Source organism: Meleagris gallopavo, chromosome 3, assembly GCF_905368555.1.
Source record: "Meleagris gallopavo chromosome 3, MGAL_WU_HG_1.1, whole genome shotgun sequence".
NCBI classification, from domain to species: Eukaryota; Metazoa; Chordata; class Aves; order Galliformes; family Phasianidae; genus Meleagris; species Meleagris gallopavo.
Genome location: NC_139406.1, coordinates 66,964,856 through 67,036,944, shown reverse-complemented (window position 1 = coordinate 67,036,944; position 72,089 = coordinate 66,964,856). Strand labels below are relative to the sequence as shown.

General features: G+C 37.7%; 1 long non-coding RNA gene across 3 annotated transcripts; it reads right to left on the bottom strand.

The window, feature by feature from the left end:
* Positions 1–12,857: 12,857 nt before the first annotated feature.
* On the bottom strand, positions 12,858–28,125 carry LOC104910383 (uncharacterized). 3 transcript variants are annotated; one of them, XR_014882598.1, is made up of 5 exons: positions 27,990–28,125; positions 22,659–22,777; positions 18,326–18,423; positions 17,359–17,394; positions 12,858–12,926 (listed from the first exon to the last, which is right to left on the bottom strand). It is a non-coding gene; the product is annotated as an uncharacterized LOC104910383 (long non-coding RNA). The 3 variants fall into 3 exon arrangements; XR_014882597.1 differs by lacking the exon at positions 12,858–12,926 and having other exon boundaries at positions 15,168–17,394; XR_793023.3 differs by lacking the exons at positions 12,858–12,926; positions 27,990–28,125 and adding an exon at positions 24,371–24,499 and having other exon boundaries at positions 15,168–17,394.
* Between the last annotated feature and the right edge of the window lie 43,964 nt (positions 28,126–72,089).

The window sequence follows — 72,089 nt, the reverse complement described above, 5'->3', positions numbered from 1 at the left end:
TGACTGCTTCAGAGATAAGAAAATAATTTTCCCAATGCTACTTTAGCCCAGGAACTGGTATTTTTAGACAAATACAATAATGGAGATACATAGAATCTGGATTTCTTTTCCTGTTTCCATAGCTAGTTGTTACTTTTATACTCAAAGAAGGTAAAAAGTTTCTCCCATTTGTGACTAAAGTCCATTAAATCTTACTGTCAATTTGGAAAGAAGTTTCTCTGCATTGTGAAACACTAGCATTCCTGTTATAATTACTATTTATCATATATATTAGTCTGGATGGAATAGGATGGAGTCTTGAACAATTCAGAAAACATATAATGAGATTTCTCTTGAAGTGCTTTACTAACTGCACATTCAGATAAAGTTCTTATCATCTTATGTTATTTTGAGGCTCATGAGAACTGAGCTGGTTGCCTCAATTACATTATTAAAGAATATGGACTGCAAATATGTCTTCCAGGGGGTTACAACACTGTCCTTGAAAACAGTATAAAAGGAAGACATAAATCCAATGAGCTACAGAGAAAAAATGATTTTCTTTCTCTTTTTTTAATTCTCTATTTTTTTTTTTTTTTTATTTTTTTTTTTTTTTTTTTTTTTTTTTGGCAAAGCATTTTCAGAGGGCTACTGCTGAAAAAGTGCTACAGGAAGTTTGACTGGAGGTTGTCTTTAATGATAACAAAGAAAATATGTTTAATGCCCAAACCCATAAATCCAATACTAACATTCAAAAAAAATAAAATTTTTAAAAAATATTAACATGTTATAAAAACTTTTAAGACTTTCTATGAGGACAAAATGTGCTTGAAACTAAAATCACTAGAGATATCTCCTAGGAGTCCAGCAGAGGACCACAAAGATGATTAAGTGTCTGGAGTATCTTTTTTATGAGGGAGGGCTGAGTAACCTGGGTCTGTTCAGCCTGGGGAAAAGAAGACTGAGAGGGGAATCTGATAAATGTTTATAATTATCTAGAGGGAGATAAGGAGCAAATGGATGAGGTCAGGCTCTTCTTGGCAGTGTGTAGCAAAAGGGCAAGGAGTAATGGCTAAAACTTGAACACTGGAAGTTCCATATTAACATGCAGAAGAACTTCTTTATGGTAAGGGTGACAGAGCACTGGAATAGGTTGCCTGGAGAGGTTGTGGATTCTCTTATATGGAGATATTTGAGATTGGACATCTATCTGTGCAGCATATTGTAGGGTACCTGATTTAGCAGGGAGGTTGGAATCAATGATTTCTTGAGGTCCCTTCCAACATCTGCAATTCTGGAATTCTGTGATCATTCATTTCTCCAAGCGAACATGAGTAAAAGTAAAAAGATTACTTGAAAAATATCATCTGACATTAATAGTTCTGTACAATTTCTAAGTAAACTGCATTTTGAAATCACTAATGTATGTACTGAGGAGCTCATCTACATGGACAGCTATCTACATCCAATGGCTATGCTGATTCATAACCAATTTGAATATCAGAGTTTTTACTTTTTTACTTAGAGTGGGCACTATGTTTTTCTCAAAAGCATTAACTGAAAAATGGAATCCTTTTTAGCAGAAAGTAAGCAAGAAATACCACAATTATACTTAGCTTGAATTCCAGAGTAGGCTGTTAAATGATTGATGTTAAGTAATTTAGCTACAGGACAAGATTTGTTGCTAGGGCTGGCCACAGCACCTTTTTTCATTTCCCACTAAGGCAAGCCTGTTATTTAAGGAAACAAATGGACAAGGGAAGAGAGAGGTTATACTCTTCAATTAATAGCATCTTAGATGTCTCTTCGCTCTTTTTGTTACATGCTTTTAGTTTGCAGATCTTTGTAAGAAAGAGAAAACATTTATAATTGTAAAGTATTCTATAAGAAAAGCTTATATTTTTGTAAATATTTTATATTTCTTTTCTATTCCTTAGACAGAAATAGTCTACATAGTATTTCTGAGACATATATCTGAAACTCATGTTTAGCTAAAACTGCTACAAAAAACTAAGAACAAAAAAAAATATATGAAATATTACAGCGACCACAATGTCAGCAACATTCATCAGATTACTTTACCATTGATCTTTGCCCTTTGGTGCTTATTTGGTCCTTTTTTTTTTTTTCTGCTACTTGAGTTTCATGCAAATTTTTGTTTGGCTATCTTCAGAATCACCCTGGAAGACCAATTCAATTATCCAACGTCACAGAGGAAGACAGAACTGGACCTTAGGCTTCCTCTTTCCCAGACACTGTTCTAAGACTCATTCTTTCTTTAAGTTACTTTTCCACTCATGGAAGGGGACAGAGCTAAATGTCCACATTTGTACACACACAAAATCTTTCCCAGGGGACCTTCAGTCCCAGTGTCCAATCAAAAAAAAAATCATCCCCATGAGTCATTGGGAGCTCTCTCCACCTAACCTGACTACACAACATTGCTGCCTGGAGGTTGGATGCAGGCAAAGCACATCTTGAGATTACACAGGGCTTCTACTGGGACATTTAGGGGAGGAACACATATAAGAAATAGAAGGGTAGAGGAATAACAAGTACAAGATATATATAAATACAGGTTGGTCATCACAATTGTCTGTTCAATTTCTGTGCTTGATAGCAATGTCTAGCAATGTCAACAGTTATCCTATACAGTACATCTGAAACAGTAGTGCACATTGTGGTACTAAAAATAATTAGCTACATCTGGAAGATTGTATCTCATTTAAACATAATGTCTCATTATCAATCCAGTTTGCTTCATTTTTAAATATCTTTACCAGTTTGAAATACATAGGTCTCTCTGAAAGTAATGTCTCCTTATTATTTCAATGGAAAATACAACAAATCCTCAGCTACAAACACATTTTTCAACAAAATCATCACCACCAGCTATGCATTTTTGCCTGCAATGAATGACAGCCTGCATGCCATGCACATAAAAATCTACACCAGCAGAGATGACTCACTGTTTCACAGCTCTATGATGGCGTCATTACAAGGAAAATGTTTCCCATGCAGTCCATCTTTGAACAGCCTGAACAGATGGAAGTCAGAAGGCACCAAATCCAGACTATACAGTGTGCATGGTAGTTCAGTCCAGACAAGATTGGCAATGTGCTCCACAGCCTTCAAACTGGTAGTGGGTCTGGTGTTATCATGTTGCAAGCGCAAGGTTGTTTTCTTCTCTGGCCTGACTCTGCAAATTCAAGCCTCTGGCTCAGCCAGCATCACAATGTAGCAGTCGGAGTTGATGGTCTGTCTGGGTTCCATGAAATCCAAGAGGATCACTCCTTTCTTATTCCAAAACACAGTGCATATCACTTTAGCTGCCGAGGGCTGTGTCTTTAACTTTTTTTTCATATGTCATCACTCCATGGGCTGCTGTTTTTGACTCTGGCTCATAGCGATGACACCACATCTTGTCATCAGTACTGATGCAATCCAGGAGACTGTCACCTTCAACCTTATACTGGTTCAGTAGGTTCGAACAAACTTGAATACATATTTATTACAGATTAACCAGAAGTAGGAATAAGCATATCTGCAGCTGGATAGGATGGAGTTTCCTAGACAACAGAAGTTTATGCAAAATAATAATCACAGACACTGATATGAGAAATCCTAGTCTCTTATTAGACTTGGGCTAAACTTCGCATCCTTAAAGTATGGATTGACTGATGTCTCAGTTAAAGGAGAATTCATTATAGTTATATTATAGCAGGTGTTTAGATAAGCCACATCATAACTCAGTTTAGAGATTATAATTGTTCTAGCATAAAAATGGCAGACCTAAAAGTATATAATAAAGTGTTTATTTCCAAATAAATGCAGATTAGCTTCATTCTTAAAACTCCCACGTTGAAATGAATCATATTCATAGTAACAAAAAAGCTAATTTGTCGGAATTTCCAGTAACTATATATAAATGCTAAGCATTGGGCAGAGGGTATTCAAATGCTCATATGACACTTTCCTGCAATGTTGTCATTTTTTTCTTCTTTTATGCCAACATAGCTTCATTGAAATAAGTGCGTTTGGACAACTTGAGATGAAAATTACATAATCAAAATCAAAATAAGCATTGCGCTGCTGAGTTTACAATGAGATCATGAGAGATATTTGAAAGCAGAACTCGTTAAGATTGTTCATTTAAAAATGCCCTAAAATATTAAAATAACAAATAGTGTGATAGACAGTACTCTTTGTAATTGGTAGTATTTTCAAATCAAGAAGCAAGTCAGCTGTGGCGAAGTGTTATGCAATCTAAAGCATGTGTTTATATTACTGTGGGTAACACAAACTACAATGCAACTGTCACTTAGAATTTCAGCAGCAGAAGAAAGTGCAAAATGTTTGCTTCTTAAAAACAATCAAACTCGCTGGCTACTTCACGCATTAGCTTTCAAACATGTAAAGCAAGAGCACTAAGCTTTAGTACGCATGCAGAAAAAGCAGTGCAGACATATGAGGAGAATTCTCTGAATACCCTTAGATTGGATCCTACAATAGTTAGCCCAAATTTAACTTGATGTAAACAGAATACATATTTAAATGCATAATTCATCTTAGATCATATTAATTAACTATTTGGTGTACACTGAATATGGAAAAAATGTTTGATGGTAAAATATTTGTTATGAATTACAATGAACAGCTTCAAATTGCATGCAGTACTGCATAGGGCTGCAGAGACACTGCAGTAGGTCAAGGCAGTTTGTTGTCATAAAAACACAGAGAAGAATCTATAGTCTTGTTCAGAAATTCCCTTTTCGTGAAGTGAAGTAAGTTGCACAAATGATGTGAGATAGCTCTTGTTTAATTTAAAATAATAGGTATTTGAGATAGGAAAATGAAACACAAACCTGCTAAATCATGCAGACACAGTGTCCACACAAGATTGCTTTCTGCAATATATCCACCACATGTCCTATACTGCTTCCAAAGTCAATGTCTCTTACTACTTCCTTGTGAAGATTACTGCTCAGAGTAATAGGCTTTATATATGGAAAATATTATTTTGGATGGTTTCTTTCCACTGCTTCAGGGTTGATTCTATTTTTAAAAACAAAAACAAACAAACAAACCAAAGGAAACAAAAACCTAAGTTGTGTTTGGGCTGTCTGAAGATATGTTGAATGACTTTGAATATGTCTGGAACTGCCTCCACTAAAGCCTTCATCAGCTACAAAGAGTGGTATACTTCTTTTATACTTTTCAATTTGATGTCACAAAGTTTAAATATCTATAAAGGTGTTTGTAATCTTTTAGTAGAAAATACACTAAAAATAGTGCTATTAATATTGTTCAACATGGCAATTTTTATATCCTTTCATCAGCCTAAATAATCCCTTGCTTTTTTTCATAGTTACACTGTTCAAGTATTTGGAGACTGTTACCTTTTCCTGCTTAGTCATCTGGCCAAGTTATAAACATTCAGATCCTTGAACAACCTCTCATAAATCTCTACCTCTGCATATTGTTTCCAGCTCCTGACCTTTATTAGGCATCTGAGAGCAGAGAGAAGGGATTCAGAGGTTTGCTTTTATACATGCTTGAAATCACGTTCCATCTTTATATTCAAGATTTAGTCAACCATGCATTTCAGACAACAAATCTGTCTTTAACTGTCAAGCCACATTATAATTCAGGGAAGAAAGATTCACAATAAGTCTGTTGTAATCAACGATTTCACATTTGAACTGTACACTTCAAGAGATATTCAGTCTTGCTGTTGACCTTACTGAGCTATGCAAGTGGTGTTTACCAACTTGCTCTAGCCTTTAAAGGGAGTTGCTAAGGCAAACACGGAAATCCAGGAAGAAAAAAAAATAGTTTTATGCTTCCTTTTCTTCAGCTACCCATCGAAACTGAAGCTTAATTCCACTTCTGCTTCTTTTAAATCAGGAAGAATAGCAATGAGCCAATGTACTAAGTGATTTCACCTGGCGTATGTCAAGTTACACCAGCAAAGTATGTGTCCTCAGTGCTACTAATGTGGACCCTTGATAGACATTAAAGGAAGAGCTCTCACACTCTTGCCGAAATACATACATCACTGAATAAGCAATATGAGGGCCCTGTAAGAGAAAGAAAATGCAATTTAGGTTAAGAGAGAAAATGTCAAGGGAATAAATGCTTCCCTTCTGGTATTGCACTTTGTGCAAAAGATTGTTCAAATGCCTTGTTGATTAACACTGAAAGAGACTGATGACATAACTTTTCCACTTTCAAAAAGTTAATAATGGTGATAAAAGGAGATAGATTCAACATCACGTGGTACTTAGAGTAGTGCAAAACCTTGTGGATTTCTTTGTGAACAACATTAACTCTTAATTAATCCTTGTGACTTAAAGCAAATGGCAAGAAACCTTTGCAGAGGGAAGCGGATGGAAGTATGTACTCTGAGATCAGCAAATCTGAGTTGAAACATTTGCCTAATACAGTCACCTGGCAGCATTTCAGATGCCCTGGGGAAACCATCTGGCTGTCTGTTGTCAGTCCAGGAGGCACAGGTTTCCCTAAGTCCTATGCAACAACCCCGGTTGGCTGTCTCAGATGCCATGCAGCGTTTTAAATGTCACTAAATAACATCTAGGCAATTGAATCACCAAAGGGATGCAAAACAGTTCTGCAAAGTGGCTTGATGCCTGAAGAATATGCATGCATTCATTTGGGCAAACAGGACCCTTAGCATACCTACTGCAGACAATGGGTATGTTTGCATTAATTAAAGTGGAAGCAAATCTTATCTTTAACCCTGCTATGAATATTTAATCAAGCAAATTGGACAACAGAAAAAACCTTTGTGCCTTTGGCCCACACTGTTATTGTGTACATGAGAGTAACTTAAAAATTACTAAATAATAAGGAATAGTAGTAGATTTCTATGTGTTTCTGGAATCCTGGAGTATAAATTTAGACATTGCTTCTTTAGAAAGTAAGAGGTGATGAACAAAGAGAAGGAGAAATGATTGCTGTTTTAATGACTGCAGTGGAACAAATTAAAAACTGTTGGGAAATACAGAGATCATTTCAGTGGCTAACGCTGATAAATGGGACTGAGAGTCAAAACCAATCAAAGAAAACCGGCAGTGTTTACACTGGGGCTGTGTTGACCTTTATTTCTGTGTGCTATGCTCTGATTTTGTGGAGGAAGGGCATTTTAGACAATTTTCAACAGGTTCACTCATTTGTATTGTTTGCTGGGTTGATATATTGCTGGCTATATATATTGTTTAGTGCCACAAGTATGATTGTTAGCAGCAAGAACAAGAGGGTGACCACACACGGACAGGCAAATCATTATTTATCTTGAGGATTAGCAGAATAAAATGCTGGACAATCTATTTCAGCTTTCACTTGAGCCATCCTCATTTGCACTAGTTTCTCCCATTATAGTGAAGATACAAAGCCCAGGGAGAATTTGCTTTTCGTAGGACAAAGACATAGCTCCTGTTTCAGACCAGAAAGAGAGCACATAGAGTTATGAGCAATTACATTATGGAGACACTCTGATGGAACTGGCAGTACTCACCACATATATTATCCAGCCTGACAATGGATAATCAGGGGAATACCTTATTATCATTACTCAGGTTTGCCTTTCTAATTTCATGTTATTGGAAATTCATTTTAGAAATTTTCCTTAATTTTCCAAGCCTTTAAAATACAGCACAGAAACAGGCATGAGGAAGAGCATAGAGTAAAAAGCAGAAGAACAATTTTGAATCAATTAGTTGAGCAGTCAAAAATGCCAAATTCTAAAGCTGAAACTACTGAAATCTTTCTATTGTCGTATTATCCTGTTTATGGCATACACAATGAAATAAACCCACAAGTGGTAGAACTCATCCTGAAACTTCCAGCTTGAAAAAAACGCTGTCTCATACACTTCAATTTCCATATTTTAGAAACAGATTTAGTTATTGCTCTGCTATTTTTGAATCCTACTGAATATTTCAGGATATTTACAGTAAATTTAACATTGCATACTAGATCGAATCCAGAAGTGCAGTCACTCCTACAGAGGTCTGTTTGTTTGCAACATAATCATAGATCTTAACATAGGATATTTCCTTGAGGTGAATTAATGCCCAAATCATTTCCAAATGTTTTCCCCTTTGTTTCTGCTATGAATCCCAATTGTCCAAATCATTTTACAAGCAATTGTTTTTTTTTTTTAATATATATGACAGAATTAAAATGACTAAATGTAAGATTTGTTTAGTCAGAGAGCTAAATCATACATGAGCACAGAGGTGCAAGGAGATCTTAGTTCAATGGCAGAGATAAATTCTGGGACAACTGTAACAAGCCCAAGAAAAGTTCATATTATCCTCATTCATTCAACTCCTTTAGCTAACATAAGAATATTTTAGAACTTCTGTGGTTAGAAACTTAGAAAACATATGTTAAATAGTAAATAAAGGCATTCAGAGGTAGATGCAGGAGTCAGATGTCTAAAACTAGGCACAATTAAAGCTTCTTGCACTATTTCTTTTCCAGAAAGAAAATTGTTGAAGCTAAAGAAGAGCTGTAGTGACATTCTCCCTGCTGAATGAGAGGTCTCCCTCCACAAAGAAATCACAGTAACTTAATGTTTTGGGGTGAAACCTGTAGCCAAAGCTACAGCTGCAGTGATCAGGAAAGATAAATGTGAAAAGGAGACAATACAAAGAAAAATGCTCCTTGATCATTTGTAAAGAGAAAGTAAAATGATTCAGAAGTTATAAAGAGAAGTGACAATTTATTGAAGCAATCCTTCTGATATTCACAACTGCAGCACTGATATTCAAATATAATTATGGAGAAATGGAAGAATCACAACTGCAGTATTTTTGTTGGGCTAAGTTTCTCAAAATTTCCTGCCAAAATAAAAACTATAATGGGGGCCAAGCTTTATCTTTCACTGAATGAATTGAGCATGGTTTGAATACCATATATACTAGAAGTCCCTGTCCTAAACTCTAGAAGTGAATCAAACCCAAGTCTTTTTAGGATTACAGTCTTTCTAATGGTATACCAGAAGACAAAGTTAAGGGGCTCAGAAAATGAAAAGTGATAAAAATCTTTAAACTTTTATGTGCAGTACCATTCCTAAAATGATTTAACCGAGGGAATTAATAGCCTTTTGGTTTCCAGCTGCCCCTCCCCCATTTTTTTTCTGAATTAAAATTAGTCAGGATGTTTAAAAGCTCCGATGTGATCTCAGCACTGAAGATCCTCTTTCAAAACTAGGAAACATATACACTGCAGCAGGAGTTATTGATTTGTCATTAGCCCATGAAAGATCTATCTCAAAATACACCAATTCCAACTGAACTATTTGTAGTACGGATATTGCCCAATGTAAAACTAATGTGCAAAGAGTAAACTACATTTGTATTTTTTTTATCCACTTTCATTCCGTAATTGATGTCACACAGATTTTTAAAGATCTGGTTCAACTGTTCTGTCTATAGAATCATAGAATGTCTTGTTTGGAAGGGATCTCAAGGATCAAGTTCCAACCCTCACTGCCACAGGCAGAGCTGCCAGGCACTAGATCAGATTGTCCAGGGTCCCGTGTAACCTGGCCTTGAACACCTCCAGGGATGGGGCATCCACATACTCTCTGGGCAAAGATAACTAAAATTTTTATAAGAAAACAAAACTGCCTTCTTAAAAGTGCCTATACTTTTACTATCTTTCCTACTGTTTTGTTTCTGATTTTTCCCTTCAGCACATGGATGTTTAAAAAAATAATAACAACATAATAAAGCTGTTTCCTTTGTTTCCTTATTGTCCAAGAAGACATTTTAATTTGATCAACTGTTTATGCCAGCAGCCTGCAGTTTCAGAGCTGAAAGCTTATAAAATCAAATTAAATGAGAGCATGTATCTCAGCTGCCTAAACTGCAAGAAGTATCCCATCCCAACCAATTCACATCCTTCATCACAAATGGAGCAATGCAACAGCAGCAAGTATCTTTTTCTGAATTGGAATAAGCTACCTGAGAAAATATTCTTCTCATATAAAACAGTTATCCTTTCAGATTGTCTGCATTTTCTTATCTCATCAATTTTTTTAGTGTATTTCACTCTTTCTCTTGTAGAAGATAAATGGAATGAAAGGTAATATGTAAAATATCAGAAAATGCTTTGTTTCCCAACTAGAAAGAAATACTAAAGCTTCCTTAAAGCTATAATTTGGAAATAAAAGAGGAAGACAGTAAAAAATGTTTAAAAGTCAGTCATGTGTCCCCAATATTTTGCATAATATTTTTATCTGCTCCTCGGAGAACAGCAGATAAGGGACAATTGTACTCAGAGCAAAGACTTTACAGGTCATCTGTTCTGAATTTCATTTTTTTTTTTCATTTCTTCCCAAAAATCTATTATTTTTTTTATAAGCATTGAAAAATTAAACCCAGAGTATTTCTTCTATTCTTCTCTACCTTAGCCTGTAACACAGGATGTTTTTTACATATGCAATATTGAGATGGCTCTACTTAATCTGCAGGTCAATCCTTTCCTCAGGTTTTAAAAGGCACATTTCTATATTTATATAACATGTGGTGCTAAACTATAACTAACAGGTCAGGATGAGCTAGAGATCCCTCTATTTTGTATCCTGAATTTTATTTCATTTTGCTTTTTCTGCAATTTTAAAAATATGCTCATTTGCAACAGCATTTTTAAGAGAAATGAAACTTGCAAACCTTCCCAAATAACTACAACTTTGCTGCTTTTGCTTTGAAAGGAGTATATATTTTTTTCTGTGTTCCTAATGCATTTTTGTAGATTCAACTGTTGAAAGAATCAATTTTCTCCAGGGATAACAATTCTTTTCAATAAGAAATGAAACTTCTACTTCTTTTTGCTCAATGCTTGTTTCATGCTATTTCATTTTGCACACAGTTACTGCAACAGCCAACATTTCCTTGGACATCATTGACAGAGGTGCATACAATTCCTAATACAACAGAAATTTACCTCTTCCATATACACAGAAATGAAATAAAAATTTCAAAACAAGAACATCATACACATTTTGCCTTAAAAGATTTTCTTCAGTGGAGCTGGGAGATGTGAGGCTTTCCTTCTTATCTTGAAACAGTGCAGGATCAGGACAGTACATAAGAGCTAATGGCTAAATGATGGCTGAAAGGAGAGCACTACAGGCAAGAAGACTGTAGTACTGAATCTACATCCAGCTCTTAATTTTAGAAGTGAAGCAAGGTGCAGGGGAAAAGAAGGAAAAAAAAAATAATACAGAAGAGAAGATCTAGGGTTGTAAAATGTAATATCAAAGATGTGTTATAAGTAGGTAGAAGTCAGTCTTAGAACACTCTGTTGTTCACAGCAGTGAGAAGGTAATGGAGAAAAGAAGACTGGGATGGTGAAAGCTGCTTTTGCCAAACTTTTGCCAAAGAGTACTGTTGAGTTTTCATGCCTGCTGTTGCCTGTAAGTACATAAGTCTGGTTTCTTCCTGTGCTCTGTGACTTTGCCACCATGATCTTTCATCCACCCTTGTCTTGCCAGTGTGATGGCTGTAGTAGAGCAGGAGGGATAAGCCCTCCCTCACCACACTTACATGTCTTGATAGATGGGGAGGCTCTCAGAGGAGGCCAAGGACATTCTCAGGATGCAAGCAGGGTGAAGCTAAATCGCAGAGAATTTCTGCTATGAAAAAAGCAGATAGTAGCATCAACACGATATGCTGGCTGATCCTAAACAGATACTAAGCATGGAGCATGGCTTCTCCACTTTAGAGTGGCGACTTCTCAGTGTGCAGAGTCAGAGTTTGAGGTTCCTCCCCAGAATAAACATTTCCTCTAAGCAGCAGCTGAATTTACATCACCATCTGGAGAAGTTCAGGCATTTCTGTGAAGAGCATGCTGACTCTCGAGTGCTGGATAGTTGCATAATAGACGTGTATACCAGAGATCAATTCTACAGCTCCAGAAGTATTTTACAGGCTCTATTCTTAGTGATCCCTTGCCCCCATTTATTCGCAGCAAAGTAGAAAGCATAACTTCCAGTATATTTATTTACAACAGCTTTTAGGAAACAAAAGAAATAGGTATTCAAAGTGAGATGCTCTGATAGTATTCATAAGGAAACAATTACTCTTTAATTTGCTCTGGAGGGCCTAGTTGTGATTTATGGTAAAACTCTATAAAAAATTTCTACCTATTGTACTGGTGAATATAAATGTTTATGATGTTACCTGGGAAAAGATGAAATGTAGGGAATAATACTTTAGAAAACAGTGAATATATTACATCCTACATTTCAGCAGTTGGTCTTGAGTCTGCAGAGAGTGGTCACAAGCACAGCCTGGGGGAACTTGGCCAGCCTGCATTTCAAATGTTGTGATTGTTCTCTTGAACAGAGGCAATATGAATTCAGGTCACCTTTGTGGCCCTGAAACAACTCATGTAGAGCGTGACTCATGATATGGGCCAAGTAGCTATGAGGATTTGCTAGCTACATCAGCCATTGCAGAGCTGGCTGAACACGCTTCCCATTCAACCTTGACTGGCCACAGCCCATAACTTTCTGTCAACAGGTTGAGTTTGTTTGCAAGCATCTCTAAACTTAAGAGTATGGGGAAGGACCTAGATTCACAGCTCCGTGACAGAATTAGCTGAGGTGGTTAAAGAGTTTACTTCCCCCCTAGACAGACACAACAACCTTTGAAGTTTGCTCGGAAGAGCCTACAAATCTAAAAAACTCCTCCATACCAGGTGATATGTAGCTTGAAGTATTTTAAAGCAGCAAAGGGAGCAAACTAATGAAATAGTTTACTAGAACTTTGTTTCCTGAAATATCAGCTACTGTTTAATCTAAGAGAAAAAATTCCTTTTATTTCAAATTGCCACAGACTTACCCCATATCTGTAAGTTGTCTTTGGGCCAACACAAGACCAGATGCTCCAGGAAACATTTACATCTTGTTGCTTGAATGTTCAGAGAAAGTAAACAAAATTATTTCCCAAGGGCAACTAAGCTCATCTAGTCTTGAAGCAGACACCTGTTGACCATGGTGTTCAAATAACACGCAGCACTAGTGAACAACAAATTGTCCTATGTACAAGATCACATTACTGTGGAACTTCATGGGTCTAGGTGCAAGAAGGCTGTGAACTTTGCTGTGTTTGCTATGCTTTGTTAGCTGCAATAATTGCTTCTGATTAATCAGAGCTAACACTCCAAGATGCTTTATAGAAAACTAATTTCCATCAATTTGGTATCACCACAAATTGCACTCCAGGGCCCACATTCAGCTGAAGTGATTTAAGAGCAGTCTAATTCAAGGGATTCTGTCAAAGCTCTGTGTACTTCATGAGATTTATCTTCCAGGACTGGTCTTTACCTTGGTTCATATTACTTATCCTATTCAATCTCTCCTTTTCCAACTTTTTATTAAGTTATTTTCAAGCTATTCCACAGGAGCTTTTGAGTGAAACCAGCCAGAAAATTATTTACTTTAGTGTCCTACTTTCCTCATTTCCAGGAATATATAGGGATGAAAAATATCTCCCTCTCCTTACAGTACAGTACAAGAATGCCGTATTGTAAGATGCGTACATATAGCTTGCAATAACATGAAGATTAATTTGTAGATTATACACAGACGACAAGCTAGTTATTTTGAATGTTAATGACTGCAGAGCATAAAATATTTTTGAAAATTTGCACCATTCTAACAAACTGAATCCTAACTGAAAAATGATAGATGCGTCCCAAAACTGAATTATTCTCAGGCTATAATTGTAAATATTAGTGTTCATTTCATTTGTCCATTTAGTGGATTTTATGTCATCTGAGAAGGAGCTTATAAGAAGGAGGAGGTTCAACTACTTACACAATCTAATAGTGATAGGACAAGAGGGAATGATTTTAAACTAAAAGAGGAGAAATTTAGATTAGATGTTAGGAAGAAATTCTTTACTCAGAGACACAGGAACAGGCTGCCCAGAGAAACTGTGGATATCCCATCTCTGGAAGCATTCAAGACCAGGCTGGATGGGGCCCTGGGCAGCCTGATCAACTGATTGGCAACGCTGTCCATTGCAGGGGAGCTAATGCTCAATGATCTTTAAGGTCCCTACCAGCCTAAACCACTCTATGATTCTATGAGAGACCTGGAGCATCTAACTGTGAGGCAAAATGAATGTACAGAAGTTAAAAAAATAGGTTCTGCACCTCCTATGATGGAGTTGGTTTCACTTGGTAAAGCACCTAAGCATAGACCAGGAGATTACATTTGTACAGCTGTATATTTATAGCTGATTCTTATTCTGTCAGGCCATGCTCTTGTCCTTAATAGCAGCTTTCAATAATATCATATATCATTTTTCTATAGCAGGAAAATGCATCATAATAGAAAACATGTCAGTATCACTAGTGTTAAACATATCTGACACGTTGTCTAATATGATGTATTTTCCTCATATATAAAGAGATACCTGACATGTTGGACCATACTTCTCCAGAAAAAAAAAAAACAGATATGTCCAACCCTCGTCTGCTTGCAGCCTGGCCCTGTCCATCCTGCAGCCTCCTGCTACCCCACACCATCATGGTAGTGGCTCTTCCCACCAATTGGCCCAGCCTGGCCCTGGGCACACACCCATAGCTCAGCAACAACCACACATCGGTGCGTGATTGGCACTGTCTGAGCTGAAACCAGGGCATAGAGAGGGCACAGTGTAGCGCTGACTCAAGTAATGGCAAATAACTGAATGCATTCTTATATACTGACTGAACACATTCCTGTGAACAGTCATGCTTTCTGCTTTGATAAATGAATTTGAGAACAGGTTGCAAGATTTACAAAATATCATCAATTTTAGAGTGCATTTGTGACTCCATCTTCAGTCAAAATAAATACATTACCTGTGGATTTTCAAATGGGATGCACAGAGTTGTAATCAGACATTCAACTCAAAAATCTGGTCATATCTCTTTACCAGACATTTATAAGACCTCTCTTACTAGAGAGAAATACCCCTGCCTTCACAGTAACACCTTATTCATCATTTTATGTTTTTGTTGCTCTCTTTTTTTATGTCTTAATAAAAATATTAAAGATTAAAATAAGTGTTGTTACTTGAATACATTAACTATATATTTTATGAGGGCTGCTCTGAAAGTAATGTCTCCCATATGTTGGTCCACAACGTAAGAGACAGATGTTGGTGATATGGCAGTAGAAGCTGAACCTTCCCACTAATATTTCACTACATGTTGTTGCACTGTGACAGAAGGAAGCAGAGGGGCAATCTGACACAATGACATCTGACATGGAAGTGCCTATGATACAAAGATGTGTCATAGATTTATTCTATGTGGAAATGGCATCCATTTACATTCATCAATGCTTCATGAACATTTATGAAGACCAAACAGTGGATGTGAGCACAGTGAGGTGGTGGATGGTCTGTTTCAGCAGTGGTGACAGCAACAGGTGATCACCTCCATTCATGCAGACTTTTATAAGTGTGCCGTGAAGGCACTTTTTCACCTCAAGATGATGGTGGTGACTATGTTCAAAAATAGTGTTTTGTAGCTCTTTGGGTTTGTTGTATTTTCCATGGAAATAAATAGGAGGTAATACTTTTGGTGCAACATGGTCCAACTTACACATCCCAAGTGAATTCCCCTTCATTCATTGTGGCCCACATAAGCCAAAAGGTTGGACATTCATGCTCTATATGGTCCTGGAATAGTCTTGGGCTGTGGAGAGTCTCTCCGGCTTCAACATAGAAGCAACATTAGCCCTTGTTTGATACCTTGAGAAGCAGAGTTCACGTCCTTCTGAATTCTTATTCCCTCCTTCAATAAAACAGGAACTGTGTCAACGTATCAGACAGATTTGTTAGGAAAATGTATTAAATAACAATTCTGTGGATTTAAAACTTATTCAGGAAAGATCAGTTCAAATGTCATGAAAACTCTGTAAACAGATGTTATTGTAAAGTTGTAGTTGAATTTTCAACTGTCCAGAAATTTTAAAATCCATGAAGACTATCTGTCAAATTTCTATTAAAATTTAATTTCTCCTGCCAAAAGTAAGCAATACAATCAATACAAATCTGAAGATAAAAGTTTTTATTCCATTTCCTGCTGTTTTTAAAGGGAAGCAAAGAGTTATAAATATTACAGATTTAAAAAGAGATAGCGATGTGAAATTCATGAAGATTTGCATACAATTATCCTGCTGCACTGAGATAACCAAAATTTAATCATGTGGAAATAGCTGAAGAACTGTTTTATGAAGCACTAATACCTAGGAAGTTTGGGAATAGAAAAATAGGAGCAATCTCCCTAACCTCCATTCTCTTGGTGTTCTGGGGTGTATAGGTGCTTTATGGTTGCTTTCTTTCACATCACTAATCTGTCCTTGCAGAGTCCATTTTGATTATTATTATTCACTGCCTGTGAAAGAATGTGCTTTCTTGTTTTTATTTTTCACTTTTAGAACCTTGTACTGTATGCCCTCTACACTGTTATCCACACTGAGCTGATTTACCTGCTTAGATTAACACACAGCGCTTGAGATGCCACAAGTTTAATTATGTTCTTACTCAGATGCTTCTCTTTATGGAACAGCAGATGCTATGAAATATCTATTTTTCCAGTGTGGATTTTGACAGCAATAAAAATTTGCTTATGAAATGCTGTGATTGCTATTCCAAAGTATCAGAAATCATCCTAGAGCTGGGTTGGTGCTTCAATGACAAACCTCTAATGGATCTTCTTCCAGAAACCAAACTACATCTCAGAAAGCAGTAGCTAACATGGTGACTCATACACGATTCAACATTTCTTTTGTTTTGTTCCATTTGTTGCTTAATAGGTAGCATCTGGCTTTATTAGGCATATTTTTGTACCTTTTATGTAGGCTTCTCTTTTAGCTTCATTAAAATATTGCGCAATCTAAACGGTTTATGCAGCAAAATAAGGTGAGGGTGCTTTATCGTTCTCATATTTCCCTATAGACATGGTATGAGACTTCCAGCTTCTGAATCACTATGAAATTGGAAGAGCATTGAGTGTGATTTCCTAGCTCATTTGGCTCTTGCTTTCCTGCTTGTGTCTCCATTACACATCCAGTTCTACACCTCATTTCTTCTTGGTGATTCAACAGCAGCTTTCACCTTCATTCACCTCACATGTTAAATTGCTTCAGGGAAGTACAAGGATGATATGTGGGCTTTATTTCAGTAAAATTGGCCAAGTCAGTGAGAAAATAAAACTTAAGTGCATATCAGTACATAAATGCATTTTAAGTCAAACAACATAGTTCTGACAATCTTTGACAATATTTCTAAAGTTAGAGTTGTTGAAAAAATTATTTATCTAATCAATTTAATGTATCCATACCTGTCATTCTTATTTGAGGCCTCAAAGTGAAAACTCCTAGGAAAAAAAATACATATTTTTAACATCAGAAAACATACAAGTTTCTTCCCTTTTTATAAATAACTTTGACTCCCATTCTGATTGACAGAGAACAAACATGAATTCAGCAGTATGGAAAGGGGAAATTAAATACCTCCCACTCAAATTTGGTTTTGGTGACAGTTTTGACAATATATTTTCTGATGCTGCCAAAAAATAGCAGGAATTAATAAGAGTGAGGTGCCCACAGGAAAAAGATTTCTTCTACTATTTCAGTTTCATTTGTCAGAAGGGAAATACAGTCGTTGAGTAACTACTCTTAAACTGAAACGGGAAATTCCACTTCCCTTTCATGTACATAGCAGGAAGTTGTAATGACATGGTAATGCTGACTCCAGACGTCCAGAATGGTTGCTATAAATTCTGCATTTTTTTTAATTCAACTCAGAAAGCCTTCCTGCAAGGCTGCATATATTGCTACTGAGCATGGAATCAATTGTTATTTCCATATTGTAAACTCCACATTGTCTAGTACAAGGCATGCCTGTAGCTTCGTCGTACATTGCCAGCGATATATCTGTATCATATTTCTCCAAACAGATTAATATGCTTGAAAGTCTGCATAATAATATGCCCTTTACTTCTCTTTTAAATGTCTGCATCCTAGAAATAAACAGCCTTCGAACATATTATGTGTGCATCTCTGTATTTTGTGATATGCAGCACCCAGATAGAACTGTGACATGTGTTGCTAATGAATTCAGTGGCAAAATGCACATTTCTTACATTCTCATAGTTACAAAATCCTTCTGAAGCGTATCACTTTAATAGGAAAATGTTTTATTCAACCAACACACACACGTAGAAGCTAACCTTTGTCACAGAAAAGTATTAAACAGTACCATTTTCACAAAGTTTTCAGATCTTTCTGGTAGCAAAAAACTATCACCTGCTTCCTGTGGTTTGCAAGAAGATTATTCCTCTTCACCTCCTAGGCAGAGCAGCAGGATATGCAGAAAGTCTTTTTTGTCAATTCACTCCTGACATCTGAAACGAAAATGATAGTTTTTTACAACCCATTTAGTAAAGGAGTAATGGTAGGTGAAAAAAAAAAAAATGAAACAATGATGTACACCTCACATCAGGAAAAAAAAGAAATGTATGTTATTGCCAGGACAGCAACATAGAAAAAATAAAAATAATAAAAACAAACAAAAAAAAAAATCAGTTTTGTAAGATCACGAGAAAACAGTGAGAATCTGAAAAAACAAACAAACGAAAAAAACACACCTCCACAATCGGACAACTCATCTGGGAGAAATTACAATAAAGGAAGAGAGTGAGGAAAAATATACAAAGACATAGCAGCCATAAGCAGATGTTTTTACAGGACTAAACACATAAATGAATTTATATTCTTCAATTTTCTTTAGCTATATCTGCACTTGTAACCATACAGGAGACTATATGAAAAAAAATGGTAAGAAATCATGGTCAAGAAATACCAGTGACAGATTTGTGGTTTGATCAGATTTTGATAATGTGGATCACTGAGATCATAGTGTATTAGGGAAAAAAATAAAAAAAAACAGGCTTCTCCCAAGCCCTTTCATAACTACTTCCACATAAGTTCCACCCTTAATCTGCTGCCATTCCCCACCTTCCTCCAGGATTTTCTACAATGCAATTTTCCCACTGCCCTAACAGCCTAAAGAAGTTGGGCTGTTGCTTCACTGTACTAGATTTAGGACTCCCAGTCTTATTCCTAACTTCATTAAAAACTCCCACTCTCCCTTTTTGCATTCTCAGTAATGATCTTCCCATGAAAAGACTGTGTATCGAGATTATTTCAAAAGTAATGTCTCCTGTTTATTTCCATGGAAAGGACAACAAGTACAAAGAGCTGAATAACACTATTTCACAGAACACATTCTCAACTACAAAACACTATTTTTTGACATGGTCACCACCATAGCAGTACATTTTTTGCCAGTGATAAATAGGAGCCCACATGCAATTGTATGTATTTGTTTCATACACATGTCCATATCAAATTCCACTTTGTCAGACTGTTCCTCTGCTGCCAACCACTGCATGGCAACAACATGTAATAGAATATTGATGGGAAGGTTCAACCCCTACAGCCATACCATCAACATCTGCCTTTGACTTTGTGGGTAACAGAATAATATAGGAGGCATTACTAGCAGAGCAGTCCTCATGTATTTAGAAGTTGACATTGGAAAGGGATTAATAGTTAGCTATCTTCCCAGCTCTATTAATGTCCACATTCCAGATATTCAATGTTTCTTAATTCCATTGAAATCTATTTGACAGCTAAATCCCAACTCCCCCACGTCCTTTTTTTTTCAGTTTAATTTCTCGTTTAATTTGTTCCTTCATGAACTACAGATTTCTCCCTTTTAATATATCTTAAAGGTAGAACAAAAGCCTAAAAAGGGTAGTCTCTACTTTCACATGAGGCCACATGATGTGTTTCAAACCTTATCAGCTGTGACATGTGCTGTTCTGTCTAAGTTACATCCAGTCAAAGGTCATATTATCAATCTACCTATCCCTTATTCTTAGAGACCTTGAAAAGCTGGCAGCTTTCAGTATGAATTGTCTCATAAATTTGGTTCAGAATTATTTCTCTCAATTCTGATCTTGTTTATGCAGGTGGTTAATACCATTGGGATGGGAAGGGGGCCTTTAATGTATGTCCATATCATATTCAATATGTAGTAAGCAAGCTCTACCTTAGTAAACTGGAGCTATGGAGCTATAGAGTTTCCTGATATATACCAATATGCTTTCTGTTTCAGCTGATTTTCAGAACCAGCTCTGGCACCATGATTATAAAATAGATTATCTTTTTGGGGGGGAATTTGTTAGGTTTTCATAGTATTTCTTCTCAAAACCACATCCATGGCTTAAGAAATTGCAAATGAAGAACATGCTGATACTTTCAGTATCTAAAGATGAGCAATAAGAAAGGAGGGGACAGACTCTTTAGCAGGAGAAATCGTCTCAAATTCAAATGGGAGACTGTATAAGAAAAATGTTTTTTTTACTATAAGGGTAGTGAAGCACTGGAACATGTTGTCCAGAGAGGTGTTGGATGCCCCATCCATGGAAACTTTCGGTTGGGCTGTAAAGGGATCTGAGTACCTGATCCAGCTATAGGTGTCCCTGTTCATTGCTGTGGAGTTGGACCGGATGGCCTTTAAAGCTCCTTTCCAACTCAAACAATCTATGATTCTAAGTCTCATTTACTTTTCTTGTAGAATTTGTCTTCTTTGTGTTGAACTTGTTGTCCTTCTTTCAAGGTGTGACCTCAATTCAACTTGAGTACTTCAAAGCTTTAAGACTGGCTTGCATGGATTTCTATTTAAGATAAAGATCCTTATTGATTTATAGTCAACAACAACAACAACAAAAATCTAATGTACATAGACAGCAGTTCACTAATGTTGCCTTTTAAACAACTTTTAAACTATCTTAATTCACAGGCAAATTTGAGATGACAATGGAGCTAAGGGCAAAAATCTGTTTCCTATGTTTCCCAGTTAACTATACAGCTGTACATACTCCCCAGTATACATTTTGGAAACTTTTAATGGCTATTCAGAGTCCTCAGAAATATCTTTGATCTCATTAGTTGCACTGCAAGATCTAAGTCTTAGGATGTTTTACATCTTAACGTACAGACTGGCAAATAATGGATGAAAAATTGCTTTTTTTGCAGTTATTTGTAATTATGCAAGTAAGGTCCAGTTTTAGTGTAAATAATCTTGTATGAAAGAGCTAAAAATACATTCTGATGGTTGACTCTCAGACACTTTCTTATCACTGCAGACTAGTTAATAAAGCAATTGATTACTTGAAAGTCAAGCAGAGAACTAAAAATTCCCTGGTGCTAAAGTTTAAGAGATTGAAAACACAAAATTAATTAAAAATAAAATCTGTTTATGCCTCATTTAGAATATGCTTTGAGGGTTTTTATTCACATTAAAAAAAAAAAAAAAGAAACAGAAACAGCAATAACAACTAAAACCACTAGAAAGTCTGCTCAGAAGATAAATTAAGAGATAGATCACTAGTTAATCAAAATAGAATTGGGGATTGCTTGATCCAGGAAAAAAAAAAAAAGATTTTTTTTTTTAATACAGTTACTGAGAAATTAGTACAACTGGCTGTGATAGAAGAATGAAAAAGATGAATATCTGATAAAAAGTTTCTGACCCTGCAAATACAGAGTCATAGAATCATAGAATCATTAAGATTGGAAAGAAAACTAAGATCACCAAAACCAGCCATCAGCTCATCCCCACCACGCTTACTAAGCATGTCTCTCAGTGCCACATCTACAAATCTCTTGAACACCTTCAGGGACAGTGACTGCATTACTTCCATGTGCAGTCTTTTCCAATGCCTCACCACTTTCTGAGAAATTCTTCCTAATATCCAGCCTGAACCTCCCCTGTCACAGCTTAAAGCCTTTACTTTTTGTGCTATTGTTGTTACCTGGGAGAAGAGGCCAATCCTCACCACACCATAACCTCCCTTCAGGGAGTTGTAGAGAGCAATAACGTCACCCCTGCTCCCTTTCTTCTCCATGTTGAACAATCCCAGTTCCCTCAGCCATTTTCCATAAGACTTGTGCTCCAGACCGTACACAGCTTCTTTGCCTTTCTTTGGACGCACTCCAAAGCTTCAATTTCTTTCTTACAGTGAGGGGCCGAAAACTGAACACAGTACTCAAGGTGCAGCATCTCCAGTGCTGACTACAGAGGGATGATCACCACCCTAATCCCGCTAGCTATGCTGTTTCTGATGGATACAAACCAGGATGCCATTAGCCTTCTTGACCACCTGGGCAAACTGCTGAGCTCATGGTCAGCTGGCTGTCAGCTAACAACCCCAGATCCTTTTCCTCCATGATGCTTTCCAGCCACTCTGCTCCAAGTCTGCAGCAATACATGAAGCTTTTGTGACCAAAGTGCAGGACATGGCACTTGTTAAAGTTCAAACAATAAATAAGCACGGTCTAGCTTTAAGCATGACTATAGTCAGCTGGCTTAAAGTTCCACAAATATCTGAGTATTACCCTAATTAGACCAAACAAATAAAAAGGAAATGGGACCGCTTACACAATTAAAATGTATTTGGATAACTAATAAAAGGAATGAAAAAAGATTGGCTTGAAGAAAGAGAAACATTTCTTGCATTCAGAAATCAGAACTTGGCTATCAAATCCATCTGTTTTTTCCCCCACTTACCCTTCTCTCCTCTTTACGTGTTCTATCCACTCTGTACCTTCAGGAAGGTGACCTGCCTTCTCATCTGTTTGCAAGGGTGGTTCCAGTTCCTCTCTAAATAACAATAGCTGAAGGATTACCTAGCAGAGAAAAAGATAAATAATTTGATGGTGAGTGACTCAAATTCACAGGGAAATTAAACTTTTTCGAGTAACAACAACATCAGTACTGACTTGACTGTGGAAAGGAGCAATTATTATTAAAATTAATACCATAAACATTTATCTTTCCCTCTTTTTTTCTTCTACCATATTTTCATAAGCATTTAATTCTTTCTTTTTAAAGGAAGGAAAGTCTAGTCTTCTACTGAATAGCACACACAAACTGAAACACACTGAAGGCATGTATACAGTTTTAGATTTTACCTGACAATCCATTTTCAGAAAACACCAGTCACACATAAATACCATTTGAAAAAGGGACAAAATTCACAGCACAGTTAGTGTCTCATTTTCCTTTCTTTCTTTTTAAGCTACCGATTTAGTTTCTTAAGTGTCTGTTGGGTTTTTATCACTCCTTGTGCTATCACTGGAGATTCTGAATAGAGATGATACAAAACTATTTTTAGCTAATAAGCAGATCTAGGCAAAACTAAGTTATTTCATCTTGCAGGGATTCACACATTCTTTTGGCTTTTGATTTATTTGATCTCAAATGCTTAGAGTTAAGCTTTGAATTTTATGTTCAGATAAATCCAAATACAAGGTAAAATTCATTTGAAAGTACCAATGCTGTCCTGCTGCTGCAGACAGGCTGCATGAAAGTAGCTTTAACCGATTTCAGCATTTGAAAACAAAAGTACAGTTCACTATGAAATTTCACCAAGTATTACCTTGATCTTACCCAAAATGCTAGGGCTTGACTCTAGGTTATTTGATCATTGGACTGAAGATATAATGTGTACATTTTTTCACTTATTTAAAATCTAATGAGTCTTGCATAATTTTAGTTTTTATAATAAAATTCTATGTGGTTTAAAGTTTAATCAGATAACGGGCAATCAGATAAGTAACAACCCACTCCACATAGTTTAAAAAAATGAAGGATGTAAACATTATCCTTGTAGAATCCTGAAGACTTCCTTCGTGCTCTTCATGGAAACTTTTACTTTTCTCATTGTTCTTTTTCTTCATTCTGCTTGTGCCCTCCTGTTTTTTATCAGATCTCCTGTTAATTCTGTTTCAGGTCCACACATTATTTTTGGAGTGAATCAGTGTTTTGCTTTGTAGGGATGAATATCACTGCACACTTTAGTATTAGGAGTTCTGTGTCAAAGCAGACTTTAGCTTATGTACCATAACATAAAAACAGACACATCTCCAAAAACACATTATGAACCTGGACCTGCAGTTCATAAATGTTAATCATATTTAATAGAAAAGTATCCAAACTTCAAAAGTATTCTCCATTTTCTTACGGCTTTTGTAGTTTACCAAGATGTAGCAAAACCTTTCTGTTGCCCACAGCTGGCATATCCACTTGTTTCTCTTGGTTCTGCACTAAATTCAAACTTTGACCCTCAGCATTCAGCCCTGAGAAAATTCCTGAAGCAGCACAATTACTCTGCCCAGTTTCTTTATGTAGTGCTTTTAACTGAGTGCCACATTTGCCTTTCAGACAGCGCAGCTACTCTTTGGTTTTGGCCTCAGGTGAAGTACTTATTGATTACTTACATGCGTGCTTGCAAGTGGGTCAGTCCCAGCTAGACTAATGCCTTTTCATCTCTACTCCAGTGCTGCAGCCCTTCTTCATGCAATACTCCACCCATGTTGATTAAGTGTGGGCTGTTTTGAATGCTGACGAGCCTTTTATCTGCTTGGAGATAGCACTCACTCTTCATTTCTCTGCCCAAGTTCAATGGTAGAGCAATGCCAGGCATCCCAAATGCTCTTGGAATTCACCCTTGGCTCTAGGGAGAAGTTTTTCAAAGGCAGACTCTGGGGCTGAGCAAGCCCGAGCAGTCAGCTGCAGTAGGGCACTCATTTAGTATAGGGTATGGTGAATAACAGCAGCAGTTAGGAAGTACAATTTTCAGAGCAACCTCCATTTACCAGGTCAGTGCTCCAGCAAATGAATAAAAATAACAGATACGAAGTAAATGTTTTTGTTTGAATGCTCGAGCTAATGCTCAACCCAGCTTTCTTTCTTACACTAGATACTGTCATTTAAGAAGATAATCCAATTTTCCTTTGGAAGGATGCTCAGAACAAAGAATCTTCTGCAGCAGAGCTGCCTGGGAGGCTCTGAGGGTTCAGCTGAATTTGACTCTGTGCTGTTTCTGAGAAACAGTGTTCTCTAGCTGCTGCACACCACATGTACACTCCCTACAGCACAGTACCTAGTGACTTCTAATGAAAACGTTCTAATGAAAATGTTCTGCTTACTCAAGCCTGTGAAAACTTTTTGCAATTTATGGAGGCAATTCTTCTAGGATAAGCACCAACAATATTACACTTCTTCATAGGAAACATCAAGTTTACAGAAAATTGTTTGCTCCTGAGCAGTCTAAGAATGTGCATATAACTACTCAGTGTTTCCTTAAAAAAATGTTACAGTCTTATACACTCCTCAGAAATTCTGTAATCAATTTTTTTTTTCAGACTGTAAAGATGCACTGGTCATCTGCTTCATTTATCCTACTGTAAACTCCTTCCATTCAACAAACACTGCTATATTGAGGCTCATTACATATGTAGAAAATTCTAGGCTAATATCAAAGTTGTGAAATTTCATTTCTTTTAGAAAGATTAGAAACACCAAGCTAGGCTTATTTGGAAATGAAATTAAAAATAAAGTAAATAATCCTTTGAAAGCACACATGCTTCCAGACAATGTTTTCACTTAATGCTTTTCGAAATGTCAGTTTTCTAGTTTATATTCTTTGTACAGAGAAAATCTTCATGATAAGGGAGGTCCATTTCTCTTATGCATGACCTATCAGTCTCCTTGTTTATGAATAATTTCAGGAAAAAATACCCACGAAAAAAAACCCTAAATCTCATGTATCATGTAATAAATAACACCATTATATCTATCAGATACTAAATTTGGAAACCTGACCTTTCTATGTATGTGTTTTGATTGCCATAGGTCTAATAAAAAAAAAAAAAAATCTGCTGAAACCTTTTTTCTGTATCAAACTGAAAGATAACCATGGTTACAATGCCAAGTTCTAAGCATGAAATTGCAGGCTTTAGATGCAACAAAAATGATATATTGGCTCTCAGAGGCACATCTGCACCAGTTCTCAAATTTGTGTACTAAGAACAGACTGTTTACAAGATAAGGTGACTGACACTCTTAATTACAGATGCATACCTCTAGATAAAAGAAGATTATTATTTGCATAACCTGATTGCTTAGTAGAATATTATACATTGCTTGGGCTAATAAAATAATAAAAAAAAAGACATTAATAACTTTGAAACCAAGAGACAAAGCTTCTTTGTTGTTGTTATTTTGGTTTTGTGGGAGACATGATGTAGTCTCCTAGCCTCTCTATACATACATACTCATACTGCATACACATCTTCTCACCTGCAGACCCACACTCTCAAAAAGTGTAAGGCATATTCAGGGTTAGGGTTTAAGAGAAAAATTCTGAGAATATTTTCTACTAACAAGGGAACAACTGTCATTGTAATGTTTTTAAATGTAAGTTTGTTATTTTATCACTTATAAATAAACCATTTATATTAAAAAAAAAAAAGGAAGAATACGGAGATATGAACCGTATAGTTTTAGATTCTTTTCCCTAATTCATTCCTACAGCATTTTGCTAATGAGATACACAGTGAAATTACATCACTCATGCATTATTTAACATCATGCCCTCTGGAATTTCTACAGCTTGAGTTTAGATGACTCATAAGCTTGAAATCAGGGCAGCTCTAGGCAATTTAGGTTTCAGAACATAGAGTAACAGAATACATGCTATTCTACATCCATTACTTTTCAATTTTTTTTTAACTTGATCTAGCTGGGGAAATGAAAATGTCCTTGGAATGACAGTTGCAGAAAAGTGATCTGGATGTGATGACTGATTTTCCTCAGAAATATATGGTGTTCAGGTAAATGCCTGAAAGTCAGATGCAGAAATCATCACATTGGCAAAAATCACTATGATTTAATGAGATAGAAAATTTGTCCAATTAGGCAAGAAAATAACTATGTCAAGTATGTATGTAATTATGTTTGTAGAGTGTCAGAATTTCACTTATTATGTCCTATCATCCAAAACATAGATATGTGTCAGTATAATGATACTAGCAGCTAATGGAGAAACAGTGAGTTTGTTACCTTTAGCAGGTTTTATGCTGTTGTTTTCCTTCAGGTATGTTCTGCAAGGCGATACTGAATATTTTATCAACTAAACTAACTACAAAGGGCACATCTGAGATAAATGGCAGCTGGCAGACTTTATGTTTGGAATCTAACAAAGTCAGTGGTAAAATGCAGTGCAGAGGTAACATTCAAGGTCTCTGACTCATAATCACATCTCACATGATTAACTTGATAAAGATTACATGAAGAAAGCATCAGTGCATATTCAGAGTGCATATCTGAGCCACACTTCCACAAAGTAGCCTGCAAAAAGGTAGCTGATCCACTGTGATGGAATTTCCTTCTTTCAGTTCTGGTCATTGGCAAAGTCTCCTCAAGAGACTATCTAAAAGAAGGCTGATAGTAAGTGCCACATGCAGAGGCTCCCACACAAGCAGGGCCAAGCCCTGAGCAGCCCTCATTTTATCTTTATTATAATAAAACCGATGCTTCCTCCCATTAGCTACTGTTTGTGTTCACTGGGAGCTGTAGGGGGGCAGCAACAAAATTGTCGTGAACAAGTTTTACAAGTTTGTTTTGATCAGCTGAGATTTGAGAGTATGTCCTTCAGCTGTGCCTGGGTGATATGAACTGTAGTGAGGCACAATATTAGACATAGACATATACATGCATTTCTAATATTGGCAAGCACGTGCCCAAACCCACTCAGAAATACCATATGTAGCATCAGATACTGAGTAAAGTCCTTTGCTTTGAGGCACACTGATGTGATGTGGAATCTGATCAGCAGAGGAAGATAGTTCTGTAGGTGAAGATCAGATGTTAGCCTAGAGGCATTTCAATCCAGAGACTCCGTCCTTGGCAGGATAATCTCAATGGCTGCAGGGAAGAAAAGGCGACTTCTCACGCAACTAAAACCTAAGCCAAACAGACCCTTTCTATTTACAGACAACCCTGGAGAGAAAAGGACGGCAGATATGCCACAGAGAAAGAGTAAAACATATTTACCTTCTTCTCCAAACCCTCCATGACATGGGCAGCTATGTGCTGCAGTCAGAACTGGAGTGATCTTCATGGTCACATCACAGTCACATCATGCAGTGATCAATCCAAAACCACGCATGCAGAAATGTCATGGGGATGTTTTTCTTCCTTAAGAGTAAAAAACAAATGTTGTCTCATGTGACTTTATGATTACCTACTAAAAGATAGGCATCTCATTGCTTATTGCACCTGCTGGATCAGCCAAAGAGGTTTATGTGACAAGATCTTCAGTGGGACAGAGTGGAGACTTTGACTGGGAACAAGACTTTGTGACGGTCATTTCTTTGCAGTTCAGTGACTTCAGTCATCTTTTAATGAGGCAATGTAAAAATTCAGCTTATTTTTCCATATAAAATTAATTAAAATCATTATCTTCTTGAACTCTCATCACTTACCAATGTCAGCATTGATTTTATCTTTATTGTAATAAAACCAATGGGAATCAGTCCTGTCATTTGCTTGTACAGGATAGTTAATCCTATTTACCTGTTCTAACAGTTACTCTGGCAGACTGTTCATTCAGTTTATCCATCCAGTTGGACATTTTTACAGGGTCCAGCTCTGAAAAAATTGTCATTGCCTTGAGGCATTACTGCAGTGTAAACAATATATAACCCACCCAAGGCCAACTAGTGACTGCAAATACAAAATCAATATGACAAACAAAGCAGTAGCAGCAGAGATTAAAGCCACAAAGATACATGTAAATGCTTGACAGACTCTTAAAACTCAATGAGGTACTTCCTTTTGAGCCACTAAAGTTGTGTGTACATAGGATGACAGAAAGCTATAGACACCAGAGGTATAGACCCCAGAGTACTGGCAGATCAACAGGAAATAATTAGAATAAAATGTGCAAGTTAAATGAAATAAATTGCCATGTTATTCTAAGTAGTGCTTTTGGGAGAAATACATATGCCTTCAGAATTTTAAATAGACCCCTGAAAAGATCTGTTTTTTCTATAGTAAATTACAAAAAGAAGAAGAAAAAAAAAGAGAGTAAAAGAGAGAGAGAGAAAGAAAGGAAGACAGGGAAAAAGACAGAAAGAGAGAGCAGAGTTTTTACATTCTCATCCTTCTAGACATTTAGACAGATGCAGCAACAGACTGATGACCCTTCAGATTGGAACTAAAAATATGGAATTGCTGCCATCCTAGCTTAGCCTACTCTAATCCCAACATCAAGTATGGTCGAGATTTACACTGTACCAGAACCCTTCCCAAGGGCTGCAATAGCACAGTGAGATCATAAAGCAGAATGTATGAGCTCTTCATGAATTTGTCACTAAGGAAGACACATTTCTGACCAGGGAAGAGGCAGTGCCACCAGTTCCATAAACCCTATGTCCTAAGGCATGTCACATGCAAGCTACGTGCAGGCAGGAATTGTTACACGCAGTGTGTAGGTTAGGACTACGTTCAAGAGGGAACATATTATAATTTGTGTTCTTTTAGTCCATCTCCTGTAGTCAGAGGTTCTGTTTTGACATTGGGATATCCTTCTTAACTTCTCAAAGGCATTTAAAAATAATAACTAGTCAAGTTCTGAGAAACTCAGGAGTGAGGTTTATCACAAGGAAATCCATACCTGCTATATTAATCTGAAAGAAAGCACTATTATTTATCTGTATGCAGTGTCTGCGGGTATAGACTATCAGAAGGCTAGAGTACCTCCCCCACAAGGACATGCTGAGCCTAGAGAAGACTCCAGGTGGACCATATAGCAGCCTTCCAGTACATGAAAGAGGTCTACAGAAAAACTACAGGACGGCCTTTTAAGAAGGGCATATAGCGACAGAACAAGCAAAAATGGTTTTAAACTGGAAGAGGGTAGAATTATTCTAGATATTATGAAGAAATACTTTAGAGCGAGGGTGCTGAGACACTGGAACAGGCTTCCCAGTGAGGTTGTGAATGCCCGCACCCTGGACCCGTTTGAGGCCAGGCTGGATGGGTCTTTCAGCAACCTGGACCATCCAGCCAATTCCTTATCAAGCAAGTGGTCCATTTGTCAAATACATTTTTCTCCAACTTGGCAACCAGGATGTCATGCGGAACAGTGTCAAACACTTTGCACTAGTTCAGGTAGATGACATCAGCTGCTCTTCTTTTATTTACTGACACTGTAACTCCACCACCAAGTTTTTCAGGCATGACTTGCCCTTGGTGAAGCCACGTTGGTTACCACTAATCATGTAGTCTTTATTTTCCACGTGTTTTAGTAGGGCCTTCAGGAGGATCTGCTCTGTGATCTTGCCAGGCACAGAGGTGAGACTGACTGGCTTGCAATTCCCTGGATCTTCTTCTTTTTTTCCCTACTTGAAAATGGGAGTTGTGTTTCCCCTTTTCCAACTAGTGGGAACTACATCAGACTGCTGTGACCTTTCAAATATGATAGATAGTGGATTGGCCATTTCATCTGCCATTTCCCTCAGAATATATTAATGGATCTCATCAAGCCCTCTGGATTTGTGCACCTACAGGTTCTTTAGATGATCTTGAACCTCATCTTCACTTATAACAGGTAGATCTACCTTCTCCAAGTTCTTACCATTGCTATCTGCAGCTTCGGTGGTGTGGCTAGAGCCCTTGCCCGTGAAGACTGAGGCAAAGAAGTCATTGAGCATCTCAGCTTTCTCCATATCCCTTGTGACCAGGTCTCCAGCTTCTCCTTCCATTCCCTATAAACTTTCTTTTTGAGCTTAAGTAAGTTCAGGAGCTCCTTGCTGATCCATGGAGGCATCCTGGCATTCTTGCTTGCCTTCCTTTTTCTCAAGATGCACTGCTTCCGGGCTTGGAGAAGATGGTCTTTGAATATCAACCAGCTTCTTTGGGCCTTTCTTCCCTTCAGGGCTTTCTCCCTTGTCACCCTGCCAAGCAGTTTCCTGAAAAGTTAAAATCTGCTTTCCTGACACCCAGAGCAGCAAGCTTGCTCAGCACTCTCTTTGACACCCTGAGGATTTTGAACTCCACCATTTCATGGTCATAACAGCCAAGGCTGCTCTTGTGCTTTGCATTACTCACCAGCCTCTCCTCATTGGTGAGGACAAGATCCAGCACTGTACGTTTCCTCATGGGTTCCTGTACTACATGGAAGAGGAGGTTATGATCAACACATTCCAGGAATCTCTTTGATTTCTGGTGCACTGCTGTGTTGTCCCTCCAACAGATATAGGGGTGGTTGAAGTCCCCCGTGAGGACCATGTTTTGTCAGTGTGAAGCTGCTCCTATCTGTTTTTAGAGGGCCTCCTCCACTTGGTCTTCTTGATCAGGCAGTCTGTAGAAGACCCCCACTACAGTGTCTCCTTCCCTTGCCTTCCCTTTAACCCTTACCCATAAGCTCTCTGTCAGCTTCTAGTGTATCCCCATGCGGAGCTTCATAGACTCCAGGTGGTCACTGATGTAAAGGGCAACACCTTCTCCCCTTCTCCCCTGCCTATCTTCCCTAAAGAGTTTATATCCATCTATTCCTACACTCTAGTTGTGAGAGTCATTCCACTGTGTCTTAATGATACCAAACACATAATGGACCCCAACCTCGCCCAGAAGACCAGATTTTTCAAAATTAATTCCAGTTGCCAACAAGAACCACCAGAATATTTTTCACAAGTCTACTCTTCAATCCTTTGTCCCCTAGTCTATATATATTTACAGGACTGTCCCATCTCAGGCACATTATCTGGCACTTGCTCTTATTAAATTTCATAATGCTGGTGATTGCTCAGTCCTGTAATTTTTCAGGATCTCACTGCAAGATTTCTCTATTTTCAAACAACTCCTCCTAATTTAGTATCATTTGCAAAATTAGTATGCCTTCAAGTCCTGCATCCAGATCATTTGTAAAAACAGTAAAGAGAACTAGTCTTAAAACCTACATCTAGTTTATTGCTGTGGCAGGGAGAGACATAGACTACAGGTTATGTGAACAATACTGTACCTTATTTTTCACCTGTACCAGATGCTCATCCTAAATGGCAAGAAAGAGAGAAACCAGGCAGGGAGGGGAACCTAGGAGCATTATAGACAGATCGCCTGCAATAAACAAGTAAGTGAAATTTCAGAATAAATCTATATTAACTCTAATAGCTAGGTTTTTTAAACTGTATTACTGGATTTCTTCTCAGAGTATTTTCCTGTCTTGACTTTTTTTCTCTCTCTTTTTTCTTCTATTCCATCCTTAAAACTCACTGGCAATTATTATAAGGTCTGTTTATTTTTCAGATTTTCTTTCCACCAAATTCCAGGCATGGAACAAAACATTTCTGGATGAATACAAAATTACAGTGCCTGTCTTCAGAATTTATCATCTTTTATCAGTAAGAAAAAAAAAAAAAAACTGTTAGATACCAAGAAAAGACATCTATTGTCAACATTGCAAACAAAAGTGTCATCATAGAAGCAGAAAGACTTTGTTAACATTGTTTTCCAGGGCATCACTGCCAGGTAACGTTTAAAGAAACATTTAAAGGAGTACTTCTTTTCTTATATTTATAAGGAGCTCTTTCAAATGGCAAGTAAAATAGGAGAGAGCAGAAAAATGCTTGTCTAAAATTATAATTGGTCAAGACAGTAGTTGATATCTAGGCTACTGAATGGTAAAAGCTGACCTCTCAGTACCATCTATATTGGCTACGGTGAATGCTTTCGAATTTGAGGATTCACATCACATCCAACAGCTAGTATCAAAGCATCTTCTGTCTTCTGCTCTGCCTGTATTCTTCATTATTTAGTGTTGTGTTTGTGTAAATTAGATTGTTAGCTCCTACATATTCTTCCACATGCTTGCAAAGCTGTATGGGCAATTTTGATACTATATATACTATAAATAATAATAAAATATCAGGCTTTTTAAGCTATTTATCACTGTAAACACTTCCCTCAGGTTATATTGTGAGCATCTCTATTTCAGAAAGCTTAATCCTGAAAATACATAGAATAAATAAATAAAAATATTACCTGGAATCACTTTCAGTCGAGAAAGTTATCAACGTGATTAAAAGCAGACAACTGAAATCTTTAGTTTTTACGGCCCTAAGATCTTTCTTTTTAAAACTAAACTATCTTACCAAAAAAAGAAAAAAAGAAAAAAAGGAGAACCTCTTATTTGACCCTACTTGTGTGTGTTTGTCTTTGTAACAAAAGGTAGTAAGCTGGAAAAATAATTCTTTATACAGAAGAGATATTGTTTGGTTTTCATTGTCTTCAATGATTATTCACCATTTTTGAATTTTTTTTTTTTTTTTTTTGCAAGTTTTCCATCTGAATACTCTAGGTTTTTAAATGGCATCTATCCCATGATTTCTATTTTTTTTATTTATTTATGAGAATATTTTTATATTTCTGCTTAAGGGACATTTGCCCTTCACTTTTCAAGAAAGTTCTCTATTCACTAAAACAGAGAGATTTTGGTTCTGGTAAATGGTAGACTGTGTCCAAGTGCCAGGTATAGATTTTGGTAGAAAGGAGCTGAGCCAATTTATTGCCTCCTCATGGTGAGCTCCATGCTCTGGGCCTTCACAGTCTCTACTATTAAGCTAGCACACACTGAAAAAGTCTTGCATCCTTCAATGAATCAGGATAATTTGGGGTAAAATGCTATAACAAGAGGAAAATATTTTTCCTGCCCTCTCCACCTTGCCCTGTGTAAACTTACCCAATGTTCTTTTTCCTCCAGGAAAGCCCAAAAGAGTTTCAAGTCCTCTTCTACATTTCCATTAATTAGAGAAATACTGGAAAATGCTGCTTTTTATTTGTTCAGTCATCAAGCACCACACAAGGATTTTAAGGATTTACCCTAAACAGAATGCAGATCTAAGAGGATGTCTGTTTTTTGCACTCTCAGAAAATGAAGATCCTACAACAGCTTATTAATCTTCTGGTTAATCAGAGAAAAACCAGGAAATCCAACTGTGCAGATTTCCACTGCGTGTACAAAATAGGGAGTGGGGATGGAGAGAAGAAAGAAAAATAATTTTTTCCAAGAGCTTGTTTCCTATAGGGTACTGATCTCTTTCCCTTTCTCTTTTTTTTTTTTTTTTTCCTCTTTTTTCTTTTTTCATTTCTCTTTTTTTTTTTTTTCTTTTCAGTATGCCTTAGTGGGCTTTATATAAAACACATGCATACATTGACTACAAACAAAACAAAAGACTTGCAGTTTTTGTGGGGAAGATTTGCTAACCAATTGATACAGACTTTTTGATTCATGATTCTGTTTTCTTCAGTAACAGAATTTTAATATTTGGATAAGGAATATGTGTTTGATGGTACAATATATTGTACATTAAAGTTGATTAAGGGACAGTTTTCTTCAAACAGAACCAAAAATTTTCATGGGAAACTAGAAAAAAAGACAACAAAGTTTTGCTGCCTTTGACTTACTACCTTTTGAAAATCATTAAGTATTTAAACAGAATAATTGAAATGTGTCAGGGAGTAACATAATATCCAAGAGGAAGGTATTAATTTGATATGTAATTAAGCCCAAATTATTATATCAAATTAAAAAATCTTAACTTCTAGTAATTTATTTTAAAGCAACATTATCTACTGGGAATAGGAGGTGGATGCTCCACCCTTGGAGACACTCAAGGTCAGGCTGGACAGGGCTCTGAGCAACCTGATTGAGCTGTAGGTGTCCCTGTTCATTGAAGGAGAGTTGGACTAGATGAACCTTCAACGGCCTTTCCAACTCAATCAATTCTTTGATCTATGATTATATTTCAAGGTGGTCTTTTAAGTGCCTGCGAAAGAAATATTGTCCATGATTCTCTGAGGAAAATTTGATATAGGTGAGAATTTTGTCTCTGATTGTCTAGATTGTCTCAATTTATATACTGCAAGTATGAAACACTGCATGCAGACTTGTATGAAGTGCATATGAAAGTAAAACAAATTGCAAACCAACAGGGACATTAGCAGAACTATTGCTGTTCTTCAAAATTCCACCATGAATTATCAGCTGATTTTTCTTTACATGAACAAATCACACACACACAGCATGGACTTTATTGCAGGTACAAGCACGAAGCTTCCTGAGTAGCATTCCATGGTGCTGTGTCCTGTGAGGCATCGATGTGTTATGACATTTCCTGTGAGCACTCAGCTTGCATTCATAACAGAGCCTTTGAAACTGCTAGAAGGAAGTGATTTATTTCAAAGATTCACCTCTTGCATGCAGACAACAGCAGTCCAGTCTGTATTGCTTTTTTTTTTTTCCTTTTTAAATGTAAGATACATACATGAGATGTTTCAACATTGATCATTCTCTTCTATGGCAGCACATTCTGAAATGTATGAAGGAAATACAAAAGAAAAGAGTACCACAGTGAACATTTTCATGAGGCTAAAGGAAAAGAGTGACACAATACAGGAGAGCTTGCAGTGGACAGGTTAGCAATTGTCTTTATACCTCCACAGGAAAATCAGTTTTGAAGCTGGAGAACATGAGACTAAGACAGAACTTCAGGAAGCAAAGGAAATAAGTTATTCAGAAAGGCCAAAATTATCTGAAGGTGAGCTTAGCAGTAAGTTGGAAGAACTGATAAACTGTAATGCCTGTGCATTCATCATTCCACTTTTGGAAACCAATCCCAACCAAGCATTCTGAGATTGGTTTTTATTTCTTTCTCCCTGTTATAAATATATCTGGCCAGAACTGCAACTCACATAAATCAGCTTGACTTCAGTGAAGCAATACCAAATTAGAGGAAGAAAGGATCTGGCCCCATGGAAATATTGTATGTATTTTCGTGGCATTCTGCTGGTTCTGAAATCAATACTTCATTTATCTTCTGTCCATGGTACAATAGAATTCTTGCTGTAATTGTGTTGCTTTGAGCCTGCTGGACGTAGCAGAATTATGCAACTGAGACATACTTTCATTTGCCAGAGAGCATTCAGCTTTCAAAGTAGTTCTTCAAAAGCTTTTATTTGTTCCACATTCCAGTTAATATTCTTCCAGTTTTCTCTCACAAGCAAGTTGGTCCTATTAAAGATAGCGGAGGTCTGAGACCTGAGCCCTCTCTATTCCCTTTCTGACACATCTTCATTTTCATACACATATTGTTTAATTTCAAACAGCTGTTTATCCATTCCCATGTCCAACCTTGTGTCACTGTTTGAATAGGCAAAGTCAAATGCTGTCACTTACCCTTCTCATTTATTCTGTACTAGTCAGAAAGGGAATATAGACAAGATTCAGTTTGCCAATAAAAATCAAAGACAATCATATACAGAAATAATTAGTAATCATAAAGTCAGGAGCACACTTACTCCTTGGGTTCCACTGATATCACTGATGATGATTTTGACACAGAAACTGATGAGAAGTGTGGAAACAAAAGATGTTGAGTAAACATTAGTACAGTTAAAAGCATAGGAACAAATACTAACAAAGTAACTGACAGTGTGTACTGATAATATATATATATTCCCGAGATATAAATCTCGGGAAAAGTGTTTCCACTACCTCCTTTTGAAAGACAGTTTAACACTGAATTACAGGTAATCCTAATTAGGAGCTGTGAAACAAATGCATTGTCTCCATCATCTGTAAAGGAATTTAAGGTTTCTATCTTTTGTCCCACAGCTGTACCTACATTTAGGCGCCGCATGATTATTCCATTGCAATAATGGAATACTGGCAAAGTCATTTTGCCATTCAGCAGTTTGTATATTCCTGTTTCTGTTCTGAATACTTAAATTTTTCTTAAGTCCATAATTGTGAGGGATAAGAGACATAAATAAACCACAAAGTATGGCTAGGGGATTGGTACCAGGATGTCAAAAAGGGCAATTATTTAGGCAGATTGACAAAGAATAAGAAGTCATTCCCATCTGTAGACCTAATAATGTACTAAATCTTGTATAGATGTATGAAACATAATATATTTCGTAAATACAGTTTTTCTAAATAGTAAAAATAGAAAAATTCTATCACTCTAGCGGGGGTACAATTACATTAGTCAGAAAGGGATCTGAATGCCCAATTAACAGCTACAACTACAGTGACAATCCATTTTGTGAAAATGACTGTCACTGTGGTGACAAAGAATTACAGATTAATACTTATGTATCTAATGCTCTTTCTATGAGCTATAATACTCTTAATATAAATTAGAAGTGTTTCCTGCTCTGTGAAATACCTAGGGGGAGTTTTTTAGCATCCTGCAGTGTTACTGACATTAAAATATCCCCATGTTCTGAAGCACCACCTACTGAACTACCAGTTTGTGTTTGTTTACACAGCAGCCCAGCCCTGAGCACCCACTGATCATAGAATCATAGAATCACAAGGTTGGAAAGGACCTACAAGATCATCCAGTCCAACCGTCCTTCCGTTACTATTGCTATCACAAGCCACTAAACCATATCTTGTAGCTCCTCATCACAAACACATCACAAACCCCTCCTCATCACAACCTCCCTTCAGGAAGTTGTAGAGTGCAATGAGGCCTCTCTTCTCCAGACTAAACAATCCCAGCTCCCTCAGCCAATCCTCATAAGATTTGTGCTCCAGACCCCTCACCGGTTTCATTGCCCTTCTCTGGACACATTCCAGGGCTTCAATGTCTTTCTTGTAGGGAGGGGCCCTAAACTACCCATAATACTCGAGGTGTGGCCCCACCAGTGCTGAGTACACGGGCATGATTACCTCTCTGCTCCTGCTGGCCACACTATTTCTAATGCATGCCAGGATGCCGTTGGCCCTCTTAGCCACTTGGACACACTAATGTACTTTGCCTTAAAAAAAGAAAAAAGTGGCATCATTTCTGCTAGAATTGGGCTTCAAGAAGGGAATTTCACTGGTCATCCATTTTCATGAGTCAAGAGCATGAATAAACACACTTTGAAGAAAATACCTTTTCAGAGGACTTTTTGACATTTTGCAAACAAGTTCTTTCTCTTCATTGCTTAAACAGCTTAAAAGTTATACTTAATTACCTTAGCTTCAGGCACTGTATATTTTTGCCATAATAGCTTCCAGCACTGATTAAGTTCTCTGTTAACAGTTTCAAACATGTACTTGTTGCTGACAACAGACTATACTATCCACGTCATAAGTAGCTATACTACTTTGTCTTTTCTCTGTGATGACGCTTCTCTCTAACAAATTACTACCTTGGTAGGCCTTTGTTTAATAATTTCCTGACAGATGTGACAAGTAGTGTTGATTTTTTATGAAAGTAAGGAAGAGATATGTTAAAATTCTGTCAGTGCTGCAAATTTACTCATTTACTATAGCTGCTATAAACCACATCTTTTACTTTCAGTGAATCTGTTGGGTATTCCATGCTAGGTAAACTAATTTTGTAACCTATGGAATCCACTTCTTATGTGCGAGATCAATTTCCCTATACTTTACATACCAACAACAATTTTGATAAAATTTACTTCCTTGTAACTACCAGCTAATCAGTGCCTGAACCTTTGTAAGGCCAAGAACCATAGGTTCACTAGAAATTTGCAGTTGAATGTGTCCTAGTTTATTAACTTTGACACCTGCTAAAGAATATATTAAATCTGGACCAAGTTTTAGCATGAATATGGTTTGAATGTACATGTTGTACAATTTCAAGGCTCACATGTTTTCATATTCTTCTTTATTTCCTTATAAATGCATCATTTTAGCTATCCCTTCTTTGCCTAGTCACACAATGCTAATAAGCAGAACTATTCAAAGTGTATCACAGAATTGTAGGAGTTGGAAGGGACTTCTAGAGATAATCAAGTCCAAACACAGGCCCATACAGCAGGCATCCAGGAAGGTCTTGAATATCTCCAGAGAAGGAGATACACTATGCAAAAAAAAAAAAAAGAAAGTGAAAAACTATTTGGGGGCAACAATACCAGTGTTGATACTATTCGATTAATAGTCTCAGTCAGGAAATGCAGGGATTAAAAGTGGAACAAACAAAATCCATCACTTCAGTCTTGACAAAAAGAAATACGTAAGTGCATTTTAAAATGAAAATAAGGATTGAGCATGTTCAGTAGTCCCCATGAAATTTCATATCTATGCTTGTCTGAAAGGCCACTGAACCAAAAGGTCTGTTATTTTCACAACTCTATTCATGAATACTAAGTTGCAAATCTTCCCTTCTATTTCTATTCTTCTAATGCTTGTAGTAAGTCTGGGAGTGTCTATTTGTCTGTCTTTCTATATCAAATTAATTCTGTGTGATATATTCAAGTATTTGGTGCTTTACTTGCTGCTATACACAGGATTTCGTAAGCAGCAACACTTCTACTCTAGACAATGAGACGGCCACAAACCAAATAGTCTCATTTGTATTAAACAGACAAGTGATGTTTTGGGATTTTCAAAAGTCTGGGTTGCTTAATACTCATAGCAAATACATTTTGAAACCAGATTTGACAGATTTGTTGTCTATGTGAGCTTTAAGTCAAAGCTAGTACTCAAAAAGGAAGGTTACATGAACACAGTTTTGCTCTACTGAAATGCCCTAAAGGCAAATGTGTAAGGCTTGCTAGTCAGTAAAACATTCCTTCCTGTTTGTATTCAAAACCTTTGCAGTTTGTTCATCTCAGATGTGCTAAGTATTTCAGAATAGGGTAGCTATTTACTAATTTAGATTTCATGAAATTGTACACTTGTTTTAGGATAGCTCCAGGCATTCTTTGAGGGTCTTGACTGCCCAGTAGAAGTGCAAAAATGATCCATGTGTTATTCATGCTTGCTCATAAATACTAAAAACTTTTTATTAAAAATCAATGTCTAAAATCACCTGAATTCTCTTAACATTGAAGCACTCATCTGTTAGATGAGTTAGCTACTTCAAATAAAATATCATTATCTTCCTGGCATTTGAGAGTCCATTCATAGAGTTTACTAACCCAAATTTTAAAATTTTACATGTCAGATACACCTTTTTCCTTTTTTTTTTTTTCTTTCATGTAACTAATGAAAATCTATTAATTCATAAAATACAGTGTTGGAAGCCATTTATTGTTTTGATTTTTGTTTGCTTTTTTTTCTTGTTAGTAGACTAAGAAAAACTTTCTTACTATTCATGGTAAATTAATCATAGTCTAGCAAAAAAGCGTGGAGATCAAAAATGAAATATGAAATACTTCCAGACTTTGCATCCCACAATCAAACTAACACATACATAGCAAATATCTGACAATACGTGTGTAAAACTGAGAAAATGCAAAGAACTTATGATAAGCTTCCCAACTGCTAGGAGAAAAGCAAGCTGAATTCCCTCATCTTTAGCCAGTTTGTGCTTGAGTTTCGGTTCAACGAGTTAAAGGGAAATGAGACACTTATTATCTAAGAAGGATAAAACTCAAATTATATTTGGGTTGCCTGATGCTTTTGGGTTGCCTGCATTTTGAGTGATTTCCATCTCTCCAATGAATACGAATTTTCTCACTCCTCCTTCAGGTCAGCGCTGACTATACAGAGGAACTTTGTTATATAGTATAGAAATTACGCATAATTCAGTATCAGAACTGAATTCAGGGGAAAACCTTTAAAAAGTTGTTAGGCTGGGCAGTTCATTCCAATTACTTTCATATAAAGAAAACCTCATGTGAAGCCAAGGCTCAATTAGAAATCAGTATGAGCAGAGTAAAAATGGGAATGGAAAACAGAGTTGCTTTAAATTACCAGTAAGTAGCCAAAAGACTTGTCCTGGTGTTCTTTGCAGAAGATCTCTTTTCCCTGGTTGATTAGATTAGAGATGTTGAAGTAACAAAATCTTTTCTCTGCACTCTGCCACAGTCCAGGTGGTTTTTTGTGGACTGTTTGTACAGTTCACAGACAGCAGTGTATTGGTAACCACCTTGTCAAGGGGGGCACATGAAAATTTAGAGACTTAGAGGAACAGGATAGTCTGAGACAAAGCTGCACAGTATACAACTGAGAAACAAATGTGGCTATGGCATATATGAACCACTTTACTCTCCACATCAGAGATGAAAACTGAGTAGAGCAAATGATCAATATCATCTGTACCCTGTTCAGAGGCCTGGGAATTTCTGTGGGAGTGTGACCAAGGTACTAGATACAGGTAAAATATTCCAGTGAACAATCCCAATAGATGTAGGATACTTTTTATGCCATTTCTACAATCTGGCAACTGACAGCAGTCTAATGCACTGCTTATTGTGCACCTTGAGAGACTGAGACCTTGTGAGAGGTTAGCATAACTCTGAGGAAAACGTCACATTTCAGAGTACCAATACCTTTTCCTAGGGCAGAAGGAAGAGACTGAATTGAATTGTGAAAATTGCAGTGGACAGTGTGGTGAGGTATACTGATAGAAATAACATGTGGACTAAGAGGCAACAGAACTTGTATACAATTTCAACGGGCCAGTGAGTGATAAAGGCGATGAATCTGAAGAAAATCTTCCTTAAACAGGTAGGAAAGAAAGAAAGGGGCATGATAACCTATACTGCACAAGTTATTGCCAGATATCTCCTGGATGAATTAAGTTAATAAAGTCTTAGGCTAATTAAACCATATCCCCAGCGCTTTGTCATTTTTTCTGCATGTCCAGCCCAATGAATAATTTAAAATGACTGCAAAATAGAGCTTTTCAACTAGCCTTTTAATCCTTTCTTAAATTAGTAGCACTGATAGCTTTTTCATTTCTCTTTATTTCCATTCCAGCATTATTTAAAGTACATTTGTGGTTTCCAGGTAGGTATGCAGGTGGTGGCCAAGTGAGACTTCTATTTCAGCTAATTCAGTATTAGCATTTCCTCCTAGAAGTTCATCTTTTGACATGTGTAGTCAGCAGGATGGTCACTGGAGACCATATCTGAATGAGTGCTGCTCCACTATATAAATCAAATTATATTTATGCACCTTGATTTTCTATCCTGCGTAGAATTCCCACCACTCATTTTATATGCTTCTCTTTTTAATAGGACAACTAGATGCACTAAATGAACATAAAAGTAATCCATCTTACTGAAAATGCAGTTGAAAGATGGAGATATTTAAGCAGATTTAATGTCCAGGAGGAAGGGCTGTACATAGAAATCTCCTTTTTATCTTCAGATTGTACAGTGTAGATTACTTAAGTGAAAAATGCTTGTCTGCAGAGAGCTGAGGCATAAAGTTTAGTGTATACGGAGTTGTTTATAACCTGTGGCCAGTAGAGTTCTACCTGAACTGAACATTTTTTAATGGGTCTGTGAAGGATAAGCAAAGAGAAATCTTGTCAGAAGGTTCTGATTCAGTCCGAAAATCTTAGGGATCTGCAAATCCATAAAATAAAAGAGACTTACTAAAGGACAATTTTGTGTGTCACCTGGCTGCTGGGAAGATCAAAAAAGGTGATGCTGGTGTCTGCTATAAATGTATGCATTGTTCCTCTGAGAAAAGAACTGAACACACTCTTCTATTGCATTTTCAGAAAAAAAAAAATATTACCATTGGGTCAGAATAATTATTGTCATTATTATCTGTCATTATCAATAAAAATGAATCTGAGAGAGGGGAAATAATATTAGTTTCATTCTTACTGCTGAGATGATGTAGCAATGAATAGAATCTCAATAGTGAATTAGGACATAATTTTTCAAAGCAATTTACTATTATATAGGATGTTTAAATGTTCAAATTGTGGTTCACTTTACATTTAATTGCCCTGGAGACATTCAGAACTTGCACAGATCAACCCTTGAGATATTGAATCAAGTATCTAGAAACCAAGGATTATACAGTATAAGTTTGATTCTAAATTACATGGTTAATTGAAAGCATCAGTTGAAAAATCTGTGAAGAAAACAGGAAATACTACTGCTTCTCTACCTGCTGTATGTTTTCTAATTTTGAACAACTAAATGGGTCTAAAAAGACAAAGATGTAAAATGACCATACAACTGCATTGCATTAGAGTCACAGAATCACAGAATTGAATAATGTTAAAGTGATGAATACAGAGACTTCAGCCCACTTACTTATCAACATAGACATCATTATGTAAAATTGGCATTGAATTTGACATCTAAAATATTTTAAGGGTTTTCTTTTTAATAGTGTCTCTTATTCCCTTATTTTTACTATAGAGCTTTTATTTTGAAAGTTCATTTTATTAATTTACAGAAAGATTCTTATTTTCTGGAAGAAAAAAAAGAAATCAGATTCTGTTACTCCTGGATGGAAAGGAAATGTTTTCAGTAGGAACTGCAAACTCCTACTTGTGAGCTCACTGCTAGAGAAAGCCAAACACATCACACAGCCTTATCAGTCTCTTCAAGACCTGGCTGATGCCAGAATCAGGTTCTTTAGGTCGGTGCTGTTAAATGCCCTTCTGGTCATGGGACGCTACATTTAGAAAAGATGAAATCTTAGCCAGTTAAATCAGCTTCTGTATTTAAACAGTAGGCAAAAGAACAAAATAGCAAAAAAGAGCAAGAGAAGGAAAGGGAAGCATGGGAAGATCTTGAAAAAAAATCCTCTTGGTATTGTTGTCATTCATAATTCTAATTGTAGTCTTATAATAATAATTTTCCCAACCTTCATTTTGAACATGAGTTGCAATGTTACCTCAGGCTCTGTATGACATTAGGAGGAATAGTTTGTTTTTGCTTTGTTTGTACTTCAGAGCTGTTGGATTGTAATTTTCTACACAATTTGTCATGTTCGTGACTATTTCCAAAATTACTATGCAAAGTAAATAAATAAATAAAGTGAGAGATTTGCATCCTGCAAACAAAGCTTCCCTTTACTAAACAGAATTGAGGAATTTCACAGAAATACCCTTTCTGCACAAGAATGACACTGGCTGCTGTGAAAAAAGTACTGCATGACCACAGAGATACCTCACAAAGCAGTGCTGAATCCCAGCTGACATGATCCCCGCCCCATTTCTATGGCTAATGATTCTCCCTGGACTTCTCACAATGTTCTTATCTCAGTCTTCTTTCCTAGACACCCTGATTCTCCCAGTTGCCTGTCCCAGGGCACTCACTCAGGTAATTTTGAATCAATTTGTTCCAGTCCTTATCTCAACCTATCACATTTTCACCCTCCTCCTTCCTTCATCCAGTTTCACATATACATTCTTTAACCATCTTCCTGCCAGCCCAATGCACCTTCCTGGGACTCTACTTTCCAAAATCCAAGTCCCTGTCCTCATCCCTTGCTCCAGAAGATCAAGGGCTGGATCGTTATTTGAAAACTTTATTTCTGCTTCTTCCCCAACTCTTCCTGCTCTGTCAAATGAAAGGTATTTGAGTATTCCAAATAAAAGCTTCTGAATCATATGGTCAAAACCCTATTTTTCCCATAGCATCATTCTCAGAAATGCTTGAAACGTTATGATACAAAGATTCAGCTGGAGGCAGAGATGGCATGGAAAAATTCATCACAAACATCTAGAGTCTGCCTGAGCTAAAAGTAACTCAAAAAAGGCATATAGCAAAGAGAATATCTGCCAGCCTCAGTAGAAGAAAATGCTAACTTATTTACCTAAAATAACACCAAGAATGGGGAAAATGGTAAAAGATAAATAGCAAATTCTAAAACACTTAGCATACTAATATGGAGGGTAGGTGAGATTAAAAAACATCAATTATTGTACACTAGTATGGCAATCCATTTTTACATTGCTAGGTGTACAGAAGAGAAAAAAAATAAAACCTGTCCCTGCAGCTGTACGATGTGGTTACCTACGAGCTTACATGTTGCATCAGTGCATGTGTTTGGACAGAGAGTAACTGCTATTGCGGAGGATATCAAACATGCCCCCAAATATTCAGCTTCTGTTGTACCTTTCTCCAGATCAGGACAGGATGCTGCATGCAGCAGTCTCCTCTCGCAAAGTCCCTGCTTCCAAAAGAAGGGAGGCTGGAAGTAGTTTAGGACGTATTCAGACATTTTCTCCAGGGTAGGCAAGAGTAGCAATGCCAAGGGCTGGACCTGCCTTTGGGGGTGGTGGCTCCCACCATGCCTGACCCTTCTGCTTAAGGGAGCTTCTTTCTGCAGCATCTGTAGTGCTTGGCCCTGGACACAGCTACAATTCCTGCTGAATCACAGGACAGCCCAGAGATCTTGACCCCCATGCAGAGAAGTGCTCAGTGCCATGCTCTGCTGCCTTGCATGGGCCATGTCACTTCAGGCCTCGTGACAAGCCCAAGGGCTCAAGATGTAAAAGAGTGGAAAAAAAATCCTGAAAAATAGAACAAAGAAATGCAGGTGATAGCTCAGAAACTGAGAACAAATATAATTCATCGTCAACCCTTCTTCACATTACTGATGACCTTGCCAGTGAACAGACACCAAGCCCTTTACACAGAGTAGCGATACTTAGTGTAGCTGTTCACTAATTCCATCTCTCTATTACGTGCTTTATTCAAAAATATCTGCTTTGTTCTTATAAACTGTGCAGAATTTCTGTGTATGATAAAATTACCCAAAAAGTATGACCCAAGAAGGAAGAGTTATAGAACAAGTATGAAAGCAGTCATGTAAACAAGAAATCAAATAAATAAATTCAGGAAAGGTTTTCTTTTAAAATATTTGACTGGCGCAGAAAAACTTAAATTATTCTTATAAATAATGATCAGAAGACACAATTGTATGGTTATTCAAATTTTCTTCACCTTTTTCCTACCACCATCTATTAACTTGGTCATATAGAAACCCTGAAAAAAACTGCAGTTATTTGAACTGACACAAAGAGAGAGAGCATATTGATAAAGAAGTCTAGAAAGATGCAGAGCTAATCAATTCAGCCACAGAATGATGTTTCCAGGTTAAAATAAATCAACAGTCAATTCATACCACAGAAATCAGTCACAAGATTCAACACTGTTTGTAATATGAGGCCTGATTGTGCATTCTCTGCACATCCTCTTTTAAAGAAGTAATTAGGCTTTCTGATGCATAAAAAAAATTGACATTAGGTCTTCAACAAATTCCACAGGAAAAAGAGTAGCTAAAATTACTCTGGCCATCCAGACAGCTGATCCAATGACTCATATTTCAAATTCCTCCGCATTTTTGCAACAGCAATGTTATGTTATGGAATCAAAAACTACCATTTTCCAAAAGCCAATGCTGTTTAACATCTGCATTTGTTTAATTCCTTGCCAAATGAAGTTCGTGTTCTTAGATATACCCAGAAATTCCTCATGTATCTGTTAACATTTGTCTATGAGCACTATAGGTATACAATTCATTACACAAAGGCATGAATGCACCCTTCAACTGACAAGTCTCTTTCTCCTAAATCAAGAATCTAAGGACTTAGAGTACGTTGAAACTTTCTTCATCTTGATCTGCACTGAGTTCCATCTAAATTGCTGCTAAGATATTCTCTGAGCCAAATCCCAGCTAACCAAGAATATTTTTTTTCACTGACGGAGCAATCACAACACCTCCTCTTCCAGTCTGTGGCAAAACATGGTAGAGATATCAGCTGAGACAGAAAGTCCCTGAATGCAAAACTTTTGCCAGTTATTCATCACTACTCCCTTACTAGACCTGACTGTAGGTCTGGATAAAACCTCACAGATCATACTGCAAAAAGGGAAGATTGGGACTGTAATGAAATTTACAGTTATTGTGTTGACTATTTCTCCCTAAAACTCTACTTGCTTGTGGTGCAAATATTTTTGTTTGTGTGAGATTCATTCCCTGAATGCTTACAATTCCAGTATAAGTCCAATAGCACACATGCAATGGCAAAATGAAGTCCTAAGAATGAAACTAAAACCTCTCTGAAATAGTTTCTCAATGTTATACAAAGGGCATTCTTTCAACCAGTAAAGATGAGGCATTTCACAGCAGCTGAGGGTTTGATTCTTCATTTTGCTTTTTTGTATAGATCAAAGTCTCTCCCATCATTTAAATAATTGGTAATCCTCCTACTGTATTTATATAATATACATGCCATAAATGGTCTGCATTTGTAACATCTCTATATTTTCCCTCTTTTTCCATATACTTTAGCACAAAACTTGCTTTCAGAATTCACTGCCTTTGTAAATTAACTGCAAGTCTCTGTTTCAAAGAATCTGCTCCCTGAACTGCAAACTTGCATTTCAGTTCTTTTATTAACATACTGCTTTCTGACTGGTGTTATATAACAGACATCCTAATTCATAGCATAATATCAATGACAAATCACAATGCAAGAAGAAAAGTGAAAAGGAAACCTAAGTTTCTGCTTCATATGAGACAGAGCATAAAAATAAAGCAGCCTCTCAGAGATACTTCTGTGAGAATGTTTATGGGCTTTTTATAGTTTTTGAAATCAGACTCTTTATGATAGAGAAGAAATATCTTAAGTGCAGGGCATTTTTCAGCAGACAGCACAGGTGTATATTCATATATCACTGACACTTCAAGATTTATCATTGCAGATATGTAAATGAGGCACAAGATAAAGCTTTTCCAAATGCAAGCATTGACAACAGCTATGATAATAATAGTGACATTGCTTTAGACAAATTCCTTTGCTATCACTGCTAAATAACTGCAAAGGAGTACAACAACAACAAAGCATCATCTAGAAAGTCAGAATAACTTAGTGCAAGGATAAAAGGATGCAGCAGAACATAAAATATTATTTGTGGTATGGGATTAAATCATAGAACATCCTGAGTTGGAAGGGACCCACCAAATTCAAATCCTATGTTTGAGACTGTCATCTGGATGCTTCTTGAACTCCAGCATTCAAGGCCGTGCCCACTGCCCTGGGCAGCCCATTCCATGCCCACCGCCCTTTGGTGCAGAACCTGTCCCTAACCCCCATCTACCCCTCCCCTGACACAGCTCCATGCTGTTCTTTTCCCCTCCAGTCTGGCAAACCAAATACTTCATTTAATTTTATAAATATTTTAATTTATGGTTTTCAGTAGCCTAAATTAGAATAAATTTTAATAGATATGTGGAAATATATATGAAATCTAAACAATGAACTAGGTGTAAACCTTTCTTTAGCAAACCACTTTTGGAATCATTCTGAGACAATATTCTGCTCCTTTATATTTATCTGTAGAAAAATGTATGCTGAAGTCAGTGATAGATTACAGCAGAGTGTCTTAACATAGATGAAAATATCTAGAACTTAGTTGATAATCATTTTGAGTTTTTGGCTGTCAAGCGCAGCAGGATGGGAATACCTGAAAATTTCTCATTGTTGCATCAGCTATGGGATCCAATGCAGATCCAATCCAGATGCAACTGCATGAGAACCCTCCCAGTTGAACCTGAAAATGGCTTTGTTAATGGAGATGGGACTAAATCCATTCTTAGCACTGCTGAAAGAATTACAATATTTGTGGTTTTCCACCAAATCTCTAATGATTTTTCTCTGATAGAGTTGAAAATGGTCATCCCAATTTCCACTGGAGCAAAATCAATTTCAGTAGTAGATCAGTCCTACACAAATTTCTGACAAACACTGTCATGGCTCAGTTATATTTTCAGTGTGCCATCACAATATTTTTCACTAATTCTCAGTATTTTCTAATATCCTTGTACTAAGATGTCAACGGTTTACGGGCTGGTTCGGCCCGGTTCCGTGACTAGAAGGGCGGAGGGATCCGCGGATCCGCGCCCCCGGAAAAAAAAAGAAAATAAGGGACCCCGAAATAATTGAAAACAGTGGCAACAATCTGAGGTAAAACAAAGTAATTTACTAAATATGGTATCAACAGAATTTTATAAAGAGAGAGAATGTGAAATTGATGGTGGATCGGCCTTACCACAACGCTGAGATGAGAAGCGCAGGCAGAGAAGCGCAAGCGAAGCAGCGCAGGCAGAGAAGCGCAAGCGAAGCAGCGCAGGCAGAGAAGCGCAAGCGAAGCAGCGCAGGCAGAGAAGAAGAGCATCAGGTGACCTTGCCGGGAGTTATATCTCCTCGCTGACCGCAAAGCCCCCTGGGGAAACGTAGCTGCTCTTCTCCGCTGGACAGGCACCCGGAACTTGAGCATCAGCAGTCAAACCCCCAGTACATTGCATGATGTTATGATGTGGAATACCGATAATGAAAAATCATGAAACCATGACATTCCACCCCTTATTCCACATCACTACATCATGCTTAATATAGACAAACAAAATATAAACACACGCACTAGGAATTACTGACTGCACTCCCTCAACATCAAGTTCCCTTGCGGTACACATTGAACATCCCCGTTTTCCTGCATCACCCACCAAGTGGACCCAGGTCCCTGGGCAAAAACAGTTCCACGAAGAGGTTTGTCCTTCTCAGAGGCTGGAATAACCCAAACTGCCTTTCCCAACATATTCTTTACATGTACAACAGGGACTTTATCTCCCTCTACGGTATGTAGGGAGCTGGACTGGGTTGGACCACCACGATTGATAGATCCTCTGGTATTGACTAACCAGGTGGCTTCTGCCAAATGCTTCTCCCAGTGCTTAAATGTACCGCCTCCCATTGCTTTCAGCATAGTTTTTAACAACCCATTGTATCGTTCAATCTTACCTGAGGCCGGTGCATGGTAGGGAATATGGTAAATCCACTCAATACCATGACCTTTAGCCCAGGTACCTACAAGAGAATTTTTAAAATGAGTCCCATTATCTGACTCAATTCTTTCTGGGGTACCATGTCGCCACAGGACTTGTGTCTCAAGACCTAGTATGGTATTTCGGGCGGTAGCGTGGGGTACTGCATAGGTTTCAAGCCACCCAGTTGTTGCCTCCACCATGGTGAGCACATAACGCTTACCATTACGAGATCGTGGCAAGGTGATATAATCAACCTGCCATGCCTCCCCATATTTGTACTTTTGCCATCGCCCTTCCTCCCAGAGAGGTTTCATTCTCTTGGCTTGTTTAATTGTGGCACACGTGTCACAGTCGTGAATGATTTGCGCAATAGCATCCACAGTTAAATCCACCCCTCGGTCTCTAGCCCACTTATATGTCGCATCTCTCCCTTGATGGCCTGAGGTCTCATGGGCCCATCGGGCTAGAAATAATTCACCCTTGTTCTGCCAGTCCAGATCTATTTGGGCCACCTCAATTCTGGCAGCTCTGTCTACCTGATGGTTATTTTGCTGCTCTTCAGTAGCCCTATTCTTGGGCACATGGGCATCTACGTGACGCACCTTTATAACCATATTCTTTATTCGGGCAGCAATATCTTTCCACAGGTCAGCAGCCCAAATAGGTTTACCCTTTCTTTGCCAGTTGTTTTGCTCCCACTGCTGTAACCACCCCCATAGAGCATTTGCCACCATCCATGAGTCAGTGTAAACATAAAGCATTGGCCACCTCTCCCGTTCAGCAACATCCAAGGCCAGTTGGACAGCCTTTACCTCTGCAAATTGGCTCGATTCTCCTTTTCCTTCAGTGGCCTCTGCAACTTGTCGTGTGGGGCTCCACACAGCGGCTTTCCATCTGCGGTGTTTCCCCACAATACAACACGATCCATCTGTGAATAGGGCATATGTCTTCTCATTTTCGGGTAGTTCATTATATGGTGGGGCCTCTTTAGCACGTGATATCTCTTCTGCTGGCGGTGTTCCAAACTTTTTGCCTTCAGGCCAGTCCATGATCACCTCTAGGATTCCTGGACGGTTGAGATTCCCCATCCGCGCTCGCTGCGTAATCAGCGCAATCCACTTACTCCAAGTGGCATCAGTAGCATGATGGGTGGAGGGACCCTTTCCCTTGAACATCCAGTTCAGCACTGGCAGTCGAGGTGCCAGAAGGAGCTGTGTTTCTGTACCGATTACTTCGGAAGCAGCCCGAACCCCCTCATACGCGGCTAAGATCTCCTTCTCAGTTGGAGTGTAGCACTCTTCAGACCCTCTGTACGCCCGACTCCAGAATCCCAGGGGTCGGCCTCGGGTCTCTCCTGAGGCTCTTTGCCACAAACTCCAAGTGGGACCTTTCTCTCCAGCAGCAGTGTAGAGGATGTTCTTCGCATCCTGTTCCATCCGTACTGGCCCCAGGGCCACGGCACGGGCTATCTCTTGTTTAATCTGCTCAAAAGCCTGCTGCTGCTCAGGACCCCACATAAAATCATTCTTCTTCCGTGTCACCTGATAAAGGGGGCTTACAATGAGGCTGTAGTTTGGAACATGCATTCTCCAAAAACCCACTACACCCAGGAACGATTGTGTCTCTTTCTTATTAGTGGGTGGAGACATGGCACTGATTTTGTTGATCACATCTGTTGGGATGTGACGACGGCCATCTTGCCACTTTATACCTAGGAACTGAATTTCCTGGGCAGGCCCTTTCACTTTGCTTCGCTTAATAGCGAAACCAGCACGCAGAAGGATCTGGATTATTTGCTCTCCTTTCTCAAAAACTTCCTTTGCTGTGTTGCCCCACACGATGATGTCATCAATATACTGTAAGTGCTCAGGAGCACCTCCCTGTTCCAGTGCAGCTTGGATCAACCCATGGCAAATGGTTGGGCTATGTTTCCACCCCTGGGGCAAACGATTCCAGGTATACTGAATGCCCCTCCAGGTGAAAGCAAACTGTGGCCTAGATTCTTTGGTCAAAGGAATGGAGAAAAAGGCGTTAGCAATATCAATGGTGGCGTACCATTTGGCTGCCTTTGACTCCAATTCATATTGGAGTTCTAACATATCTGGCACAGCAGCACTCAATGGGGGTGTGACTTCATTCAGGCCACGGTAGTCCACCGTCAGCCTCCATTCTCCACTGGCTTTACGCACTGGCCATATGGGGCTGTTAAAAGGTGAGTGAGTCTTGCTAATCACTCCCTGATTCTCTAGTTGGTGAATCAGCTTCTGAATGGGGAGCAAGGAATCCCTGTTGGTGCGGTACTGCCGTCTGTGCACCGTTTTTGTAGCAATCGGTACTTGTTGCTCTTTCACTCGTAGCAACCCCACGGCAGATGGATCTTCTGACAGGCCAGGCAAAATAGACAACTGCTTAACACCTTCTGTGTCTACAGCAGCTATTCCAAAGGCCCATCGATACCCTTTGGGATCCTTAAAATATCCCCTTCTGAGGTAATCAATACCAAGTATGCATGGAGCCCCTGGGCCAGTCACAATAGGGTGCTTTTGCCAGTCTTTACCAGTGAGGCTGATTTCGGCCTCCAACATAGTTAGCTCTTGGGAACCTCCAGTCACCCCATGAATATAAATTGATTTTGTCCCTTGGTGACTCGAGGGCATTAGAGTGCACTGTGCACCAGTATCCACCAGGGCCTTATATTTTCGTGATTCTGATGTGCCAGGCCATCTAATCCACACAGTCCAATAAACTCTATTATCCCTTTCCCCCCCTGGCTGGGGGCAGGGCCCCTCTATTTGTTACCTTCATTGTCTGCAGCAACTGGAGCAATCACCTTTTTGGAGAAGTTCACCTTGGTGGTTGATTTGTCTTGTAACTCTCTTACCCGTGCTTGAAGTACAGGAGTAGGTTGTTTATGCCACTCCTTCATATCTTCTCCATGGTCACGTAGGTAATGCCACAAGGCAAAACGTGATGTGGTCTTACTGTTGTCACTTGCTCGAGCAGGAGAACGTCTTCTTTTGATGGCTGAGACATTAGATGCCACCGGCTGGGAGGAAATCAAGTTGATGAGCCCCTCCAATAGGCTGTTTTGGGAATTCTGGTCCCCATTTGATGTATCCGTTACCTCCATGGATTTATCAGCTTCAGGCACGGTTGATAGTTTGTCTATTATATCTTCTTGTTTGTTTTCCATTCTGTCCAGCTTTTCAGCTACCTTTGTAATGGCTGAAACACAAGCTCGCAGAGGGCTTAAATGTAACTCAAAGTCTTGAAGTTTATTAACCAATTCACTTATAAGGGGTCTTCTTTCCCCTCTGCCATACATTGCTGCAAATGTGCTGGCGTACCTTTCTGGTGCGGTCTTTGTGAATGTACGCCACATGTTTGGTGTACACCTGACTCTCTCGGGATCATGCTCTTGGTCTGGCTCGTCAGGAATGAAATCGGGGCTATGTAGCATTTCCACCACAGCACATTCTCTTAAATAACAGATGCCTTCTTCCATATCAGCCCATTTCTTTTTCTCAGGCATCAGATCATCTTTGAAGGGGTATCTTTCTTTTACAGCTAACAACATCCGCTTCCAGAGGGTAAAGGCCTGGTTCTGGCATGTACTAATACCTCTGTCAATGGCTGAGTCCCTGGCAATGCCACCCAGTTGGCGAGCTTCTCTACTATCCAGCCACACACTGTTGGCCCCATTGTCCCAACATCGAAGTAACCAAGTGGCAATAGGCTCATTTGGGTGACGTGAAAAGTCTTTTCTCAGACTTCGAATTTCATTCATTTTCAGAGATCGATCAACAATAGTAACGATATCTTGCTCACCTCTTACTCTTTCGGGACTTCTTGTTGCCCTCATTGGCGCCGGTGACCGTGGTCTTACTGAGGGCCCCTCCCCTGGACTTAGTGGTGCTTCTTGTGGATCTTGGAGCCACTCCTCTGGACCTCTCTCCTCTTCTTTCTTCTCTTCTAACTGAGTCGAGATTCGTTTCATTTTCCGTCCTCTTACAGGGGCAAGTGACATCAATTGTGGTGCTTCTTGTAGTTGATCAGGTTGGTCAGTTCCAATGCTCTCATCCTCCAGTTCAGCTCGGAGCCTGTCTCGTTCGATTATGAGAGTATCTAGCTCAGATTGGAGGGTGTCTTGTTGAGATTGAAGACTGTTGAGTTTGGATTGCAGGGAGTCTCTCTCAATTCGGAGGGCATCTCTCTCAGATTGGAGGCTGTTTCTCTCGACCAGGAGACTCTCTCGCTCATTTTGCACTGTTTCCCTGAGACTCTCCTTTTCAATTTCACAAACTCTCTCCCTCTCCAGGATAGTATTGAATAAGGCCCGGTAAGCATTAGCCAGGCCCCAAATAATTTGGGCCTCCTCAGATCTTCCTGAGCCGCGACATTCCTGTCTCAAATATCTGTTTAAATTTTCAGGGTCTTTCAGGTGTTCTGGAGTAAAGTTCCATGACACCGAAGATTTCCATCTCTCTAAAGTCTCACCCAGGCCTCTCCACATTCCCTGCCACTCAGTATTTACTGGTTTTGGGGCAGACTTCCTCAAAATATAATAAATACTAATAATAAGTGAAATGGTGAGCAGTACATTCACGGAGATTAATAACGTGATCAGGTGAGCATTGAAAATCCGCATAAAGAATTCAAAGGAGAGGCTGGAAACCTGCTTAAAAATCCCCAACCCTGTAAAATTAGCAGCTCCCTCCGGAATGCTATGCCACATAATATGCAGATGCCACATAGTTATTTCCATCCATGTTTTCAATTGGCTATATATACCTATTGCTCCATAGAGCAAAGTGGTGAACTTAATTAAGGCCCAGTATGTTTTTAGCATTAAGAAAGAAGAGACAGTGGCATGCAGCCCCTTAAAAGGCAGTTTCAGTAGAGAAAGCATTTTTTCTCTTTTTTTTTTTTTTTTTCTTTTACAGAAACAAGATAGCAAGGCTCAAAGTTTACAAATATCCTAGAGTATTGGCCGTCCGCCTGGACTTTTCAAGGTCACGCTTTCAGACAGTACTGGTGAAACAGATAAACTTACCCAATGAAGCTGTCTGAGAGCGGAGAGAGAGATTTGTTCAAAAAGCTAAAAAGCAACTGTTGCCCGCATTCTCCACCAAGAATGTCAACGGTTTACGGGCTGGTTCGGCCCGGTTCCGTGACTAGAAGGGCGGAGGGATCCGCGGATCCGCGCCCCCGGAAAAAAAAAGAAAATAAGGGACCCCGAAATAATTGAAAACAGTGGCAACAATCTGAGGTAAAACAAAGTAATTTACTAAATATGGTATCAACAGAATTTTATAAAGAGAGAGAATGTGAAATTGATGGTGGATCGGCCTTACCACAACGCTGAGATGAGAAGCGCAGGCAGAGAAGCGCAAGCGAAGCAGCGCAGGCAGAGAAGCGCAAGCGAAGCAGCGCAGGCAGAGAAGCGCAAGCGAAGCAGCGCAGGCAGAGAAGAAGAGCATCAGGTGACCTTGCCGGGAGTTATATCTCCTCGCTGACCGCAAAGCCCCCTGGGGAAACGTAGCTGCTCTTCTCCGCTGGACAGGCACCCGGAACTTGAGCATCAGCAGTCAAACCCCCAGTACATTGCATGATGTTATGATGTGGAATACCGATAATGAAAAATCATGAAACCATGACATAAGATTGCTTCAATCTGTCAGATTTTCCTTTCATCACTTCCATTTTTCCTGATTCTGATCCGATAAAGAAAGAATCAGAAAAATTCAAGGAGAAAGAAAAAGCGAAAGAACGCAAAAGAAATGCAAAAAAGATGAAGAATGATGCCTGGCAGGATGATATTTGAGATCTGAAACTGCAGATACTATCAAGTTTAATTTTCTGGATTGCAGAAGAGTGAAATCTGACAGGATATCAGGATATTTAGCACTGCCAGAAGAGTAGTATCCAGTTCCAGGAATGGGAAAAGACAGCAGGGAACATGCTATGTGGCCAAAAGTGACTCAGGGGGATGCTTCTGGGAAGCATAGATTTCCAAAGATAATTTTGACCAAATCTGCATGGGTAAAAGAGTTATTGCCTGGGATGTTCCTGGAAATAACTCAGAAGATGCATCATTCCCAAGAGAGGCCCACAATGACAGGGAGCAGAAATTTCAGGGGGCAATATTTAATGGTCAAAGAAGTGTCTGCAAAGAGAACAATTAGTTTTATCAAATAGCTTCTCCTGACAGCAATGGAGAGAAGAACAGAAGAAAAAGAAGTATCTGCCATGCTTGACAAAAGAAATGGCAAGGAGATATGAGGAAAGAGCCCTAAAAATCTGAGGGGAAAAAAAAATCAAAATTTGAGAAGCTGATCTCACAATCTTTTGGCAGATTATCTATTATTTTTAATGAGACCTATCTGCTGCTTAATCCTTGACACTGATCAACGTTATTTATTGAAAATGTCAACTGAATATTAATCCAAGTATCACTGAAAGAGTGAGCATACTTTTTTTGATACATATTTTAATTATAACTATATTAAAGGTTGCCCACAGGCATGCTGCATAGTTGAGTAGTCACCATTTATAGACGAATTTTCCAATTTTCTGTGGAACTTTTATTTCCCGTTTAGGACTGAGGTCTGAAATACTGCCATTAGCTCTACCACTTAATCTTTTTAATAAATTTCTGTTTGGCTTTGGGCCAGACTAAAGCAAAATTACTTTGGCAAACTACTCAACGACCTACTTAATGTGTCTTGCCCTTGTTATTAGTACTTCTGGACATATCTGTAGGGATCAACAACTTCGATTTAAAAATGAAGCCAACATAAATTTTCACCAGAAGTACTATTTCTTGCTACAATTTATTTACGTAGCTTATTTCTCAACAGAACTTACTTTTCTGAGAATATGGGGAAATAAATTTGAATAAATTTCCTGTGTAGTTTTTCAGGCTTAGTATCCTGGTTTTGCACTCGTAATATATTTATTTGAAACAAAATCATCAGAAATAGCAGTGTTTTGTGAAAGCTGAATTTCTTGACACTTTCAAATCAAAGGAAACATGGTATTAATGTTTCACCAGCACAGTAAATTGAATTTCCCAAAGTTTTTATTTTTTCATGGAGAGTGTTCAGGCATCAGAGAAGTAGATGTGACCTCAAGTGATGACGTGTCCAATAGCTCCTCACTTTTTGTTGCCAGAAGTCACTGCTGCTGTTTTGCTTCTTAGACAAAGCTTACGTCAACTATAATGTCACACTGTCAGACTCTCTGCCTGTCCCTTGAGTTCACCACATTCTCTGCATTCCCCCTGCTCCAAGTATTACTCCAGCCTCATTTAGCCCAACCAGACAGAGGTTAATCTTCCAAAGTTAGGGCTGTCACAAATTCACACAGCTTTACAGCTATACCTATGTGATTTGAGGAAGCAGAATTCTATATACTCTATTCTCCCAAAATTATACATAGCACACTCTTGAGAGACATCTATCCAGCTTCTCTTTTAAAAAGAAAAATGGCAGAAGATACCACAACGTTTTCAATAAGTTTATTCCAGTATATACATTTGTTTAGTATTTAGTATGTTAGTATTGAAGTATTTAAACAAGTTTATTTAGTATTAATTTAGTATTTACCATTTCTTAGTGTATAACCTATATCTTGTTTGCATCAAATTAAGACTACTACATGTTTAATACTCTAGCATATGGAAACAAATTTTTTTCACTTTCATTTGTTCTCCAGCTATATTTTGAAAATAGCTGTTTATTATTCCTTCTTGTCATGTGCTTTATAATTAAGTCACATTTTTCTAATGTTTCTTCACACACAGGTTCCTGAGACTGAGATTGTTGTTTTGTATTTCACATGAATAGCCAATGCCTCGTGGAAAGAAAGCACCAAAATCGGACACAGGACTTCTGCTATATTTTTTAGGGTCACATGCAGACTATCCATAAATAATGTTCTAATCTGTGATTACTTTTCTGGATAAATTTAATTTCCATGCAGTTATAACATACAACACATTTCCTGAATTTCTGCCCACATGATAAAAGTATGAATGCTGTGGTCAGCATGATAATTTGCATTATCATGACAGATCGTTACAATGAAACTTTGTGTTTTATATAAATCACCATAATCTTTTTGATGAACACAATGAAAAACATTCCACAATTCCAGTTCTACAATATCTGCCACCCTCTAAACACTGTCACAGGTCTCATGTGATTTCAGGAAAATAACAGCTTTTGCTTAAAATTATATTCATATTATCCTAGGCTAGCAAATCTGTCTCGTTGTCACTTCTATCACCCTTAGGGTTCAGTGTTTGTGAGCAATGAGTCAGGCTTCAGAAATTGGTTTTACCAAGGAAGTGTCTTTCCTCAAATCTTAAAGATAGCGTTTTTGATAGGCCCTAATCTAATGAGGTAAGTAGTAGCGTATACTAGTCCTAGGCTGTGAGAAACGTCTACGAGAAATGCGGCTGACTTCAATACTAACTTTCTCCTTGAATACTACCAAGCATGTAAGGAAGATGAGTAAGAGGATAGAGCAGGAGTGGTAGTGTTGTGCTTGCCATTCTGGTATGTATGCCGCAACTTAAGGAAGGAATTGTTTCCATTAGTCAACAACCTATCTATAGTCTTTGTGAATGTGGAAGCACAGTTTGTCAAAAAGAAAGGAAATTAACAATTTTAATTATAAAAAAGAAGACATGGTCAACTATTAAGTCTGAGGCTCAAAGAAGTATCTTAATATATATCTTATTTCTGAGAATTTCTAAATAAAGCTGCAGTCACAAACTCATACCTCTTTGTACTGAATTAGGTATTTCCCTGTAGGGTAAGAAAGTGTTTTTGCCAATACTTTAGAAAAAGATCAGAGTGATGTGGTGGAGTTTGTTATATCTCCAAAAGAGGAGGGTAAAGGTTTCCCAATCATAGCCTCAATCTATTCACTTTTTTTTTTTCTTCCATATCCTCAGGCTTGTCAGAAGTGGGAGAAAAGGTTAAAAGTATGAGATCTATTACTTTTATTTAAAATGTAACTAAAAATCTCATAAGGCATGAGGCAGAAAATCTGTAAAAGTGTTTTAAAAATAAACAAGAATTTTCAGTGTAGCACCAATGAAAATATTGTAGGTGTAAGAAACTCAATAAAAGCCAATGTACACTCTAGAGTAAACACAGCGTGCATTTTAAATTTTATGTAATGAAATGTTCCAGAGGCAGAAAAAGATGAAAAGGTTAAAAAAAAAAAAAGAAATTAAAATAAAAGAATACAAACCAAAACTACTTGATTTGATTGCTCTACAAAGAAAGTAAGATAACTGAGAAAACAAGTGCTCTGTTTTAATAAATATGAAACACTACAAAAAGATTTTGCACACTATCTGACTGAGCTTTCAGTGTCATTATCGTAAGTTTGATAGAAAGAGTAAAAGCTAAGATAGAATTGGCTTCCTATTAACAAAATAACAGAGCAAGTAGATTAGCGGTTAAAAAAAAAAGTGTAATCCAATCAATTTTTGTTTAACATCTATAAGTATCTGTGGTATTTAGACCATCACAGAGACTGAGTCTCTGGTGCAGTTATTTATTTTCACCTAATATATAAATCCTTCCTTGTCAGTAGGGTAAAGTGTTCTCACTTCCCACATCACTATAAAGGGTCTATCTCTAAAATCAATTAGAGGGAAAGCTTTTCAAAAGGGGAATCCTAAACCTAATACTGGAAATTTGGAGCACGCAGTCACAAAAATTTTATATAAAATAGACACAAATTGAAAGGTTTGCTTTAGGACACAGAGAAGAGATTAATGTCTCATCATGATAAAATAAATTTAAATTTAGTAACCTAACAAGAGCCATCATACTATGCAACTATTAAATTGCTAAATAGTAAAGGCTGGGCAGGTTAGAGGCACTGGTATTTAGGGCATTTCAGCTTTCCTTTCAACCCATGTTCCCATATTTTAGCCTTTTCCGTTAGCTCAGCAAACTTCATGCATAAGTGAGCTGCAGAGCTTTCAGACTGATGTACAAGAGGAAGAATTACAGCAGGAGAGTAGGCAGAATGTAAAACAGCACTGTATTATTGTAGTGTGTCTGCTGTTAGAATACCGTGTTAGAATAATGTGACGTTGCTTGATACATTATATGATAAAACAGTAATGAAAAACATAAAAAATCAACATTGTTGTCTGTAGGAAAATAAAATACAAAAATGAAGTATATTTTGAAGCAAAAGTTTTATGGTATAACAAACCTTTGGATTTAGACATTTTTTGAAACCTCGAACATTCTGAACAAAATGCAGATTCTTCCATTGATGGGTACAGGATCAGACTTTTTTTCTTTTCCAAAGTAAAGTATTGTTCCTACTGAAAATTAATGACCAAAATCCCATTAATTTCATTGAGATCAAAACTTTGTGTCTACTATTAACTTCGCTTTTTAAAAGCCTTTTTGTTTGGTGCGTCTTTTGGAAGGCATGTTCAACACTGCAAAGCTCTTTAAAGATAAAGAACAGACATAGTGAATTCATCATCAAGAAAATAGTTTGACTTTATCTTGGAAGAGCTGCAGAAGAAATTGAGAGAGTGGTAAGTCTAGCACTGAAATCCCAGTGTTCATTTAAGAGAGAAGTAGAATGGAAAGGAAAACAGAAATTTGTTGACTTAATCTATTGAAAGATAAGAAAGAACAGTAAGAAATTTGTATAAATTCTGTTTATCATACACTAACACTAAATAGACAGCTAAAAATCTTACAGTAAAGGACTTGAGCAGCAAAGCATGTCGAGAAGGGAATGGCATGTTATTTCACTTATAGTAACTGCTCAACATACAAGACCCCTTTGTGGTAGCAACATCATCCATCTCTCTGTCAAGTGTCCTGGGATTTTTGGTGTATATGGATCTTACACAAACTCATACCAATGAAATCTCTCCCTTGCTAAATTTTCTTAGATTTTCTTTGGCATGATGTCTGGAAAAAATATGCTACTGACTGAATGACAGAGAGGGACATGGGCAAAACTGTGGGGAAGCAAGATGAGGAGAGAGAGGCAGAAAGAGCAGAACCCATTTAAGTCTCCCAGGATACAGGATGAGGAAAGTAGGATGATCAGCTGACACAGAAATTACTGGGCCCATAGGAATCTTCATCTTTTGGTACACTGATTTATATCAGGATCAGAGGCAAAATCCTCTCCCTGAAAAATATTTTCTGTGCCAAGGACAAACCAACACAGTCAGTATAAGCTCTCCTGTCTCGGATATGTATTCCATTACGCAAATGGCAGGAGATAACATGTACACATCTCTGAAGATGTAAACATTCTAAACTCTTAAATCTTCAACCACAAATGATAGCTTTGTACCATTAGCAACAGGGGAGAATTGTCACATTACCTGCTTCAGCTTCTTTGTAAGGATCTGGATGAGATATCACACAGGTAGTGGTTCAGTCAGGGCAGCATGGAATTTACTGCTAGCCATAAAGCAGACAGTGGATTAGGTAAAGCTACTGCAAGCTAGACATCTGCCATGGCTCATTCACTGTCAGTGCTGAAATTAGAGTGCCAGGAAAAAAGAGTGCAACTTAATTTAGACATACATCACCTAGGAAATATTGTAGAATCATATAATCACAGAATCATGCCATTGTGCCCCATGTGTTATTGTGAACCCAAAGCGTTGACAAAAATAATAGCCTCTAATGCATTTTTCAAATTTGCAATCACAGGCAAAATGTTTCAGTGTTCCCAGGACACTGTAACATCTATCAATAAAGAACTCTTTGGAATTAATACACCTGTTCCCATGAGCACGCAGTGATAATGTTAAAGTATCTGCAGATTTGTGAAAACATTAAGGTATTTCTAGATCTTCAGTGTCTCAGGGGCTGAGTACTAGATCTAAAAGGTAGATCTGTTCTGCCTTGTGTTCACTCTGCCTACAGGATATTTTCATGACACAAACCAAAGTGGAATACTTTTCCATATAGCCAGCATCTCAGTGCAGTTTATTTGAAACTTTTGAAAAGAGTGAGGACTGAAACTCAAAGTATGCTTATTGAATTATAATTTATGAGTAACATATTACCCAGGTGTTTTGGACAAGATAGTGAAAGGGTAAATCAGGAAATATGACACACTGCTTTCCATTAACCCCCTGGCACTGGCAATTTGAAGCTCCCCTTACTAAAGGCTAATCCATTTTGCTGTAGTGCTTAGCATTTTAAAATCTTAGCTCCTTGTGTCAAAATATTTATATGCTTTAATGTATTAGAAAGGCAGGTAGCAGTTTTGATCCCATTGCTATTTTACACTTTGTCATACCCAATCCCAACAAACATCAACACAAAGCCTACCTAATAAAAAAATATAGCTCTTTAGTATATAAGAATGAACAATTTCAGCCCATTTTAAGACAAATGCTTTTGTCCGATCTCCAGAATTCTGTAAAAAATGCTAGTACTCACAGTAAAACTGAAGTTTAATTCACCTAGGCTCTAGCTAATACCAATAATGACGTCACTTGTGAAAATGGGTTTTCATTGTAGTTTGGAAAGTCTTGGTCATTGCAGAAGCCTACTTACTACTTTTTCCTACTTATTCCTTGCTGAAAATGCAATTTTGCAACGTTCCACTATGACATTTTACAATATGTATTATTTTCCTTAATGAAATATATATGCCTCGCTTTAAAACAAAATCATCTGTTAGGAAGACGTCTACTAGCTGAGTCAGCCCAGAAGGTCTTAGATCTTATTTTTGTTACAGGTTTTTCTGAAAGGAAGTAAGGAAGAAAATAATCTGAATATAATTTTTATTGTTATGCCCTTTAACACCCCAACAAGCAGAAAAAGGGAACCCTACTGTCTCTATTAGGAAAACAAAGATTATGATTCAGAGATACTCTCCCTAACATAGACTACGTTACCCTTGGTTCCAGACTACCATTCCTCTTTCCCACACAAGTAAAAATCGGATGAGCACATAGAGTTGATGTGAGTTTTCTGCAAAATGATTATCTCAGCAAGCCATACTTTGATGAATTTCATTTGTTTTCATTGGATTGGATATTTTAATGTCTCTCATTTAAACTTTTGAAAATCTCATGTTACTGAAAAATCCTCAATTAATAAGGACGACAATCATCTGCTTAGGATGGAGCTGTTCTTATGATGAATTTCTTCTGCAGCCTGCAGAAATGACATTAATTATTAGAAAATGAAGGTGTCATTTGAGTCACTGATGTGGCAAGCAGATGCTGCCTTCGAGTGACTACACTCATTCTTGGAGCTGCAAAAGAGTTTGCTAGTATTTGCCTGTTTTCTCTCAAAGAAGTTATGTCTAATGTTGCAGAATTCCCATCTGTCAAGTAACATCTGTGTGACTTCCAGATAGAGTCAAAGGCAACAGGAGCATCTTTGATTATGTCTACAACATCTATAGCATTCAAGTTCGTTTTCACTGGGAGGAATAAGGTATTGGTATCTATATGCATGTAGAACATACCTACACAGTAGTCAGTTTTATAGTGCTGTCAGCATCTTTGAGTCTAATTCACACACTCATTGTCCTACAAAGTACAAATAATCAATGTTCTCTGAGAAACCTGAAAAAAGCTCCACACTTACAACTTGTCAGCTTTCCAAAATACTTAAAACAAATCCAAGGAATTTTTAGGTAACTGCACATTGCATGCATCTACTCCTTTATATCATTTGTTCTTAGAGAATAGTGACAATATTGGACAGAAGCAAAAATACTAGATAGCAATTTGCATCTTCAAAATAGACTCAAAGGATTACAGTTTTATTTGCCCATTCTGAATAAATTTACACAACAACATACACAGAATGAAAAATAAAATATTGCTGTGTGTCATAAACTTTATGAAACCCTTTTCCAAAGGGTTCCAACATGGTGAAAACAGCTAAGCTTTGCACTATCAGATTTCCAAAGCAGCAAAACTATATGTCTGAGGACATGGCTGGGAAGCCGCACTTCAGGAAACCCATAACAAGATCTGTAAAACCTACTCTGTAAGCAAGAGCAAATCTAATGCTCTTTGACATTAAACTGCAAACACAAGATGGTATGATATTTTTATAGTGTACTTTGTATTGAATTTCCAAGCCAAGTCAACTTAATGAGAACAGAAGGGACAACTGGAAAGTGAAAACGATCAAAGGACAAAAGAAGTAATAGCACAGTAAAAAAGTCGGTGTTCTTAATATCTCTGAAACCTACAGACCAGATTAAAACTAGAACAGAATGCACAGATGCTGTATATACTGACAATTATACCTGATATGCTAGCCCATATAACATGAGGTGCAATGTTATAAAGCCACAAAATAAAATGCAATATTGTAGAGAAGTATTTAAAATATGATACATCTGGGGATGCATGTTTGGGTTCTTTTTATAGGGTTTCATCTTATATATTGAATTAAAGGAATGAATAATGTAGTAAACTCCAAGGGAAATAAAGATAGGGCAAATGTAATTAATCAAGCCACAATCACAATTTTCCTTACCTAAACAATGGAGTAAAATTCCATATTTTTAAAATACATTGTATTACAATGTTAGAAGTTGTTCCTTGACACATTTAAATTTTATGGTAATGTTGAGGAACTGACTAGTATAATATTAAGAACAGAATTCAAAGCAGATGAAAAAATTACAATTTGACACAATTTTCAAAGAGTTTGGATGCAGGATAATTTAAATTGGATCAACAATTTTATTTGAGTGTACAGTTTTGAGTAAAGCCGAACTAGAATCTTTGCTTTTGCAAACTATATAAATGTGTTTATTGGATACATGTGGTCTCTCACTAAAGATATGATATTTTTACGCTTTCAATATAAACTCGTGTAGGTGTACCCATATATCTAATATTAAAAAAAATTTTGAATGCATTTGTTTTTATTTGTATGAAAGTTTGGCCCTTCAAACTATTGTTGTTTTTATAAAGGAGTGAAAGGTTGCCTAAGCTCTTTCTTTAAAAACATTCATTTTTGTGTCATTTTAGAAGGTCTTCATTTTGGTTCGTTAGAAAGTTATGTCACACGGCGGAGAAATATTTGGAGAACTGCCAACAAAGCATGTGAATTAATATACAATTCTGAGCAAATTATAAATTGACTTCATTCCAGTTTGTTTGTTTATTCCTATAACCTATAATGTGTTGTTATTGTGATGTTACACTGTGTTATGATTCAGTAAAAAGTGTAATTTTTTTATTTTTTTTTTAAAAGTGACCTATTTTTTCTCCAGCCTTAACACCTTTAATGATCTTCTCCACATTGATGACCAGTAGGTCCAACAACACTTCACCTCTGGTCTGTGTGTCCAAAACTGAACCAGAAAGTTACCATTAATGGATTCCAGGAGCCTCCTGGACCTCTTACAGCTTGCTGTGTGGTCTTTCCAACAGATATCCAGACAGTTGAAGTCCCCCACCAGAATGAGAGCCTGTGAGCATGATGCCTCCCACATTTGAAGCATTAAAGCCTCGTCAACAGTCTCTCCGTGATCAGGTGGCCTGTAGTATACCCCTATCACCAACTATCCTGACTGTTTCTCAGAGGGAGCTCCTCACAGTCTATCCACTCTTTGACATAGATGTTTTAGGATGGGTGCTCTTTAACTTCTTTATCAATGACATCGATGATGGAATCAAGTGCACCCTCAGCAAGTTTCCTGATGATACCAAGCTGAGTGGTGTGGTTGACAGTGGAAGGAAGGGATGCCATTCAGAGGGACCTCAACAGACTTGAAAGATGGGCCTGGGTGAACCTAATGATCAAAGTGCAAGGTAATCCCAGAGGAATCCCAGGCATTTATACAGACTGGAAGGAGCGGTCCTTGAGAGCAGCCCTGCAGAGAAGGACCTGGGGGTCCTGATGGATGAAAAACTTGAGCCAGCAGTGCATTCTTGCAACTTGGAAAGCAAATGGTATGCTGCGCTCCATCAGAACAGGGGTGGCCAGCAGGGACAGGAAGGTGATTGTTCCTTTCTTCTCTGCTCTTGTGAGGCCCCATCTGAAGTACTGTGTCCAGGTCTGGAGCCCCCAGCACAAAAAAGACAGAGAGCTGTTGGAGAGGGTCCACAGGAGGGCCACAAAGATGGTCAGGGGACTGGAGCACCTCCCCTACGAAGACAGGCTGAGGGAGCTGGGCTTGTTCAGCCTGCAGAAAAGAAGGCTGCGGGGTGACCTCATTGCAGCCTTTCAGTACCTAAAGGGAGCCTACAAACAGGAGGGGAATCAACTCTTTGAAAGGGTAGATAACAGCAGGACAAGGGGAAATGGTTTTAAGTTGAGGGAGGGAAGATTTAGGTTGGATGTCAGGGGGAAGTTCTTTACAGAGAGAGTGGTGAAGTGCTGGAACAGGCTGCCCAGAGAGGCTGTGGATCCGTCCCTGTAGGTGTTCAAGGTCAGATTAGATGGGGCCCTGGGCAACCTGGTCTAGTATTAAATGTGGAAGTTGGTGGCCCTGAATGTGGCAGGGGAGTTGGAGATTTGTGGTCCTTGATGTCCTTTCCAACCTGGGCCATTCTGTGATTCTGTGATTCTGTATGTATTTTCAGTTTTGAATCATTCAAGAATCCACACACATATGCCTCTCTATGCATAAGACAATTAAATATAAATTAAACTTTTAAAAATTGCTGAAACTGAAAAAGCTCATTTGTAGCTAACCTAAATCCTTATGATCCATTCTTGTTTTCCTCAAGCACTTTAAAAATTCAGTTGGCCAGAAATAAAACAATTGCAAGCTTCAGCTAGTCCTTCCTTTATTTTATTTCAGTGTTTTTATTTACATTAAGCATGTGGTTTATTCTTTACTGTTCATGACATCCCGTTAATATAAATCCCTTAGAATAAGGTCTCTAGTATCAGCACTTAGCAAGAGGTCTACATATAAATAATTCATTTTTTTCCTTCTTTGACATCTACTATTAATTTACCATTAATCCCCTTTTTCCAAATTAACAAACAAAACACTCTAGTTCACATTCTGCTTAAACAGAATGTTGGGGGAAGATATGCAATACGGTAGGCATATGACATTCATCGTAATAAAAAGTTATTAAACCTCAGTGTTTGCTGGAAAAGAACATTTTTTTAAATGTTCTATTGACTTTAATTGGAAAACAAAGGCTTAGCTAATAAAGCCCTTTGGAAGAAGTAGATTATTAGATTGAGTTTTTCAATTAGGAAACCAAAAATTTCTTACAAACAATTTTTATCAGATGACATTTACTCAGAAAGGGATATTTGCTCTTGCCTTCATGGAAAAAAAAAAATCGCAGAATGTAATAGAATTGGTTAGCCTTCCTGTAACAGTGCAATGCGACTGAATAAGAATCTTCCAGAACTTCAACATATTTGATAGCCTCATACTTCATTAAACGCTCCTTAACTACAGAGTTCCTTGGAAATTGTCTTATTTTGAATCAGCTGTTCAGCTCTATAGTTTAGACATAAAATACTTACTTTGAGAAAACTAGAGACTGCATGGGCAGACATGAGTGTTCTGTTCACAAAATTTCATTAATTACTTGTGGATTTGTGTGACTGAGACAGGCTCTGACTTATTCAGTTTTGGAAACAAATATGTATTCAAGAGCGTCAGCACAATATGTGCTTGAGACACCAAAGTATGTGACACAACAAGGCAATGACACAAGCCCGAATTATGTGAAACACATCTTTCCAGGAGATCAGAAACCTGGTCCTGATACTGCTGGGTCTAATATCACTGCAGTTTTTGAAGCAAGAGAGAACAGATGGGAAAAACAGGAAACCAGGGAGCTGGGAAGGCGCAAACAGGTTTGGGAAGCAAAGGGACATGTCAGCATGGGTTTTTGAAATTTGGATTTATAGAGACAAAGGACAAACTAAGAGTCTCACTCAGCTTGCAGGGAAATAAGAAACAGCACTGTTCCAAGGACTTACAGCCTATATAATTAAGATAAAAATAGGCAAGAAGAGCAGCCAGGGAGCAATAGACTCAATATCGTCAATACAATGAAGAGTGGAGTTCATTGCAGACTCTAGGTTTTACAAATACTTATTCAATACACAGTTTACCAAACAGACCATCTCTGATGAGAACATACTAGTAGGCATCAGCAGCTGCTTGCACTAAGCTTGTTTTTGTGTTTTTTTTTTTTTAACATTATGATGAGTTATGCTTTTGCCAGTTTGATCACAGAATTCCAAATAGATTCCTCTAAAAAAAAGTAATATCCAGCTTTAGCAACAGTCCATTTAGCTCATGCCTGCTATGTGCTATATCAAATCTGCTTCACTACATTTTAATTTTAGACTTTGCTGCACTTTTTTTTTCTTTGAGGATATCAATTTTTCTCCCTTTCAGTTCCAGTAATTTTCAGTTACACCAACTTTTTCGAAACAATGGAAAAGAGATTATTCCTCCACTGATGCATTTTTTAGCAGCTTCAAAGACGAAAGCCAAAGAGAATTCACAGGAGGACTTAGAAGTAGTGTAGGAAGTATTACAACAAGCAGTGCTCAGTGCTCTTTAAGAAATATCAAAGTCTCATAAAAGACCACTCTTTTTCTTTTTTTCTTTTTTTTTTTTTTTTAAGGAAAGGAAGAGGTATATGTACTTAATTAACACTGGATTTTGACTTTGTTACAGCTCCAAATGTTGGAGTTATTCAACATGGAAAGGGCATAAAGCAGTTTAAATACTTTCCATTCTGTTGAAAATATGCTATGAATTTTTCCCCATTAGTCTTTCCTTAAATTCTTCACTAAATATAGCATCAACCTAAATTAGGTCCACTCCACAATGCTGCTCCATATAGATCTACCCAATCTAACCCTTAACAGATTTACACTAGCATAGTTCTTCAACCTGGCCATCGTGCAATGCTAATGTGCCTGAAAGGAGATATTATAGTACCTGAGAGAGTGTTTAATGTGCATTTGCATGACACTGTTTTGTATATATGTTCTCCATGAGATTCCCGGATCAGGCAATGACATAAATAAGTTTGCTTTTAGCATCACATCAGCTTCCGAGAGTGTGCATGTACATAAGGAAGATTACTTTTTCTCTTTCCACAGCTTTATATCACTTGCAGCCATATGTAGTCTGTCTGAATAATCAAGCACTCCCTTTAGTACATATATCTGTTGTTCAGCATTTAATCATTTCCTGTGTTCCTCACAGGCTGGAAATAAGTCAGCGGAGTCTTTGCCTCGAGTATCATGAAGGTCTCAGTTCTGACTCGTAGTTCAGATCCTTTAATCATACAAATAATGAACAATAGCAATAGGCAGCAAGACTTTATGGTTACACTGAATTGCAACGTCAGATTTTGATTGGAAAAAAAATGTAATGGGATTTTCTTGGGATTTTTGACATGAAATGACATTCTAGCCGTCAAACAATGTTAAGCTTGTGTTTTTATGTCAGCTGTTTATTCAGAAGTTTAAAACATATTTATTTTAAAGCAAAAGTAAATCACATTTCTACAGACAAAGGAGCAGAGGTCTGCATTAAAGCAAAATGTTGCAGCAGAGAGAGTAACTCAAGTTGAAAGCAAATTCAAATTTTTAAATTCAAAACACATTAAGAAGAGAGGGAAGTCGACAAATATAAAATATGCATTTGATTTAACTGACAATATTCTTTAATCTAAAGAAATCGCATAGCATTTTAAGGTAGTAATATAAATTCCATAGCATGCAAACCCCATGATAGCTTCACTAAGAAATAACCAGCTGACATCTTGGAGTAACAAGTACTCCCATGCCTAGACATTAAATAAGGATATGCCTTTGCTGCATTCCGCCATGCAGGGTGTACGTCCTCAGGCCAGCCATAAATATGAGAGCACGAGTGCCAAAAGCAGCCAAGCAGCCTGAAACATCACATGACATTCACTTGTAATGTGCTTAGACTGCTGCGGGAATGCAAGTTCACTTACAGCTACCCTCATCTGCCTCATCACACACAGAATATGGACATTGCTTCTTGAAATACATATTTTTCACACTTAATTGCAAAAGCAAAACACAGTTCCTTTCCACATATTTGTCTATGATTAAAATGTACAGTGTTTTCCAAAACTGACATTTTAGTTCTTTAATGTAAACAGAATAAGGACATCATTGTCATTTCATATCGACAGTTTGTCACAAATCATAATTTTTGTTTTGCTCCATTTTTATCTAAAATGAAGCACTGTTCCATGTCAAAATGAAATGAAGATTGTCATTTCATTTCCAAATGCCAATTCAAAGCCAAACTATTTTTTTTTATATTTCATGTTGAGACAATTTATATTTTCATTGGAGTTGACATGTTCCTGCAAAACTTTTTGTTTCAGCAAGATATCCTACAGTAGAAAAATCTTCAGCACAAAGGGCCAACCAAATATCTACGGTAACATCAATGGGCCGCTACTGTTCTGATGAACCAGCATGGTAACGCATTAATAAACGGCTCTGTTGTTGATTAGCAGGGTCATTACAAAGCCTTTACAATTTGGTTAATTAGTCAGCCGATGTTATCATGGATGCCAGAAAAATGAATAAAATGCCTTCTCTTCTTAGCTTCATATTCTAACAGATTTTCTCCTCCACGGTTTTTCTCCTCGTACTTAAAGTAACATAACGGGTTAATACGTGGTATGAATGTTGAGAACTTCAGTCTAAACGTGTTTGCAAATATCATTACATCTCAAATACCATTTCATTATAGAACATAATGATGACTAATAGATGTGAAAGAGGAATCTTAACTGCTTCATTTTCTAACTACAAAATACATAGGAAAATGAGGAATGTAGCTGATCCATTGACATTCAGAAAACTATTAAGGGAGATAATTGGTACTTACTAAACAGATTAGTATAAAGTAATCAAGTGTCAGTGAACATACACAATTTACTGTTGCCACTTAAAGTGGCCAAATTCTTATTTATTCTCAGTAAATATGTACACGCAAATGCAAGCAAACGATGATATTTAGCGTACAGTGTCCTTGGAAGGATTTATTACTTGATCGACTTCTGTCTGCAAAATCTCTGTCAGGAGCCAAAAAAACAAATATTCACACTGAGTTTCAGACTGGCGTAGCTCTTAACCTACATTTTCCTTTCCTCTTTTTCTGTTACCATCCACATATAGACTCTTCAAGCAGGTGCTTATTTATGCTTTGAACACAGGCTTGTTAGCACAGCCAGCTGTGAAGCAAAGTTTCCTTTGGCTTGGAAATTGTCCACCTCTCTTGAAACACATGAATGCAGACACAGTGGGAGTCTTGGGCAGCTGCACACAACAGAGCTTGAGAAGTCCCTTTTGCTGAAAAAGAGTGAATTTTATCTCACACAGAATCAATTTCTGTGAAGTTTCAGGCTTTCAAACCAGTTAACATGAGCTACTTTTGTGTCAGGAATACTGTGCCTGATCATTTTCAGGTCTCTCTGCTAGGTAAAATAGGGCTAAAAGCTCCAAAATCAGTTTACACAGAAAACACCTACCCCCTTATCTGCTCATTCAAGAAAAAAAAAAAAAAAAAAAAAAAGGAGAAAATTACTTAGAGGTTTAGTGATCTAAAAGGGAGTCCAACTGTGGAAATGAAATACATATTTGAAACTTCTAGTACATCACTATTTTCTCAGATTCGTTCTAAAATTCGTGGCCCTATAACAGTTTCTAAAGTGCCACACTCATCTTTTATAAAAAAGTCTTACACTGATTTTGTTTCTTCTTTCAGATACTCAATCCTTAGAAACTGTACCAGAGAATATTTTGCTAGAAAACAGGCTAGGCTACCTCTAGTTTTGAAGCTGTGTAAAAGAATATCAGATTCTGGAAAATAAGCAGTAGCAAGCAATTATTTCATCCTGCTCAGAGAGGACAGTTGCAAATTACTTCTGTAGAAGGCTTTCTAGGCTGTAGGCAATACCAACTGAATCTGAAATATAGACACAACCCTGAAAACACACACCAAAATTCAAAATCCTTTTCCTCCTGGAAGGCAGCACAATGGCACACTAGCCTCCACACCCCACTGATGCTTCCCTGCTTGAGCTTATTCTGTTGAGTCTCATTTGAGCCCCTAAATCTCCCGCAGCACAATGGGATGGCTACAAGCAGCAGGGAAGAAACGTGGCCCCCATACAAACCCTGGTTAATGATCTCATGAAGCCTGCAGGGGACTCCAGAAAGACTTCCAACTTTGAGGTGTTTCACGCTGTTGGCATTTTTTAAATTCCTAAGGGCAAAATGTATTAGTATTTCAGAAAGCATCTCCTTCAAGTATTTCAACCACAAATGTCTAATTTTTCCTTTAATTTATTCCATCCATAAAGCACAGGAAGTCCACATCTTTCCAATTTGTTGTGATAGTAAGCATCACAAGACTCAGCTGTTTGAGGAAATTCTGAACTGTGAAGAGCTACAAAACCTGGCATCACTGATTAGATCTTCTGAGACATTTCCATTCAGACAAGATTTACTACAGAAGAGTCTAGCTTAATATTTTAATCAAGTATTGAAGCTTTCCCTGAAAAGGTTACACACCTTTGCTTATGTGCTGCCTTA